Source organism: Xenopus laevis, chromosome 7S (assembly GCF_017654675.1).
Source record: "Xenopus laevis strain J_2021 chromosome 7S, Xenopus_laevis_v10.1, whole genome shotgun sequence".
Lineage (NCBI taxonomy): Eukaryota > Metazoa > Chordata > Amphibia > Anura > Pipidae > Xenopus > Xenopus laevis.
In genome coordinates, this window is record NC_054384.1 from 105,611,054 (window position 1) to 105,683,142 (window position 72,089).

General features: G+C 38.7%; 6 protein-coding genes and 1 pseudogene across 6 annotated transcripts in view; all 7 read left to right on the forward strand.

Annotated features, from left to right (window-relative positions):
* Positions 1–550: 550 nt before the first annotated feature.
* On the forward strand, positions 551–1,588 carry LOC121396058 (C3a anaphylatoxin chemotactic receptor-like). The gene has a single exon (XM_041570651.1). It carries the CDS (start codon positions 551–553, stop codon positions 1,586–1,588), a length of 1,038 nt encoding a protein of 345 aa, XP_041426585.1.
* A 22,901-nt stretch (positions 1,589–24,489) lies between these two features.
* On the forward strand, positions 24,490–28,808 carry LOC121396172 (N-formyl peptide receptor 2-like). Its single transcript, XM_041570735.1, has 2 exons — positions 24,490–24,539; positions 27,692–28,808. The coding sequence occupies exon 2, from the start codon at positions 27,705–27,707 to the stop codon at positions 28,758–28,760; it is 1,056 nt and encodes a 351-aa protein (XP_041426669.1). The 5' UTR covers positions 24,490–24,539; positions 27,692–27,704; the 3' UTR covers positions 28,761–28,808.
* Positions 28,809–33,338: 4,530 nt separating this feature from the next.
* On the forward strand, positions 33,339–34,370 carry LOC121396059 (C3a anaphylatoxin chemotactic receptor-like). Its single transcript, XM_041570652.1, has one exon. The coding sequence runs from the start codon at positions 33,339–33,341 to the stop codon at positions 34,368–34,370; it is 1,032 nt and encodes a 343-aa protein (XP_041426586.1).
* A 4,610-nt stretch (positions 34,371–38,980) lies between these two features.
* On the forward strand, positions 38,981–43,565 carry LOC121396060 (annotated as a pseudogene).
* Positions 43,566–47,504: 3,939 nt separating this feature from the next.
* On the forward strand, positions 47,505–54,396 carry LOC121396591 (chemokine-like receptor 1). Its single transcript, XM_041571684.1, has 3 exons — positions 47,505–47,764; positions 51,352–51,405; positions 51,964–54,396. The coding sequence occupies exon 3, from the start codon at positions 51,977–51,979 to the stop codon at positions 53,009–53,011; it is 1,035 nt and encodes a 344-aa protein (XP_041427618.1). The 5' UTR covers positions 47,505–47,764; positions 51,352–51,405; positions 51,964–51,976; the 3' UTR covers positions 53,012–54,396.
* A 5,792-nt stretch (positions 54,397–60,188) lies between these two features.
* On the forward strand, positions 60,189–62,063 carry LOC121396173 (chemokine-like receptor 1). The gene has a single exon (XM_041570736.1). The coding sequence runs from the start codon at positions 60,424–60,426 to the stop codon at positions 61,444–61,446; it is 1,023 nt and encodes a 340-aa protein (XP_041426670.1). The 5' UTR covers positions 60,189–60,423; the 3' UTR covers positions 61,447–62,063.
* Positions 62,064–71,587: 9,524 nt separating this feature from the next.
* The window catches only part of LOC121396174 (chemokine-like receptor 1), a 1,146-nt gene continuing 644 nt past the window's right edge, over positions 71,588–72,089 (forward strand). The window contains exon 1 of the mRNA XM_041570737.1: positions 71,588–72,089. This exon is cut by the window's right edge and continues 644 nt beyond it. Within this exon, the coding sequence (XP_041426671.1) occupies positions 71,670–72,089 (420 nt within the window). The 5' untranslated portion in view covers positions 71,588–71,669.

Sequence of the window (72,089 nt, forward strand, 5' to 3'; positions counted from 1 at the left end):
TCATAGCTTTTCCATGATATTAATGTCGGGGGACTGTGACGGCCATTCCAGAATATTGTACTTCTGCCTCTGCATAAATGTCTTTGTAGATTTCCAACCCCTGCGTAACTTCAACTTTGTGACTGATGCTTGAACATTATTCTGAAGAATATGTTGATATTGGGTTGAATTAATCCAATTCAGATCCAACCAATTTGGTGTTGCCAGTAATCAGTATTAAACAGTTACATGCATTCAAATTAGCAACATTACAAGGGTACCCACATTTTTGCACAGCCAGTTTTTCACATTTGATTTAATACTCCTTCACTAAAAATCTTTGTTCAGAAAACAAACTAGTACTCAGATTTTCTTGGGAAATGAAAAACATACCACTGCTATCTTTTTTTGTTGAAAGTGGAGTAAAATATTATGCAGGCTGAGAGGGTTCCCAAACTTTTTCATATGTATGAGCCAAGCCTTTCAGAACTGATATTGCTTATTGTTTTATCATCAGTTCATGTCATGTTAATTGATGTTTCCTATTTTTTTTGCCAGAAGATTTATCATCATGTCCATAACTGTCACACCTCTTTATAACATCTCAAAGGAAAGAGAAGACTTCTATGGCAATCGGTCGGATGGGATTACACTTCCACCAAATACATATGGAGCCATGCGAATTTTCTCCATTATCTGTCACAGCATTACCTGCATTGTTGGGATTATTGGAAATGGCTTTGTCATCTGGATTGCTGGCTTTAAGATGAGCTCAATAAGCGCCAAGTGGTACCTTAACCTGGCAATAACAGACTTTATTTGCAGTGCCAGTACTGTTTTACGTATTGCAGAGTGGATTCATCAAGATTATTTCTTCCTGTGTTTGTTCAGTTTTGTTCTGCTTCTTATAAACATGCTCACCAGTGTCTATTTCTTAACTGCCATAAGTATTGATCGCTGTATAACAATAATGTGGCCATTTTGGGCAAAAACTCACAGGACAAAAAAATCTGCCACCGCTGGTATTGTTATTACCTGGATAATGTCTCTGCTCTTCTCAGTCATCATTTTTTTTGTATATTTAGATAGTTTTCATGATTTGATGGCGTGCGCTCCCGAAGAAAGGTCTTCTTATTTTGTCTACAACACCTCGAAGGTGGAGAACTTTGAATACAAAAAGCATCCTGTTCAATTTACTGTTTTAATTGTTATGTTTTTGTTACCATTTACTATTATCCTCCTCTGTTATGGCTTCATCGTGTGCAAAGTGGCCACTTTGAGAAGAGCCAACAAATCTCAACGGTCGCTGAAGATCATCATTGCAATTGTCACCTGCTTCTTCGGCTGCTGGTTCCCATATAACCTATGGCAATTTACCTCACTCAGAACAAATATAGATGACATTGGTGTCGACTTAATAATAAGTTCAATTTCAGTCTGTTTGGTTTATACCAGCAGCTGCCTCAATCCCATCCTCTATGTCTTCCTGGGCAGAGACTTTAAGAGTAATTTGATAAAGTCCATACCAGCCATACTAAAAAATGCATTTAGTGATCCTGATGATAGAACAAACAGAGAAGCAGACGCTACTGATGAGCTGGCAATCTGATATGTACATTCTTAATTCAGGAGAAGGAAGGTTATTGCTTTAACCTTCATTGGCAGTATAATATATATATATATATATATATATATATATATATATATATATATTATATATATGTATATATATATATCTTTTTTGCTCGTTTTATCATATCCTTTCTTTTCTATTTTCTAACTGCACATGCATTTAATGTGCTTCTAAAATGTTGTACAACACGTACACTCCTATGTAAGGTATAAGGCAAACTCCTTCACCTTTTTGTAAGACTTTGTGTCCACTTGATTGGCCCTTTGTGGCATGTTCTCATTGGTTGTTTTACCTGTTTACATGATTTGTATTGGATACGGTTAAGAAATGGTGTAACCTGTTCTGATTGGCCAGGTAGAAAGCTTGTACAGAGGTGTGGCAATAGGCCTATGAGTTAGTGCCCCACCAGGCATGAAATGTATTAGGCTATGTATGTCTTAATAAATACTTTTTAATTTTATAATCACTATTAAAATTATTTTCACACCCTGTTGGTCTCCACATTTTAGTAATTATCCTAGTATTTTTTTTTTCACTTTTTTGCATCAGAACTTAGTTTTGAAGCAGACTTTCATACACACCACTTGTATTTATTTATGTCAATATTTCATAGATTATTATTTCTTACCCGAGACCTTGGTCTGTTGCTATTTTTCTCTGGCTATAGAAGCACCACGTAGCAGTCTTCTCACACTTCTTCTATCTTTGCTGCAGCCTCAGACTTTACTTTACGCTTTTAAGTTTGGCTTTTCGCTGTAGATTGGCACCTGTTCTAGAAAACAGAGAAAAAAAGGAGAAAAAGATGGAGGATCCTACAGAGCCCCAGGCTTTTGCAGTTTTTAACTAAAACAAGGGCTCTGGGGTCTCAGGTAAGTGATTATAATCACTGGAGGGTGTCTAACACTTTGGTTTTTATTACATTTTTCCTTCTCCTTTAAGCCTGCCAAACATGCACAAAATGTATTGTTCTGGTACTTCCCATTCCCAAAGTGACCAGTTTGAATAACTAAGCTCTGATGCAATTACACCAATGCTGATTGACCAAAACATGTTATTTTGTTTTCAATGTGTGTAACTGATCCAATATGTGCAAATCTGTACTGTTTCCAGTGCTGTCTTTATATTAGGATCTTGGGTTCGTTCCTTTAAACGTTTCAGGAGGCTCAGCCCTTCTGAGGCACAAGGCCCCCTAGACAGTAAACAAAAAAACAAAAACGAATGGCCAATAGTGCAGATTATATAAACACTTAAAAATTCATTCATTAAAATTCTACTTTTATTTCCCCGGTGTGCAGACTGCGAGCCATTGGATCAGGTACATTGAATGTGGACATTAATTAGCAAACTTGTAATGTTCCCCTTGAGTCCTGCTAATTTAGCCCATATTTATCCTCCTCCGCATCTCTATTTTACCAGATTCTGTAGTCGTTTAGGTCTCCTCTGGCCCTTGGAATTACAGTTTTTACTGATGTTTTCTACAAGTAGTGACGGGGGCGGCTGTCCTGTCCCTGCTCTGTGGGTCAACGACGGCTTCCTACAAATCTCGGGTCAGATAAACCTTCTTCAGGGGCTGCTGCTGCTTCCTCCATTCCCCTTCTAGTTACACAAGTTAACCCCAAACAGTAATAGTATGTACACATTTACAACCATACCTAATTAAACGGCTAAATGATGTGGTTTTTTTTAAATTACTTTTCATATACTAGATATTAGCATACCTAATTCTAGCACATGGGTCCCCCGTCGATTTAACCCATAAGGTGTCCAGAAATAAATATCCTGATTTTTTTTTTTTTTGACACAATGTTCTCATTCTGTCTCCCACCGTATATCATAGCTATTTAGTATACGTTCAAAATACTTCTATGTTAATCTGGCTATAATTGTGTATTGTTTTAAAATGTATTGGGATTATATGGGGTATATTTATCAAAGAGTGAAGTTAATAGTGAAGTTCCGCCACTAGAGTGAAATTCCGCCACTCTCCATTAATTTCTATTGGATTTTTACAGGCGTATTTATCAAAGGGTGAACTTTCACTTTCACCCATTGATAAATACGCCTTTCAAAATCCCATAGAAATGAATTGAGAGTGGCGGAATTTCACTCTAGTGGCGGAACTTCACTCTTTGATAAATTTACCCCTATATCTCTTCCACTTTTGTGATGGCTCTAATTTGTTCCAAGAAGTATTTTTTTTGACAGGTTATGAAACTATGTTACGAAAACTGATTTATCCATTAATTCATTATTCACAGATCTATGTTTTTTTCTGATTTAGCTGTTCCCGTCTCATATGCTGGATCCACTGTTTTAGTTGGGTATCCTGTTGTTTATGCTGGTCACCCTCAATCTGAAAAGCTTCTATTTTCATACAGTTCATTTTGCTTCTAATAATTTGGCTCTTTGTGACATTTTTTTTTTCCAGTGGCAGCTATTATAATGTAAAAGCCCACTGACAGCCACTTCTTTATAATGCATGGTAGTAGTGGACCCATTTACACATCTAAAAAATCTGCTTTATCTTTTCAAATTCCCCCATGCTTCCTAGAATATTTAGACCTTCAAATAAATGTTTGCCCATATCTCACCCTAAAGGTGGCCATACAATCTAAATTCCATTGATTTTCCCCAATATGCTCAACAAAGGGAGGGTGATATAGGGCTAATCTAATCGTTCGGCCAAGGGGACAAGGACTGCATCAACTAGTTGATGCAGTCCTTGATTGGGAGGAAAAATCAAACCTGCTGGATCAATATCTGGCCAATTTTTGGACAGATATCAGTTGGGGAGGTCTGTTGGAAGGCCCCATACCCTGCAGCTGAAATCTACCCGTGTATGACTACCTTAACTGACAACGAAGCTGGTCTTTCAGGTTTATCTAGAAGAGCAAATCAATATTTTCCTTAAATCAAGCTTCATACCCCCCCCCATCACTGATACAGGCCCTGGTGGGATTATGAAAATATTAAGGACTGTGGACTATTTCACTACTTCAGGGCAAACTTGCCTCACTTTAGCAACCAAGAACATAAAAATGTAGCCTGCTGTAGGTAAAATGCTGAAAATAAACATCTGAGCTCAGTTGGCAGGACTGTGATTTTTTAAAATAATTTGCTGATATTCCCACTAAAACTAACAAATACCATGCACAAGGATTAATTAGTAGAATCTTCCCAAAATGTTCCTCCAGTAGAAATATTAGTATTTAGGTAGTATATAGTACAAGTATGGGACTTGTTATCCAGAATGCTCCAGACCTGGGGTTTTCCGGATAAAGGATCTTTCCGTAATTTGGGTCTTCATGCCTTAAGTCTACTAGAAATTAATTTAAACATTAAATAAACCCAATAGGCTGGTTTTGCTTCCAATAAGGATTAATTATATCTTAGTTGGGATCAAGTACAAGCTACTGTTTTATTATTACAGAGAAAAAGGAAATCATTTTTAAAAATTTTGATTATTTGGATAAAATGGAGTCTATGGGAGACAGCCATTACATAATTCGGAGCTTTCTGGATATCGGGTTTCCGGATAAGGGATCTTATACCTGTAGAACAATGAATTGTATTTATATATATATATATATATATATATATATATATATTCCATTAACTTTTGTAAAGGGCCATTGTATATAAAATACTAACACACTTGATAAAATTGTTACTATTGATAAAATTTTCTGGATTTGCCTGACCTTTCCTGTATGTATATTTTAGCTGGGCTACATGAGTGATTCTAAGGGGCAGATGTATGAAGGGTCGAATATCGAGGGTTAATTAACCCTCGATATTCGACTAGGAACTAAAATCCTTCGACTTCGAATATCGAAGTCGAAGGATTTAGCGCAAATCCTACGATCGAACGATCAAAGGATTATTCGTTCGATCGAACGATTAAATCCTTCGAATCGAACGATTCGAAGGATTTTAATCCAACGATCGAAGGAATATCCTTCGATCAAAAATTCTTAGGCAAGCCTATGGGGACCTTCCCCATAGGCTAACATTGAGTTCGGTAGCTTTTAGCTGCCGAACTAGGGGGTCGAAGTTTTTTTTAAAGAGACAGTACTTCGACTATCGAATGGTCGAATAGTCGAACGATTTTTAGTTTGAATCGTTCGATTCGTAGTCGTAGTCGTAATCGAAGGTCGAAGTAGCCCATTCGATGGTCGAAGTAGCCCAAAAAACACTTCGAAATTCGAAGTTTTTTTAATTCGAATCCTTCACTCGAGCTTCATGAATCGGCCCCTAAAAGTGTTATGTAATAAGCTATTATTTACATTTTTTCAGGCATCACATGGCTCTGTTCAATTTCGTAAAATAAATAGTGTTTGAAAACTCAGTGCTTGTGTGTTTCTTCCCTTAGCATTTTCTTTTTCTATACAGAATAGGGATGTAGCGAACTGTTCGCCGGCGAACTTGTTCGCGCGAACTTCGACCGTTCGCGTCCGCCGAATGTTCGCGAACGTCGCGCAACGTTCGCATTTTGAGTTCGCGTTCGATTCGAATACAAATCGTTCGACCATTCGACCATTCGAATTCCTTCGACCGCTAAAAATCGAACGATTTCCATTCGTTCGAACGATTGTAAGCATTCGATCGAATGAAAAGCATTCGATCGAATGCTTCGATCGTTCGATTCGAATGAAAATCGTTCGATCGAACGATTAAAATCCTTCGATCGTTCGATTCGAACGATTTTAGCGGGTGTTTGAAGTTCGCGAACTGTTCGCGAACGTTCGCATTTTTTGCCGGTGTTCGCGAACGGCGTTCGCGAACACCAAATCGGCAGTTCGCTACATCCCTAATACAGAATGATGAGAATGATAATGTGATAGTTACAGATCAGACCAGAGAAGAGATAGATAGAACATCATTTATATTATTTATTTCAGTAAAGAATACATGAGGTCACCGACGATATTGGGCATTATTTACAGATGCCTAGGATGCAATGGCAAGAACATTTACAGGAGCAACGACTGTGCAGCTTTTACGCTCTACACCAGTGATCCCCAAACCAGCGTCTTGTGAGAAACATGTTGCTCCCCAACCCATTGGATGTTCCTCTCAGTGGCCTCAGAACAGTTGTTTAAATTCCAGGCTTCGAGGCAAGTTTTAGTTTCAGAAAAAACAGTTGTACTGCCTAATAGATCCATTTGTGGGCTGCCAGTCCACATCGGGGCTACCAAATTGCTTATTACAGCCCTTACTTAGAACCCCTGGGGACTTTTCTTGTGCTTGTGTTGCTCAACAACTCCTTTTACGTTTGAATATGGCTCATCGGTAAAAAAGGTTGGGACCCCTGAGCTACACCATGTACCTCTACACCCTTAAAAAAGAAGTTAGGGGATGAATAGGGGTAAGGATGGAAGGCAAACTACACACATTTTATGTGTGTTATTTTTACCCAGATTAAATAGTTTTATGCTTATTTCATATCACAAGACACATATCCATCAAGTTCAACCTTAAGTCTACATATAACCAGTTGATCCAGAGGAAGGCGAAAAACCCATTTGAAGCCTCTCCAATTTGCCTCAGAGGGGGAAAAAATCCTTCCTGACTCCAAAATGGAAACCAGACAAATCCTTGGATTAATTTGTACTATGAGCTATCTCCCATAACCCTGTATTCCCTCACTTGCTAAACACCATCCAACCCCTTCTTATACCTATCTAATGTATCAGCCTGTACCACTGATTCACATCCCAGCTCTCCCTGTAACACCCCTTTCCCTCCTCTAATCTCATTGGCTCCCTCCTGTCTGCTGGGAGGAGCTACTGGTGAATAAAGCATCCGACCCTTCCTTGTACCTATCTAATGTATCAGCCTGTACCACTGATTCAGGGAGACAATTCCACATCTTCACAGCTCTCACTGTAACAAACCCCTTCCCAATATTTCTTCTAATGACCACATTCCAAGTTTGAGAAATTGTTTATGTTACCCCCAGTATTTGCATGTAAGAAAGGTGGGATTATATGTGAACTAATTAAGATGAAAAAAGCAGACAGGACAGATACTGACCAATGGCATCAGACAAACCCAGGAACCTACCCCTTTTTTTATACTGTAGGCATTGCAATTGCATAATCTGAAGGGAAAGGGGTGGTTCAGCCCTACAGGGGCTCTAAAACAGAAATCAAAAGTGATCACACTGGTAAAGGTGTTATTTAACATATTAAATGCCCTTGTGGGTTGGCCTATGTGGGCCAAACCAGTCGTGCCATCAAAACATGCATGAATGAGCATAATTTTAAAATCAAGGACTATAAGCCTTTATCTGATAGTAAAGAAAGTACAGACAAGACAAATTACAAAACTGAAACCACATTAACATAACAGCTTTTTTGGTTACGGCCGCCAGGTTTCTCAATTAATAAGGCACATTTTTGAACATATTGCCCAGGGCAAAGTCTAAAACACAGACTTTTTACAGCATGAAAGCGATTGGATTCTTTTTTTTTTTAACAGAAGTACCTAAATGTCTCACTTTTGCTGTGGGCAACATCACAATTACACAGCATTATAAATAAGCCCTGTATGTGTAAATTGTTGATTATGAACAGCTGCATTGTATTCCAAGGGATATCATAACAGACCCTAAAAATTGACGTGGTTGAACTTTAAACCCCTCTCACATTACATAGAAATTTTTTACTACTTAAGGTACTTAGTAACTGATTGCTGCACACCTGATGAAGGGGCAACTTTTGACTAATAAACCACAGGGGAATATCCGCAGGCAAGTGCTTCTGTGTGCTGGTCCTGTTTGTGCAGAGACATTGCGTTGGGTGTTGGGAGCACAAATGTTATAAACATATTGGTGATATGACTGATTCCTTCAGCATACAAACATGTTATCTAAACTAGTAACACAACACTGACATGGAAAGTTAATGAGCCTGTAGCTGAATGTCTTTTCTATAAACCCAAAAGAAATAAGAATATGTAGATACAATCTATGCTAAGAGATAATGATGTTCATGTGACTTTATTGATGCCACATTTGATTAAAATGTTTTCGTGTGTCAGAAAAAGATAATCTTCTCTGAAACACCGAGACCCGACTTCAGAGTTTAATTGGGATTGAGCGTCGAGAGACCAAGGAATCAACCAGTGGCACCAGCAGGTCCGGTAAGATTTGATATGGCTGGAATAAGTAAACATGGGCAAAGGAACCAGAGGAATGTCTGTGAAAAATAGGAGCCGAATCAAAATGTTGTCTAATATCTTCAAAAATTTATATAGTGGCTCTCAGACTGAACATCTATTATATAGACAGAAATGTATGTAGACTTTCACTAGGAACTTTTATTAAAATAAATTAGAACAGCAAATATATTTTCTGCTCTAGATGAATGGATCCAAAGCAGCCTCTGAAGGAGACTGAACGTGATAAATCAGAACTGTTCACTACATTACACAGATTTGCTCAATGCAGTCACAGGTCCTTGTAATGCAGAGCTGAGAGTGAAATGCTAAGGGGTAATGTACAGCAAAGTGCAATAGGTTTAGTTACTCTTACCAACCAAGCAGATGTTTTTCTGTCAAGTATATAGGTCACTAGAACTTGAGCAAACTATCCACCTGATACAGTCATTTGAAAAAGTTTGGGAACCCCTCCTTATTCTTTGGAGTTTTGTTTATCGTTGGCTGAGCTTTCAAAGTAGCAACTTTTAATAGATAACATGCCTTATGGAAACAGTAGTATTTCAGCAGTGACATAAAGTTTATTGGACTAACATTAAATATGCAATATGCATCATAACAAAATAAGACAAGTGCATAAATTTGGGCACCCAACAGAGATATTACATCAATACTTAGTTGAGCTCCTTTTGCAAATGTAACAGCCTCTAGACGCCTCCTATAGCCTTCGATGAGTGTCTGGATTCTGGATGGTGGTATATATGACCATTCGTCCATACAAAATCTCTCCAGTTCAGTTAAATTTGATGGCTGCCGAGCATGGACAGTCTGCTTCAAATCATCCCATATATTTTCCATGATATTAATGTCGGGGGACTGTGACGGCAATTCCAGAATATTGTACTTGTCCCTCTGCATAAATGTCTTTGTATATTTCCAACCCCTGCGTAACTTCAACTTTGTGACTGATGCTTGAACATTATTCTGAAGAATTTGTTGATATTGGGTTGAATTAATCCGACCCTCGACTTTAACCAGTCCCTGAACTAGCCACACAGCCCCCCAGCATGATGGAACCTCCACCAAATGTGACAGTCGGTAGCAGGTGTTTTTCTTGGAATATGGTGTTCTTCTTCCGCCATGCAGAGCGCTTTTTGTTATGACCAAATAATTAAATTTTTGTCTCATTGGTCCAAAGCAATTTATTCTAAAGTGACTGTGGCTTGTCTAAATGAGCTTTTGCATCTACCAAGCGACTGTTTGTGGCGTGAGTGCAGAAAGGGCTTCTTTCTCATCCCCCTGCCATAAAGATGTTCTTTCTGTGGATTGCACTGAATTGTAGAACGATGTACAGATACACCATCTGCAGCAAAATGTTCTTGCAGGTCTTTGGAGGTGATCTTTGTGTTGTCTGTAACCATTCTCACAATTCTCCGCATATGCCGCTCCTGTATTTTCTTGGCCTGTCAGACCTGGGTTTTACAGCAACTGTGCCTGTGGCCTTCCATTTCCTGATTCCATTCCTTACAGTTGAACCTCTGAGATAGCTTTTTGTAGCCTTTCCCTACACCATGATACTGAATAATCTTTGTTTTCAGATCTTTTGAGCGTTGCTTTGAGGATCCCATGATTTCACTCTTCAAATCCAACCAATTTGGTGTTGCCAGTAATCAGTATTGAGCAGTTACATGCATTCAAATTAGCAACATTACAAGGGTACCCACATTTTTTGCACAGCCAGTTTTTCACATTTGATTTAATTTCATACAACTGAATACTCCTTCACTAAAAATCTTTGTTCAGAAAACAAACTAGTACTCAGATATTCTTGGGAAATGAAAAACATACCACTGCTATATTTTTTAGTTGAAAGTGGAGTAAAATATAATGCAGGCTGAGAGGGGTTCCCAAACTTTTTCATATGTATGAGCCAAGCCTTTCAGAACTGATATTGCTTATGGTTTTATCATCAGTTCATGTCATGTTAATTGATGTTTCCTATTTTTTTTTGCCAGAAGATTTATCATCATGTCCATAACTGTCACACCTCTTTATAACATCTCAAAGGAAAGTGAAGACTTCTATGGCAATCGGTCGAATGGGATTACACTTCCACCGAATATATATGGAGCCATGCGAATTTTCTCCATTATCTTTCTCAGCATTACTTGCATTGTTGGGATTATTGGAAATGGCTTTGTCATCTGGATTGCTGGCTTTAAGATGAGCTCAATAAGCGCCAAGTGGTACCTTAACCTGGCAATAACAGACTTTATATGCAGTGCCAGTACTGTTTTACGTATTGCAGAGTGGATTCAGCGAGGTTATTTCTCCCTGTATTTGTTCAGTTTTGTTCTGCTTCTTATAAACATGCTCACCAGTGTCTATTTCTTAACTGCCATAAGTATTGATCGCTGTATAACAATAATGTGGCCATTTTGGGCAAAAACTCACAGGACAAAAAAATCTGCCACCACTGGTATTGTTATTACCTGGATAATGTCTCTGCTCTTCTCAGTCATCATTTTTTTTGTATATTTAGATAGTTTTCATGATTTGATGCTCTGCGCTTATCGTGACTACAACACCTCTAAGGTGGAGAACTTTGAATATAAAAAGCATCCTGTTCAATTTACTGTTTTAGTTGTTATGTTTTTGTTACCATTTACTATTACCCTCCTCTGTTATGGCTTCATCATGTGCAAAGTGGCCACTTTGAGAAGAGCCAACAAATCTCAACGGTCGCTGAGGATCATCATTGCAATTGTCACCTGCTTCTTCGGCTGCTGGTTCCCATATAACCTATGGCAATTTACCTCACTCAGAACAAATACAAATGACATTGGTGTCGACTTAATAATAACTTCAATTTCAGTCTGTTTGGTTTATACCAGCAACTGCCTCAATCCCATCCTCTATGTCTTCCTGGGCAGAGACTTTAAGAGTAATTTGATAAAGTCCATACCAGCCATACTAAAAAATGCATTTAGTGATATTGATGACAGAACTAACAGAGAAGCAGACGCTACTGATGAGCTGGCAATCTGATATGTAAGTTCTTAATTCTTTCAGGAGAAGGAAGGTTATCACTTTATCCTCCATTGGCAGGGTTATATAAATATATATCTTTTTTGTTTGTTTTATCTTATCTTATCCTTTCCTTTTTCTTTTCCAACTGCACATGCATTTAATGCATTTCTAAAATGTTGTACAACACGTACACTCCTATGTAAGGTATAAGGCAAACTCTGTTTTGTAAGACTTTGTGCCCACCTTATTGGCCCTTTGTGGCACGTTCTCATTAATTGATTTACCTGTTTACATGATTTGTATTGGATACGGTTAAGAAAGGGTGTAACCTGTTCTGATTGGACACCGCCCCTATAAAAAGCTTGTACAGAGGTGTGACCATTAGCCTATGAATAAATGCGCTAACAGGCATGAAATGCAATGCATTAGGCTATGTATTTCCTAGTAAATACTTTTTTAATTTTATAATCACTATTACTATTATTTTCACACCTTTTTGGTCTCCACAGTTTAGCAATTCTCCTCGTATTTTTTTTTTTTACTTTTTTGCAGCACAACTTATTTTTGAAGCAGACTTTCATAAACACCATTTGTATTCTTTTATTTTTATATCTCCTAGACCCCCTCCAGTGATTATAATTTCTTACTTGAGACCTTGGTCTGTTGCTATTTTTCTCTGGCTATAAAAGCACCACGTAGCAGTCTTCCAACACTTGTTCTATCTTTGCTGCAGCCTCAGACCTGTGTGCATCCAAAATAGAGTGAAATTATGCTTTTAAGTTTGGCTTTTCACTGTAGATTTGAACCTGGACTAGAATGCAGAGAAGAAAAAGATGGAGGCTCCTTCAGAGCCCCTGGCTGGTGCAGTTTTCAGCTAAAACAAGGGCTCTGGGGTCTCAGATAAGTGATTATAATCACTGGAGGGTGTCTAACACTTTGGTTTTTATTGCACTTTTCCTTCTCCTTTAAGCCTGCCAAACATGCACAAAATGTATTGTTGCCATTCCCAAAGTGACCAGTTTGAATAACTAAGCTCTGATGCAATTACACCAATGCTGATTGACCAAAATATGTTATTTTGTTTTCAATGTGTGTAACTGATCCAATATGTGCAAATCTGTACTGTTTCCAGTGCTGTCTTTATATTAGAATCTTGGCAGGGGTGCGTTCCTTTAAACGCTTCAGGCTGCTCAGCCCCTGGACAGCAAACAAAAAATTAATGGGCAAAAGTGAAGATTTAAAAATTCATTCATTAAAATTCTCCTCTCAAGTGCATATCAAGCAGGTAGCATTTCCCCCAGTGTGCAAACTACAAGCCATTGGATCAGGTACATTGCATGTGGACATTAATCAGCATCATTTTAGTGTTCCCCTTGAGTCCTGCTAATTTTTATCTCCTGCATATTTATCCTCCACTGTGCATCTGTATTTTACCAGATTATGTATTTTCCTCTGGCTCTGGGAATTACAGTTTTCACTGATGTTATCTGGGGCGGCTGTCCTGCCCCTGCTCTGTGGGTCAATCTGTATAGTTACATAGTTACAAAGTTAAATTGGGTTGAAAAAAGACAAAGTCCATCAAGTTCAACCCCTCCAAATGAAAACCCAGCCCCATACACACACCCCTCCCTACTTTCACATAAATGATAAATACCCATATCTATACTAACTATAGAGTTTAGTATCACAATAGCCTTTGATATTATGTCTGTCCAAAAAATCATCCAAGTCCCTCTTATAGTCATTAACTGAATCAGCATCACAACATCACCCGGCACTGCCATCCCAAAATTGAGGTCCCTGCTCACCTTCTCATAAAAACAAATTAAGTTAGTCGGACAAGGTCTATTATGCATAAAACCATGCCGGCACAAACTAATAGTATTCTGATTTTCTATGAAGTTCATTACTTATCCTTTATTAACCCTTTTGAAAAGCTTTTCTACCCCTGACGTCTGACTAACCCTTTTTGAATAGCAGTACCACATTAGCCAGTCTCTCGGCACTATGCCAGACATCAATGAATCCTGAAAAATTAGGTAAAGAGGTTTGGCAATCACAGAACTAAGCTCACAAAGTACCCTGGGATGAATACCATTAGGGATGTAGCGAACGTCGGAAAAAAAGTTCGCGAACATATTCGCGAACTTGCGCAAAAACGCGAGCGGTTCGCGAACGGTTCGCGAACCCCATAGACTTCAATGGGAAGGCGAACTTTAACATCTAGAAAAGACATTTCTGGCCAGAAAAATGATTTTAAAGTTGTTTAAAGGGTGCAACGACCTGGACAGTGGCATGCCAGAGGGGGATCAAGGGCAAAAATGTATCTGAAAAATCTGCCTGTGTGTGCTTGGAAGAGATAGTGTAGGGGGAGAGCTGTTAGTGATTTCAGGGACAGATGATAGTAAGTTTGCTGGCTAGTAATCTGCTTGATACTGCTCTGTATTGGAGGGACAGAAGTCTGCAGGGATTTGAGGGACATTTTAGCTTAGGTAGCTTTGCTGGCTAGTAATCTACTGTTCTCTTTAAACAACTGCCATACGTTGACCTTGTAGGCATTGTTTGCCCAGTTTTTTTGGACGCAGCCACTGAAGCACAGTTGCCAGAAAAAATATGCCATATAAATGCTGAAAATAGTCATTTTTCGCCATACGTTGACCTTGTAGACATTGTTTGCCCAGTTTTTTTGGACGCAGCCACTGAAGCACAGTTGCCAGAAAAATTATGCCATATAAATGCTGAAAATATAAATTTTTTTGGTTGCAGCCACTGAAGCACAGAGGCCAGAAAAATTATGCCATATAAATGCAGAAAATATGCATTTTTTTGGTCGCAGCCACTGAAGCACAGTTGACAGAAAAATTATGCCATATAAATGCTGAAAATATAAACTTTTTTGGTTGCAGCCACTGAAGCACAGAGGCCAGAAAAATTATGCCATATAAATGCAGAAAACATGCATTTTTTTGGTCGCAGCCACTGAAGCACAGTTGACAGAAAAATTATGCCATATAAATGCTGAAAATATACATTTTTTTGGTTGCAGCCACTGAAGCACAGAGGCCAGAAAAATTATGCCATATAAATGCAGAAAATATGCATTTTTTTGGTCGCAGCCACTGAAGCACAGTTGCCAGAAAAAATATGCCATATAAATGCTGAAAATAGTCATTTTTTGCCATATACGTTGAGTCAACGTATGGCAAAAAATTACTATTTTCAGCATTTATATGGCATATTTTTTCTGGCCTCTGTGCTTCAGTGGCTGCGGCCAAAAAAACTGGGCAAACAATGCCTACAAGGCCAACGTATACACTACTACAGCGGTGGATACGGATTACGTAAAATATATTATGGCTGCTTGAAAAAAGTGACTCCGGTGTTTTTTCTGGAGACGGTAATATTATGGATATTTAGACAGAATGTGAACAAGGTCACACAGCTCGATGGCGGGTTGAAGAAAACAGTGTGCAAATAATGCCTACAGGGCAAATAATGCCTAAAAGGTCAACTTATACACTACTACAGCGGTAGTAAAATAAAAAAAAGTAAAATAAAAAAAAAATGAATATTAAAAAAAAAAAATTAAAGTTGGTGCTGCTGAACTACTAGGAGCAGCAGATTAGCACACCAGTCCCACTCCCCAACACTGCTAGACTAATAGCACTGGGCTCTTATAGTAGTAGTAGTAGTAGTAGTAGTAAAACAACAAAAAAATAAATAAAAGCAGTCCTTACAAGGACTACTGTTATTGCAGCAGTCAGCAGATGAGATCAGAAGCAGGACAGCTGCCCACTGCAGCTACATACAGAGCACTGCAGTAGAAGGTAGATTACTAGCCAGCAAAGCTACCTAAGCTTAAATGTCCCTCAAACCCCTGCAGACTTCTGTCCCTCCAATAACAGAGCAGTATCAAAACGATTACTAGCCAGCAAACTTTCAACTGTCCCTGAAATCACTAACAGGCAGCAGCTCTCTCCCTACACTATCTCTTCAGCACACACAGGCAGAGTGAAAAAACGCTGCAGGGCTTCGGTTTTTATAGGGAAGGGGAGTGGTCCAGGGGAGAGCTTCCTGATTGGCTGCCATGTACCTGCTGGTCTGGGGTGAGAGGGCAAAAAAAAGCGCCAACAATGGCGAACCCAAAATGGCGAACGTCGCGCGACGTTCGCGAACTTCCGGCGAGCGCGAACACCCGATGTTCGCGCGAACAAGTTCGCCGGCGAACAGTTCGCGACATCTCTAAATACCATCTGGCCTTGGACCATTTTTTTATCTTAACATGTTCTAGTCTGTTTTGAATTTCCTCATGTGTGAACCATGCATCATTAGTTGTATTACTAGAATTTGGACTATTAAGAAAAAAACCTTCATTAACTGGTTCCTCATTTCTGTAGATAAACAGAGTTCAGAATCTCAGCCTTTTTTTTGTTCTCATCAACTAGCTCCCTAGAAATTTTGGGTCAGGTAAACCTTTTTCAGGGGCTGCTGCTTCCTCCATTCCCCTTCAAGTAGCACAAGTTAACACTAAACTGTAATAATATGTACACATTTTCAACCAGCAAAATTATGTTTTTTTTTAATCCACTGTCATATATCAGCTATACACATACCTAATTCTAACACATGGGTCTCCAATCCATTTCACTCATAAGGTGTCCAGAAACAAAGATCCAGATTTTTTTTTTGTGACACAGTGCTCTCATTCTGTCTCCTATATCATAGCTATTTGGAATTTGTTCAAAATACTTCTACCTTAATCTGGCTATAATTGTGTATTGTTTTAATGTGTATAGGGACTGAGTATATCTCTTCCCCTTTTTGATGGCTCTAATTTGTTCCAAGAAGCCTGTATTAAGTGTTCCGGATATTTCACCTATATATTTCATGCCTGGGCACACACATTCTAATGCATACAGTAAATGACTGACAGTTGTATGTCCCTTTTTTTTTCTTATCTCCTTTTGCATTATAAACTACACCAGTATCTCTTTTTCAATGTACATACTCCCATATCTTTTATTACATTTTTAAGTTTTTTTTTTCTTGTGTTTTCTTTTGTGTTGGGGTGTTTAAATAGTTCCCCTTTGTAATTATGGATTTGATTGGATGTGCTCCCCCATAAATCACTTTAGGTGCTTTATGGTGAGCAGGGCCAAGCAAAGGTTCATGTGTAGAATACCAAATGTTTGTGTATAATATTCTGTATTTTTTAAAACTGGTTATTAAACTCAATAAAAAACTGTATACCTTAATTCTTCTTTTAATGATCTCTGTTTTTTTCTTTCAAGTATCTGATCTAACTATTCCCACCACTCAAATGCTTCGCTATACTAGTGGGTGTCCAGTGGTCACCCTCAATCTGAAAGTTCCTTTTGCTGCTAATCATTTGACTTTTTGGGACATTGTTAAGCCCTTTTTTGCTGTACAATAGTACAGCAAAAAAGAGCTTAACAATATTCCAAAAAGTCAAACAATGTCAAAAAGTCAAATAATGTAAAAGCCCATTAACAGCCACTTCTATATAATGCGTTGAAGTAACAATGGACCCATTTCCATGAACAATATTTTATATCTAAAAACACTTATCTCTTCAAAAGTGGTAAGCCAAGCCCTGGATTATATTTAAAGATTGGCAGAATCAGATGTAGCTGTAATTGGGTGAGAAATGCAATGAGTTTAAGGGGTGGTTCACCTTTAAAGTAACTTTTAGTATGTTATAGAATGGCCGACTGGTTTGCATTATTTATTTTTTATAGTTTTATCATTATTTGCCTTTTTCTTATGACTCTCTGCAGCTTTCAAATTCGCTGACCCCTTCTAAAAAACAAATGCTCTGTAAGGCTACACATGTATTGTTATTGTTACTTTTTATTACTCATCTCTCTATTCTGATCCTTTTTTATTCATATTCCAGACTCTTATTAAAATTAGTGCATGGTTGCTAGGGTAATTTGGACCCTATCCACCAGATTGCTTAAAATGCCAATTGAAGAGCTTCTGAATAAAAAGCTAAATACCTCAAAATCCTTAAATAATAAAAAAATGAAAACCAATTGCAAATTGTCTCAGAATATCACTCTCTACATCCTACTAAAATTTATCTCAACCCTTTTAAAGCAGGGGAAAGCTGGGCTGAGGGCAGAGAAAGAGAAGGACGTCAGGGGAAGAAGCAGTTTATTTTCTTATATTCTAATCGTCTGAGCAGGTTATTCTTTGTGTTCTCATATTATCTATTAATAAGTGAAAGTAGATGATTTCCTGTATGAAATGATATTGTGGTTTCAGTACTATTATACAGTATAAACATGAGAGTCTGCATGCAATTATTCATGTTAAATGAATGCCAAATGCTTGATCCAGGGAAAGTTTCCGATCACCATTGGGGTCAGGAAGGAATTTTTCCCCTTTTGAAGCATAATTGGTACTGGCTCAGGCTGGGTATTTTGCCTTCCTCTGGATCAAAACTGAGGATATATGTATATGATAATGTATTTCAAGTTTTATATGTCACAGCAGTGGTAGGAGATTGCCAGAGTACTACACAGGTAAGTTTAGAAGAGGGAGAAAGGAGGTTCTCTCCTGTGACTAGTGATGGGCGAATTTATCCGCCAGGCTCGAATTTGCGGCGAATTTTCGCGATTCGCGAAATTAAAATTCGCAAGCTTAAAAAAAAAAATAGGACGCCGGCGTCAAAAATGGACGCAGGCAACAAAAACAAGATGCCGGAGCCATTTTGCAAATTTTTCACAAATTTTTCGCCAAACGGCTCCAATTCGCCCATCACTACCTGTGACTGCACAGTCTGCTTGGATTTCCTATCATCCAGATATTGCAGATGCAGGGGTGGAAGCAGTGCTGCTGAACTTCTTTTATGTTGGTAGCAGGTCCCCAACACGGCAGTGCACCAATGCTTACCACAAAGCCAACGTTTTTTTTATTTTTTACTGCTACTCCACATGCTACTCTTTGGCTTCATGAAAGATAATTACAAAACAATAGGATAGTACAGGAAGTAAGGAAGTGGAAAGAAAGTTTGGGATACAATGGCAACATGGGCAAAAGAAAAACAAATTAATTTGAGGCAGTAACAACTTAATAGAAATCAAAGGGCAGCTGGCAAAGGAATTAAAGGCATGTATGTGTCCACACAGAAACTTACTATGTGCATGGTCTTCTAAGCCACCACCCTCTCTGGCTTCTTGCAATAGGGTTAATACCCAATAAACAATAGAAAACAAAGGGGCAGGGGTAAGTATCTCAGGGTTGCCATCTTTCCGTGACCCACGATCCAGGCAAGAGGCGGACCAGAGTGAGATATGTCATGGGGGTGGGGCTATGGCGTGGCAATCAGATATTGGCTGATCATTGTTCGTCGCGTACGCCGCGTATTTACCTTTTCATATTTACACAGAGCAATGCAAAAAAAAAAAAATAGTGGCCCTTAATAAAAAGAAGTAATAAGCCTGGGATATGAATATTAGGACAAATATTGTAGAAGCTTTTTGGATGCACCATCCACTACCAACAGTCTGGTTGAAGAAAAGTGCAGTCTGCTGGGTTTTAGAAGACCCTCAGTTTATTATATTTATTATAACGATGATGATTTCAGTAGGCACTGATTGAACAATAAATTCATTTTAGAGGTTCAATGATTCTTCTTTGGACCTAGTACGTATCTATTCCTGTAAAGCATTAATAATCTGCTGTTTGGTATGTTCCATTTTTATCATGCAGTTTAACAATGTGGGATAAGTTAAATCTACCATGCCAAAGAAAGAAACCAATACTATACATGTTTTCCCTCCCTATTATCCATTTACTGCCATGTTTCTTCTTGCTGTATCTTCCCAATCCCCTCCAGTGGTGTAACTACCGTGGGGGTAGGGGTGCAACTGGGCCAGGGGCCGCACCCCCGCAGGGCTCCCCGGCAGATTGCGCGCCCTGCAGCCGCAAAGAAAATGCGCACGGACGAGGGTGGGTACGGCTGCTCGGCCCGCCCCAACCTAGTTCCGTTACTGATCCCCTTCCATTTCCACTAATTATAGGCATGATTGTAGGCAGTTGCTTTTCTTGTTTAATATATACAGTATTAAATGGGGCATATATCCATCCATATAAAAATGTAACTGTAATAATACTTAGTGTTCTAGTGCGGAGGCTGCTCTCATACCTCCCAACTGTCCCTTTTTCGGAGGGACCGTCCCTCTTTTGACAGCTCAACCCGCAGTCCCTCATTTGTACTGGAAAGTCCCTCTTTTCTCTGCACTGAACAGCCAGAAAAAGAAACAAATGTCATTTTGCTTTACTTGATCATCTTGGAATCCCAGCTCGATGGACTATAGGGTGAATTTTTTGGTAAACATGTATTTGCTGTCCGATATGGCTAAATGGCCATCAATGTTTTAATTTATCACCATTTTATGAGCTAAGAACTGGCAGAAAATACTGTCAGTCAATTTGGGGGAAATGTTTTGTCTGTATATGTGTTAGGAATGTAATGTGACAAAATGGTGAATCCTGTATAGAAACAGCAATAACACAAATATACCTGAGAATTGATAGAGTCTCTGGCCTTCAGGTACTGGTAATCCCAGGAGAAGCTGAACCACAAGCTTTCAGAAAAAGGGACCTGAGCTTCCAGGAAAGTAAAGATGTAGCCGGAAGGCTATTCTGACTAGAGATATGTGGTCTTAATGATGACCTCTTCCCACAATCTTCCTAGGCAGAAAACAGATGTATACTGGAGCTGAAAATGGTCACTCACAGGCAGTAAGAATCAAGGCAGAGCTGTTGCTAAGGAGCAACCTCCAGGAAACCGGGTCAGTGAAGAAGGAGCCAGCTGAAGACAGGAACACGTCGAGTCAGGAACAGACAGAACCACGGACATGAAGGAGCTTCTTCCGAGTTGACTCAAGTATAACTGTGCAGCATCACTGCGCATGCGCTGGCTCTTAAATCATCCGGGAAAGGTAACCACAAGCTCTGGCGCGGAGCTGCGGTGAACTATTTGGTCTTTTAAATTTTATCTTACCCTGAAATGAGCTATGGAAAACAATATAATATATATATATATATATATATATATATATATATATATATATATATATATATATATATATATATATATATATATATATATATATATATATATATATATATATATATATATATAGTCCTCCATTATTTGTGCATATATATATAGGGATGTCGCGGACTGTTCTGCGGCGAACTTGTTCGCGCGAACATCGGCTGTAACAATTGGCGTAAATTCGCCTGAGTAGAATGATTCGAATAGATCGAGTGCAAAAACGCTGCGACTATTCGCCATTCGATAGTCGAAGTACTGGATCGAAGTACTGGAGCAAAAATGCTGCGACTATTCGCCCATTCAATAGTCGAAGTACAGTACTTACTACTGCCTACTTCGCCACTTAAAACCTACCGAATTGCTTTAAAAGCCTATGGGAAAGTCCCATAGGCTTGTTTTCCACGTTTTTGATCGAATAAAAAGGCATTCGATCGGATGAAAATCCTTTGAGCGAATATTCGATCGAGCGCCTATTCGCCTGGCGAATATTCGCCAATTCGACTATTCGCCAGCGCGTAAATTTGCCCGAATTGCCTATTCGATTCTGTTCGATTCTATTCCCCAGTCGAATTTCGAGGGATTTAACCCCTCGAAATTCGACCCTTGATGAATTTGCCCCATACTATTGGTTGAATATCGAGGGTTAATTAACCCTCGATATTCGACCAGCGAAATTAAATCCTTCGACTTCGAATATCGAAGTTGAAGGATTTACCGCAATTCGTTCGATCGAAGGAAAAATCGTTCGTTCGAAGGATCTAACGATTTGAAGGATTTAAATCCATCGATCGAACGATTTTCCTTCGATCACAAATTGCCTAGAAAGCCTATGGGGACCTTCCCCATAGGCTGACATTGGTGCTCGGTAGGTTTTAGGTGGCGAAGTAGGTGGTCGAATTTTTTTTTTAAAGAGACAGTACTTCGACTATCGAATGGTTGAATAGTCGAACGATTTTTAGTTCAAAAAATCAAAGTCGTAGTAGAAGGTCGAAGTAGCCAATTCGATGGTCGAAGTAGCCAAAAAAATACTTCAAAATTCAAAGTATTTTTCCTTCTAATCCTTCACTCGAGCTAAGTAAATGTGCCCCTTAATATTATATAATATAATAATATATATATAATATTTTAATTATAATAATGTACACTCTGCAGTCCACAGGTGTTGTGTATGTACAACTTCAGGTATCCCCATGAAATTGCTGTTTGATAATTGCTACAAGCACATAATATAAATATTAAATATACAGTATATATTTGTGCTTTGTGTTTTCATCTACAGTAAGTTCCAATGGGGCCAATCTTTTTTGCAGTCCCAAGGCGAATGACTTCTCTGTCGCCAACGCTACCCCAAAAACATGCACAGAAAATGATTTAAAAGAAAACGGTTGGAAATATTTGAAGTATAATTCATTATATGCAGTAACAAAAGCATATGTGGAAGTTTCTGTAGATACAGATCAGTGCAAACCCCATGTGCGTGGTTAAAACTATTGATATCTAATAAAGAAATCAGAGACCAATTTGAGTCGAAAATGAAAAAAACAAGTTCTGTATCACATGTATCAACAATAGAAAGCATTGTGTTTTCTGTTGGACATAAAAAGTAAAAAGCTCATAAAGAGAGAAGCAGATGTCCGAGGCTGAACTGGTAAGAACAATCTGGGGCATTAAAGACTGGTGAGACTGAAAGCTAATGAATAAAGAGGGCTGTTATTTAAAGGGGATCTTTATGGGAAAGTACAAATGATCTTTATTGGTCTTCAGAATGAAAAGAAAACGTGTGCTTGTTGTGTTGTCTGACTGTTGAGGAATGTGTAGTAGAAGATGAGGGATAGTTTATTAATTAGAAACACTCTGATGGTGTGAGATTTTTTTGTAATATCATGAAGACAGTGATGAGTATTCTTTTTATATCCCCACCATCATTATTCTTTATATTCTATTATTTCAACACCCACTGGCCTATGATTCTTTGGATTGTGCTATAACTGTTTCAGATTTTTCACTCCTCCAGTTGTAAAACTAAGAAACTAAGATAAGAATCTACTGTCTGAGTCTTAAACCAGCTCTAGTAAAATGAGCAAATGATCATATTTTTTGCTTTCAAACATGTCACCATCAAATACTAACAGCTGATTGGTTGCTATGGATCTGAAAACCTGATGCAGACTTTGTCCAAAAAGGTTTTTTCAGAGTCATAATATACAGTGTCTGAAGCAACTAGACTTGCTAAGTAATCTCAAATATCTGTAACTATCCAAATGATGGGATTCTTCCATTCACTGGTTTCTCAGTTACTCAGTAGGATCAGATGGTTTATCAATAATAGACACTTTAAACCTAAATTGTGTTACCCCCCAGAATTTCATTCTGTCAAAAGCAAATATTATTAATATTTTATGGCATGACTGGAATTGTAACCCTAAGTAACTAATGACTCTGAGATGTTTGCTATCAGTTAGGTGACTAGTATAGGTGTCCCACTTATGGGTTACATGACCACCAGACAGTTTATATACAATCTAGATATACACTCTAAGGGGTAAATTCACTAAAGGACGAAGCGCCTAACGATATTGTTAACTCGCTAGCGCATTTTCGTTAATTCGCCGATTCACTATGGACACTGGCGTAAATTCGCTAGTATTACTTCGCACCCTTATGCCTGGCGAATTTGCGCAATGTACGTAACTACGCATTTTTTTGAACGCTACCTTTTACGCTACACTCCTTCGCCACCTCAGACCAGGCGAAGTGCAATAGAGTAGATAGGGATTGCTTCAAAAAAAGTTTAAATTTTTTCTAAGTCCCAAAAAACGCTGGTGTTTTTCTATATTATGGGTGATAGGCTGAAAAAGATCGAAATTTTTTTTGGGGCTCCCCTCCTTCCCCCCTACATTTCCTAACTCATGGCAACTTAAATATACAGTGGGCACATGTGTAGGGCAAAATAAACATTTTATTTGATGTTTTGAAGGTTTCCCAGGCTTGTGTAGTGATTCTACGTATACTTCCATTGTAACTTCAATTTGGCGCCGTATGCAAATTAAGCATCGCTAGCGTAACTTCGCTTTGCCTGGCGAATAAATGCTAGTGCAACTTTGCAACCTTTCATTTCCCCTGAGCGCAACTTCGGATTTTAGTGAATTTGCGTAGCGCTGGTGAAAATTCACCTGGCGAAGTGCGGCGAAATGGACGCTGTCGCAACTCCGAATCTTAGTGAATTTGCCCCTAAGAGTGCATGCCTTTTTTAAATGCTATTGAAATAGTGGTTATCTAGATGTAGTTTAATCTAGTAGCTCCATGCCTAGCACTGTTGACCTGACGCACTGGAGTCTGACTCCAACCTGGACAACATCTGTAAGAAATTTGTACGTTTTTCCAGGTCTATATGGAATTGTATCCACACTTAAAAAACATAAAGGCAGATTTAAAGAGCTATAACTACTACTGACAGTTGATGATCTTTCTTTAAATTCTAATTTTTATTTTAAAATGGTATCGGGTTGTCTAATTCTGACTCAACCACAAAGCACAAGCCCAAATTTGTAAAGTTGTTAATATGTGTCATCACTTACATTTCTCTTTAGATTTTCTCCCATCCATCCTTCAGTCTCCCATTCACACAACAACCTGGCTGTTTGGGTAAGTAGGATGAGATTTTATAACAAAAGATCTCCATAAAAAAACTTTAAATATAAAATATTATCAACTTGACTGGGCATACAACATTCTGCATCCTACGACATGTTAAAGCAATATTGTGACCCGCTCTTGTTCAATTCCAGCAGTGGCATAACTAGACTAAGGGCCTAGGTACGGAAATTTAAAACTGGGCCCCTCTACCCCACCCCATGCATTGGGCTGGAATACAGCATTACTGGGTTGGGAGAGCAAGTAGTAGGGCGAGGATTAGCATTGAAGTCGCTCGGTCAGTTCTATGTCCTGTTCTTGGTGGCATTGCGCCATGTGCCTTCTACATAGATGCGCTGAATGGGGACAGCCATGTCACCGGCACTGCTTCAGCTGCGAAACAGTGGTTTGACCAATCAGGGTCAGAGAGGTTATACCGGCTTAAAGCCCAAGAAGTGAACAGCCAATCCCTACTATACCTGCTATAGTCCCACTATTTGCAAATTTTAGGTCCCAAATACGTATCACCGTTGGAGGTGAGACCTGGGAAGTGAAGGGTTATCAGGATGGATGTCTTGAATACATGCTGGGGTTCAAATGTGTGCTTGAACCACAAAGTGTTGAAAAACTTTGCCATAAAAGGTGTAGAAAGGGAACAGGAGGGGTTTTTGGTTTATGTAAATCTTGGGGAAAATAAATACCAATTCAACATTATTAGTGTAAAAGAATCCTGAACACAAATGAATGCATGAGGTTATCTCAGGGTTGCATGAGTAAGTAGTGTTAGAGAAGTGGTGGCAGTAAAAGGGGGCTATATTAACTAGCATTTTCCTGTAAATTAGGGGGTCCACTTGCTGGGCAAGGTGTTCTCATACAAAAAGAAAATACCAGAACAAAAGTTCTGCAATTTACAGATTGGTTCAAGTGATAGGTGGCAACAGTCCATGTGATAAGTGAGGGTATGAGCTGCAGCTATGGAATAGTATTTTGCAATTTGGGCACTAGGGAGGGATGCCCTGGAACTTCCAGCATGAAAATACAAGAAACACAGGGTATAATCAAGGCAGAATTCAGAACACAATTCACAGGTAATCACAGTTCACACATTAAACTCACATCCTGCATAGTTAATTAGAAATTAATCGATATGCAGGCTGCATGGTTGGACAGACACTAGAGCACCAACATCAAATCTAATTAGTCACAGAAGATATGGATGTGTCCTTTCAAGGGAGGAGGTATCTTTAGCACCAAGACTCCAGGGTAGCAATAAGATTTGCAGGATGACTGTGCCAGGATTTCAGATGTGGAGTGAAATTAAGGGATACCAAGACATTTGCAGGTTGAAAATACAAAAGTTGCAAGTGGGGAATTATATGTGCAAAGTGATGGAGCCATTACTTCATAAAGATGCAAATGGAATTTTTATGGTGTGGGTAGCAGGGCTGTTGCTGGGAAATGCAGTGTGCAAGGTGCAACTGATGAATGGGATTTGCACAGTGAATAAACCAGGGCTGCAGATTCACAGGGCGACAGTACCAAGGCTTCATCTGAAAATTTGGGCAAACATGAATTATCGGCCAGGTGAGCGTTATGGGGGTGGGGGGTTGCTAGGAGTACAGAAGAGAATATGATTTACAAGGTACCAGGACTACAATAGGACTGGGATTCTCAGGGCGCAGTTGGGAAATGCTATGGGCAGGGTGTAAATAGCAGAAGTGCAGTTGGATTCGCAGAGATGCAGCTGTGGAATGGGGATCTGGAAGGCAGGAGTAGCAAAACTCCACAGGCTAATATGACAAGACCGACCCCTAGCAGCACCGGCATACCCGGAGTTGTACATCTTGTCTGACTTTGCCTGTTAGGGCCACCATCTGGGGAGGGGGCTGAGAGGTCCCTGGTCCGGTGGGTTCTAGGTCTCAAATAGATACCTGTGCAGTGAAAAGAACATGCGAGTACCCTACCTCCCGCTCTCCTCTACGAAGTCTGCGGCTCACTGACAGAAAGGGGTCATACTGTCCAACACAGCCAGCACCCCCGGATTATGTGCACGCAGCGCATCAACGGAATGCTCTGATCCTCTTCCGGGCCTCCTGTTTCTGCAGACACAGACTGCAGCAGGCGGGGCTTCCTTTCCCTCGCCCGGCCACTTCCACTTCAAAGGCTGGGGGGTGGTGGTGCAAAGTGGATCTGACAGGGGAGGCAGCCCAGCCTGCCGAACCAGCACAGAAAAAAGGCAAAAAATAAAAAGATTGCAAAATAAAAACCCCCAAAAAAGTCAGTGGCTCAAGCAGGCCCCGAAGGGGAGTGGACCATGGTGCAACTGCACCCCCTGCTCCCCCGGTAGTTACGCCACTGATTCCCAAGACCCAATATCTTGGCATGGGTCATCAACATTGAAATCAAAGTGATACTTACACTGCAAAAAGATGAGCAAGTGCCATGCCCAGACCAGATGACGAGAATGGCACTTTGTTTTCCAAAGATGTATGTATTTAGTTAATATTTAGTTCAGTTAGAGCAGCCCGAAACACAGCTCCGACAGTTCCCTGAACACAGGAAATTATTACTCTTTATGGGAGCAGCCTGACTTTAGGTGCTCCATCAAGAGTTCAGAGAGTGACAGACATTTGTGAGACAGATTAAAATGTACAGAATAGAGTCTGTAATATTATTATATGGTATGATAAATCACACATTACAATTCAAATTCGAATTGGTGCTTTTAAATTCGAAATTGTGAGTTTTGACCAAATAAATGTTGAAAATTTCAATTTGATTTTACCATTTGAATCTTAATGTATGCATAAATGAAATCATTTCCTAAAAAAGGAACTGCAGAGATTTAAACCCATAACTATGGCTAACCTAGGCTTTTTCCTTACATTTATACCAACCTGCACATGGCCAAATCCTCTCCATGCCCCTAGATAACATTTTAAATCAGTTCCAGTTAATCTATTCATCGTCAGTAGCTCTTTCTCAAAGAGTCCAACTCCATGCATGTATGGAGAGCCTCTCTTTAATGTTTGATGACAGAGGGGGCCCTTGGCGGCAGTTGTCAGAATCCCTTTAATTCAAGATGAAGTGCCCATTATTGTGCAATAACATCTAAAACATTTTATGGCTCTACCTCATAATGAATGTATTTTTGCATTCTACAGGTTGTCACTGAAAATGGAGTCCATGCAGCGTCTTAACTTCACCAACTCTTCCCCTGCCAGTTACCCAGACAAGGAATATGAAAATAAAATTTTCCACTTAAAGAAAATATTGATCATAATGTGTTTCAGCATAACATTTGTTTTGGGAACGGTGGGCAATGGACTGGTCATATGGATCACTGGATTCCGAATGAAAAAGACAGTTAATGCCATTTGGTTTCTCAACCTTAGCATTGCCGACTTTTCTTTCTGTCTTTTTATTCCTCTCAACATATTGTATTTGGCACTGGATTACCATTGGCCCTTAGGACAGATATTGTGCAAAGTCACAGGTACTAGCCTTCACCTAAACATGGCCGTCAGTGTCTTTTTCTTAATGACCATCAGTGTGGATCGTTGCATCTCTGTTCTGTGCCCTGTATGGTCAAAAAATCATAGATCTGTAAAGTTAGCTAGGAACATCTCAATGATAATCTGGCTCTTGTGCTTGGCCCTCAACTCTCCTTATGTTGCTTTTTATGATATTGAGCACAAACCAAACAGTAATATTACTTATTGTATAGACACATATGCAGCCCGTAAAAACACAACTTTCTTTGATCACCAGACAAGGCATCATAGGCGTAAAGTTATGTATGTCACCAGATTTATATCAATGTTCCTGATCCCATTTCCCGTTATCCTTGTTTGCTATGGGCTCATTGCATTCTGGATTAGAAAAAGCAGCAACCGCCTTGGGTCCAGGCGAACATTTAAAATCATTGTTACAGTTGTCCTTTGTTTCTTTTGCTGCTCGTTTCTTTTTTATTTGTGGCCTCTCCTCAAATTTATGGGGTTTGACCTAAACCGGATCTTTGATGCTATAATGCATAATGCTGCACTTTGCTTGATTTATTTTAACTGTTGCCTCAATCCAATAATCTATGTTTTTGTTGGCCGAGAATTTAAAAGATCCCTAAGGAAGTCAATCCCATTTCTTCTAGAAAGCGCATTCAGAGAGAAAAGTGACCCTCTTCAAGCACATGACAACTCTGCTGTAGGAAATGAGCTGATGCCATGCCATGCTTGATGTGCTACAATGCAAGTTATACAAAAATGCTTCTGCTTCATCTGATTCCTGATAAATACACATGTAGTTTGGCTATCCTGGATCATTATGTCTTCATTCTTAAATGTTATTTGATTGATTAAAAGATTCTTAAATGTTATTTGATTGCTCATGTCAGCTTACATCCATTATGGTCTACATCAGGAATCCTCAACCCTTTTTACCCATGAGCCACATACAAATATAAAAAGAGTTGGGGAGCAACATAACCATGAATAAAGTCCCTGAGGATACCACATAAGGGCTGTTATTGGCTGTTTGTAGCAACATGTTGCTTGTGAACCACTGGTTTGTAATCACTGGTCTACATTAAGGGCTGTGATTGGCTGTTTGTAGCAACATGTTGCTTGTGAACCACTGGTTTGTAATCACTGGTCTACATTAAGGGGCAGATTTATGTAGGGTTAAATTGAAAATTCAAATTTTAGAATTTTTTTCATTGTCAAAACTCTCAAATTCAAATTGTGAATTATCCAAACTCGAGTTGTAATTCGTATTCAAATAAATTTTGAGAGCTATCACACTCTGGACCTTTAAAAGCTCGAATTCGACTATTCGAGTTCATGTATAAGTCAATGGCAGAGGTCCAGGAATCAATTTGGACATGCTAGTAGCCTTGCTGACATTCAAGTTTTTTTCAGAGAAAAAATTTGAATTGAGTTTAGTCTAATTTGATTCGAGTTTTCAAGTCGATAAAATGCATGCGAATTAAAGATATTCGATTTTTTCATTAAATAACCCCCCAATTAAATCTCAAGTATATTCAAATCGACCTTTAATAAATGTGCCTCTAACTGTTATTGCATGTCCCGTATACTCAAAGACAGGTTGCTTGCCTTAAACAGTTCTGATAGCTCTGTATTTAACTTGATGAATTCAATATATTTATCAATTCCAAATCATTTTAGGATGTTTAAGGAGAAGGAAAGTCGGTTTGCACTTGGGGGTGCTAAATGTTAGTGATTGTATTCAGGGCCGTGATTGTATTCAGGGCCGGAACTAGGGGTAGACAGAAGAGGTACGTGCCTTTGGCTCAAAGCGTGGGGGGCGCCAGGCACGTATCTCGTATGCAGCCCATCAATGTGAGGCATCAGTTGTGCACAGCAAGGCACGCTCGCAGTTGCACATGCGTACCCGCAGTAACCTGCATACTCCCGCGGTTGCACATGACCGCACACACGCCCACAGATGCGCACGTCCACCTGCGCGTCCTAGGTTGCACATAACTGCAGCAGGGGGCGTAGTGGGCGGCGCGTTGCCTGGGGCTCTGATTGTATTGACTTACCTGAAACCCTGGCCCGGTGCTCCTATCGGCAGAAAACTGCACCAGCGCAGGGTTTTTCTAGCTAGCTCCATGGAGATACCGTCTTCCGACTTCTTTCTTCAAATTTCCCGGTGCAAACGGATGTGCAGTAGAACGAAATAGCCGACTTTTTAGCCCCGGGTCGGTGCAGTTTTCTGCCAATAGGAGCACCGGCCCAGGGTTTCAGGTAAGTCAATACAATCACTTGGGGATGCCTAACATTTGGACTTTCCTTCTCCTTATACCCCCAGTAAATATCTTGTGTTATACAATATAGATGAACAACATAAGTTTATGTTGTGAGAGGAGAACATTATGAACAACATTTTTGTAGTGTATCAGCTTCTGCCCAAAACTGGGAAATGAATCATGTCTCTAAAGATGATTAAAGGACTGTTGGCTGAATTTGCTGGAATATACAGTGGATATGTATGCCTGCTTTCTGTTACTCCGATATATATTTGAAATTAATTGACTCAATGGATGTGTTACTCTTCCAACAAGTGTGTAAATGGAAAATGACATCATCTGATATAAAATAGTTAAAATTAAAGTGCACTTACAGTATCCACCTAAGGAGACGTAATAAAGGGTTTCTGCTATTTTGTATTGATTGTGCTCCTATAGAAACAATGTAGAATGTGACTTTAATTTCAGTTTCAGTTTTTGCCCGGTTAAAGAGCATGTAAAGTCTAAAATAGAATAAGGCTAGAAATGCTGTATTTTGTATACTAAATATAAACATGAACTTACTGCACCACAAGCCTAATCAAACAAATGATTTATGCTTTAAAAGTTGGCTACAGGGGGTCACCATCTTGTAACTTTGTTATACATCTTTGCAAGACTAAGACTGTGCACATGCTCAGTGTGATCTGGGCTGCTTAGGAATCATCATAAACAAAGCTGCATACACTGCATACAGTCAGGTTTCTTATAAAAACGATACACATTTTTTAATTAAATTATATTGGAGATTGGTTTCTTTTTCATTAAAGAAAGTAAAAATGGGATTTTATTTTGTTGCCTTTACATGCCCTTTAAATGCAAGAAATAACCAAAAACAACATGTACCTTAAATTAAACAAGTAAAAAAAATTATTTTGTTTATTGAGCTCTTGTTAAAGGGGTGGTTCACCCTAAAGTTAACTATAAGCATATTATAGAACGGCTTTTTCTAAGCAACTTTTGCATCAGCCTTTTTTTCATTATGCTGTGTAAAGCATTAGAGACAAATATCACCGGTGATGTTGCCCATAGCAACTAATTAGACGTTTTCTTTTATTTCTAACTTGACTGCTGATTGGTTGCTATAGGCAACATCACTGGTAATAGTTTTCTCCAATGTTTTAAACATATATGTAAATATTTGATCATAAACAGCTGCACTGTGTTCCAATGGGTATTGTAATGGAGTTTAAATATGCAAACTGCAAAATATGTTGGCGCTCTCTAAAAATACATGATAATAATAATAATAATGATGTACTTTTTCATTTTAATTGGTGTTAAATCGGTGTTTTTGAACCATAAACCATCCAAACTTTATTTAAATTGTTTATCATTAACAGCTGTATAATATCTCAAGAAACATTGCAATAATGAACTCTGAATATGATGCACTTCAAGAAAAAATTGCATTTCCACATTTTACCGTATATACTCGAGTATAAGCCGTCCCGAGTATAAGCCGAGGTACCTAATTTTACCTCCAAAAACTGGGAAAGCTTATTGACTCGAGTATAAGCCTAGGGTGAGAAATGCAGCAGCTTCTGGTAAGTTTCAATCAAAAAATTGAGGGTTTCTGCTCCCATTGGAGGTGCCGGCGACCATTCTTGGACACTGGTGAATATTCTTGGAGACTATTCTTGGACGCCGGCGACTATTCTTGGACGCCGGCGACTATTCTTAAGCGCATGCGACCGTTTTTGCGCTTGACCCGAGTATAAGCCGAAGTAGAGTTTTTCAGCATATTTTGGGGGCTGAAAAACTCGGCTTATACTCGAGTATATACGGTACTAATAAACCACAGGGAAACATCCACAGGCAATTACTTATGTGTAGTGATGTGCGAATTTGCGCCGTTCCGCTTTGCCGAAAAATTCGCGAAATTCGCGAAACGGCGTTCCCGTTTTTGGCGCCGGCAAATTTTCGCGGGCGTTTCGCGAATTTATTCGCTGGCGGCGAAACGCGCAAATTTGCCGCGAATAAATTCGCCCACCACTACTTATGTGTGCTGGTCCTGTGTTTGCATACATATTGAGTTGGGTGCTGTTCTCTCCCAGTACTACACCGCCGGGTGCCGTGACAGAATGTACCTTCAAATATTCTATGTTACTCTTTGTGGCTTACATATCCTTTCCACCTAACAGAATATCAAGAACACAAATGTTATAAACATATTGATGATAGAACTGATTCCTTCAGCATAAGAACATGTTATCTAAACTGGTAACACAACTCTGGCGCGGGAGGTAAATGTGCCCATAATTGAATGTCTTTTATAAACCCGCAAGAGATGAGAATATGTAGATACAATCTATGCTAAGAGATAATGATGTCCATGTGATGTTTTCATGTGTTACAAAAAGATAATCTTCTCTCAGAAACTGAGACTCAACTTCAGAGTTTGATTGGGATTAAGCGTCGAGAGACTTTGTATCAACCAGTGGCACCAGCAGGTCCGGTAAGATTTTATATGGCTGGAATAAGTATAAATATACAGAGAAACCAGAGCAATGTTCATGAAAAATAAGAAAGGAATCCACATATTTTCTTAGATAATATGGAGATCTAGCTAAACAGTTTGGTTTAAACTGTGACTTACAGTATCTCCAAAAATGTATATCGTGGCTCTCTGGCTGAACATCTTTTACATAGACAGAAATATATGTAGACTTTCACTGGGAACCACAATTTTTGCTCTAGATGGCTGGATCCAAAGCAGCCTCTGAAGGACTGAACCTCATAGATTAGTAACTGTTCACTACATTACACAGCGTTGCTCAATGCAGTCACAGGTCTCTGTAAGGCACAGCTAAAAGATAAATGCTGAGAGGTAATGTACAATAATAACAGGTGCAAAGGTTATCTAGGTTTAGTTATTCTTACCAACCAAGCAGATGTTTGCTGTCAAGTATCATAGGTTGCTAGAACTTGAACAAACTATGCACCTGATATCACTTCATGTCATGTTAATTGAAGTTTCCTATTTTTTTGCCAAAAGATTTATCACCATGTCCATAACTGCCGCACCTCTTTATAACATCTCAGAGGCAACTGAAGACTATTATGACTTTTACTGGAAACGGAAACAGATTACACTTCCACCAAATATATATGGAGCCATGCGAATTTTCTCCATCATCTGTCACAGCATTACCTGCATTGTTGGGATTATTGGAAATGGCTTTGTCATCTGGATTGCTGGCTTTAAGATGAGCTCAATAAGTGCCAAGTGGTACCTTAACCTGGCAATAACAGACTTTATATGCAGTGCCAGTACTGTTGTACGTATTGCACAGTGGATTCAGCGAGGTTATTTCTACCTGTGCTCTTATAGTTTTGCTCTGCTTGTTGCAAACATGCTCACCAGTGTCTATTTCTTAACTGCCATAAGTATTGATCGCTGTATAACAATAATGTGGCCTTTTTGGGCAAAAAGTCACAGGACAAAAAGATCAGCAACCACTGGTATTGTTTTTATTTGGATTGTATCTCTGCTCTTCTCTGTCTCAACTTTTTACTTTATATTTGGATTTCATGATTTGATGACGTGCGTTCCTAAAGAAGTGGGTTATTATAATGTCTACAATATTTCTGAGGAGCAGAAGTTTGAAGCTCTAAAGCATCCTGTTCCTCTTACTATATTTGTTGTTATGTTTTTGTTACCATTTACTATTATCCTCCTCTGTTATGGCTTCATCATGTGCAAAGTGGCCACTTTGAGAAGTGCCAACAAATCTCAACGGTCGCTGAAGATCATCTTTGCAATTGTCACCTGCTTCTTTGGCTGCTGGTTCCCATATAACCTATGGCAATTTTTCTCAATCAGAACAGACGAAGATGACATTGGTGCCGACTTGATAATAAGTTCAATTTCAGTCTGTTTGGTTTATACCAGCAGCTGCCTCAATCCCATCCTCTATGTCTTCCTGGGCAGAGACTTTAAGAGTAATTTGATAAAGTCCATACCAGCCATACTAAAAAATGTATTTAATGATCCTGAGGACAGGACAAACAGGGAACAGGTGCTACCGCTGAACTAAATTGTGAGCTGGCAATACGTTATCTAATTCTTTCAGGAGAAGGAAATGTATATTTCTTAGAAAGTGATGGGCGAATTTATTCACCAGGCGCAAATTCGCAGGGAATTCCCGCTATTCGTCGGCGAATAAATTCACAAAACTGCCATGAAAAAATACACCTGCGTCCATTTTTTTGAAAGCTTGCGCACTTTCGCTGTTTTGCTAATTTTTCGCCACAGATTTGCCGATCACTATTCTTAGATACTCTCCAAAGATAATATCTTTCCTGAGACCCTGGTCTTGTTCTCCTTTTCACTGAAATCTGAACAATCTTGGGGTAATTCAGTAGAAGTGACATGGAGCAATCTACTTACACTTCTATCTTTGCTGCAGCTCTGGGCAGGTCTCCATGTGTAGTAGAGAGACTTACTTTTAGCATTTACGATTGGCTTTTCACTGTGGCTTTGCACATGGAACAGAATACAGAGAAGACAACATTTACGGCTCCTACAGAAGTACTCCAGGCTTGTGCTGTTTTTAGCTACATTTTGTTTTTCATTATACCTTTTCTTCTCCTTTAATCCTACCAAACATGCCCAATTGTTATTGTTCTGGTGCTTCCCATTCATAAAATGACCAATTTGGATAATTAAGCTCTGATGCAATCACACCAATGCTGACTGACCAAAACATGTTTCAGGTCGGCTCAGTCAGCTCAAGGTCCCCTAGATACTTTATAGACAGTAAACAAAAAAAAATCAAACAAATGGCCAAAAGTGTAGATTATAAAAACATTTTAAAATGTATCCATTACAATGCTACTCACAAGTGTGAGTTAAAGAAGTTGTTTCAGGCAAATAGCCTTTTCCCCAGTGTGCAGGCAGCAAGCCATTAGATCAGGTACATTGCATGTAGATATTAATTAGCACACTTACCAGTTTTATTCTGAGTCCTGCTAATTAAGCCCATATTTCTCTTCCACTGTGCATCTGTATTTTCCAGATTCTGCAGTCGTTTATGTCTCCTCTGGCTCTGGGAATCACTGATGTTATCTACGAGCAGTGAAAGGGGAGGCTGTCATGTCCCTGCTCTATGGGTCCATCTGTGTGACAGTTCCCTAAAAGTTTCTGGTCATGTAAACCTTCTTCAGGGGGTAACCTCAAACAGGTAAAAGGCACGTTTAGATGCCTTAAGGTGAGCAAAGCCTAACACAGGTTCACTTGGAGAATTCCACAATTTTTGATGTATGCCTTAATTCATCATTTATTGATCTCTGTTTTTACTTTAAAGTATCTGATCTGGCTATTCCCACCATTGTCTCAAATTCTTCGCTATTCTAGTGGAATATCCTATGGTCACTTTCAATTTCAAAGCATTTTAACTTGATACATTTCCTTTTGCTTTTAATCATTTTGGCTGTTTGTGACATATGGCTTGTGTATGCCATATTCTGCCTGCCCTACTCTGCCTGTGTGTGCCATACTCTGCCTGCCCTACTCTGTCTGTGTGTGCCATAGTCTGCCTACCCTACTCTGCCTTCCCTACTCTGCTTGGGTGTGCCATACTCTGCCTGCCCTACTTTGCTGTGTGTGCCATACTCTGCCTGCCCTACTCTGTCTGTGTGTGCCATTCTCTGACTGTATGTGCCCTACTCTGCCTGTGTGTGCCATACTCTGCCGGTCCTACTCGGTCTGCCCTTCTCTGTTTGTGTGTGCCATACTCTGCCTGCCCTACTCTGTCTGTGTGTTCCATACTCTGCCTGCCCTACTCTGCCTGCCCTACTCTGTGTGTGCGTTCCATACTCTGCCTGAACTACTCTGTCTGTGTGTGCCATACTCTGCCTGCCCTACTCTGTGTGTGCGTTCCATACTCTGCCGGAACTACTCTGTCTGTGTGTGCCATACTCTGCCTGCCCTACTCTGTATGTGTGTACCATACTCTGCCTGTGTGTGCCATACTCTATGTGTGCCATACTCTGCCTGCCCTACCCTGTACAGTATATAATAACATAGCAATTTAATTTTGAAGAGCCACTACTTGAAAATCTCTGTCCTATAAAATTATCCCACCCAACAAAATACAGGAGCTAAGGAAAAGTGGCGACATTGAAAATACTACATGCATTCCTATTTTTTTTTATTGAAATCATTTATTGTGCTTTCATCTAAGTTGTTCTGTCTAAAGGGCCAATCTTATGTTTCAGTCCCAGGGCAAACAACTTCTCTGTCCCTATCGCTACCTCCAACACCTGCACTAAAGAGATTTATAAGAAACAGTTTGGAAACATGTGTACTATAATGTAGGATAGTATATGCTGTACCAATTGCATATCCACAAGCATCTACAGATGCAGATCAGTGTTTTGAAATGCAGAACCCATGTGACGCTCATGTGTGGTTTAAACTATTGATATCTAAGAAAAACATCAGAGACCAATTTCAGCCAAAGTAAATAAATAAAGTTCTGTATCACGCTTGTTAATTATATAACGCATTGTGTTTTTCTGTTGGACACGTAAGGAAGAAGCTCATAAAGAGAGGAGCAGAGCTCAAAGGCTGAATTGGTAAGGACAACCTGGGGCAGTATAAACTGGTGAGACTGAAAGCAGGGCTATTACATTAAGGAGATCTTTTAGGTGAAGTACAAAGGTTCTTGATTGGTCTTTGGACTGAAAGGAAAACTAGGGTTACGAGTAATGTTCTACCTTATGCCTGATGGATACAGTATCTCAACCTCAACTAATATTTAAAACACCAGTCGCTCTACTCCTACTTGGGTTAGCTAACTGTAGAGGAATGTGTATTCACGCCACCAGCGAATAAATTCGCGAAACGCCCGCGAAAATTCACCCGAAAATTCGCGCAAATTCGGCCATCACTACTAGTGATGAGAACTCGAGTCTTTTTATATCCCAGCTATTATTTATTTGATACATTGATATATTCCTAGGATTGTGGTATACTTGTTCCAGTTTATTCCCTCATTTTAGCCTACCTCCTTATTACCTTAATGTCTTCCTGGTTAGATTTCTCCTCGATTTGTACAGCTGAGAAACGACTGTCCTTGCCTTGCACTGAGGGATTCCAATACTGTGGAAATGTAATAAATGGCACAAAATTGCCACCAGTTCTAGTAAAATGAGCAAAAAATTATCAGATTTATGCTTTTAAACATGTCACCATCAAATACCAACCGTTTAATCGTTATACAGGAGTAGACCTAGTTCAAACTTTCCAAATTGTTCGTAAAGTTTTTCTTATTGTTTCAGAGTCATGGTATACATTATCTGAAGCAACTGGACTTGCTGAGTAACCTCAAAAATGTTATGCTCTCCATCCAATGGGATTCTTCAGTTCACTGGTTTCTCAGTTACTCAGTAAGTCCAGTTGCTTTATCAGTAATAGACAAGTTGAATTATGTATAGAGTTTTACTCTATCAAAAGAGAACATTATTAATAATTTATGGGATGACTGGGATTGTAACCCTTAGCAACTAATCAGATGTTTGCTTTCAGTTAGGTGACTAGTACAGACGACCCACTTATGGGTAACATGACCCTCAAACAGTCTATGTGCATATCCAGATATACTTTATAAACGTGTGCGGCTTGTAATTTACTATTGAAACTATGCATTTCTCAATATTGCTTAAACTACTGCTGAGTAGCATGGTAGCACCATACTTAGTAGTGATGGTGGAATTTGCGCGTTTCGCTTCGTGACAAAATTTGCGAATTTCCCGTGAAATTCGCGAAACATCGAAAAATTAGCAAAACGGCGCCGGCGTCTTGTTTTTTGACGCCGGAGTCCATTTTTTTTACGCCGATGCCCATTTTTGACGGCGACGTCCGTTTTTTACGCCGGCGTCCGTTTTTTTTTTTTTATGCTGGCGAAAATTTTTTTTTACTCCTGCGAATTTTCGCGCCTGTTTGAGGAATTTATTCGCCGGCGGCGAATCGCTCAAATTCGCCGCAAATTCGCGCCTGGCGAATGAATTCACCCACCACTAATACTTAGCCCTATTTACTTGTCACACTGGGGTCCCAAGTGTGGACTTCCTTCCACATTGAAAAAACGCATAAAGGCAGGTTCAAAGAAAGATAACTATTACTTACATTTGACTACAGTTTAAAACCTGTGCAATAATCACTGTGCAATAGATAACATGGAACGGTGAGTAGGAAACTATCTTCATCTTTATATTGGGGCAGGTAGTATGTGGTGTAAAAAATGGCCGAATAATTTGCTACACATCGGCAGGCATCACTAAGTGAAAAATGGTGTAAAAACATTTACATTTTTAAATGCATTTTATTTGAGCAACTTCCACCCAAACTTACTTACAAAGGTCTGAATAAGTGTAAAATGATGGCAGCAAATCTGGCGTTCGTATGGCGTACAATAAAGCATACTCTGATAAATTCGCCATTTATTTTACACAGCCTTTAACACCATTTTCCAGCAAAATTTGTTTTACACAGCAAAATAAATAGGTCCCTTAAATCTGGGAGGGAGTAATTACAAAGCTTTCACAACCCCTTTAATTGGCTTCTAATGAAACTGAACATAGTGAATGTGACAGATTGTAGAGACTGAGGCAAATGAAGAACAAACCCTATAGCACTGCAAAAATGTGTTATTCGCTAAGCATAAAAGAAGGTAAGTACATTCTATTCTATTTATCTCAATTTCTTGAGCTTTTGCCTAATGTTTTTCTATTTGGACCACAGGAGGCATTGCAATATATTTTACATATATTTCATTCTATACCTACTGGTTCCTCTGTTTACTTGTGTAGCACTGAGGTATCAGTATTGTGTGTCTAGAATATACCTGTAGCATTTCAAGCCTGTTTGCATTGCTATCAGCAACGACAGACTGCGGTTACATGTGTTTATGGCCAGTTGACTTATGCATTGTAGAGAAACTCTCAAGTTTGCACATTTCAGCTTTGAAACATTCACTGAAAACATTTGTATATCAAATGAAAAAAAAAACAACTGATCTTTCTTTAAATTCTAATTATTATTTAAAAATTAAATAAATAAAATGATATCTTGCTTATTCTGATGCAACCCCAAAGCACATGCCTTAATTTGTGAGGTTATTGATACTGTTATCGCTTATTCTTTTCTTTGGATGCTCTGCTTCACATCCATAAAAAACGAGACGCCGCCGCAGTTTCGCAAATTTTGCGGGAAATTCGCAAATTTTTCGGGTAAAGCGAAACTGTGCAAATTTGCCTATCACTACTCATTAGATTTTGGGTGATAGGAGAAAAAAATTGGAGAGAGGTGCCTAGGGATTTACACAGGGACTTGCTGAAGTCAGTTTCCTTCCTTTACAGTTCACAGCAGCTGCAACTGTAACAGCATACTCAAGGGAGTTTGTTTGGCATTGTCTATATTTAGTAGCTCTGACGTTGACTTAATTTATTCAATATATTTATGAATGTTATTTCATTTCAGAATGTGGATACCCCCAGCAAGGATCTTGTGTAATATATGGATATAATAGATAGAATATTGATTATATTAGAACAGATGGTACAGGACAGGACAGTTGTAGTTGGCCCGAAAAATAACCAGGGCACTCAAGTATATAAGGGAGGTTATTGAACAGAAAGAGAAACTGCTAGACTGACTGGAGGTTACAACATCTCCTGAGATTAGAGTGCCCCAGATAAGTTAATGAATAACCGTGTGCTTGCAAATGAGGTAATAAAAAGCTACATGGGGGTTCTGTCATTTTTGTAGGGCATTTGTTTTTCTCCCAAGAAAGTAATTCACTACCGCAGTTGGGTTCATCAAACATAAATAGAATTGTAGCACAAATTGACACCATTAAAGATACTTGTGTCCAAAGATATTCCTTACATTTCTGTATAGTTGGCTAAAATAACAAAAATTACTGAACAATGCTAAATAAGATATAATTGTCTATAATGGAGGGTATCACTACTTAAATTACCATAATGTGAATCGAAAAAACAATAGGACTTCATCCCCAGAAAGCCAGATAATAAGATACTTAATCGGTGATATTGAGTATAGTTAAAATGCCGATGTTTATTAGTCAACCGTGCCAAAACTTACATATTAAAAACACATTAAAAACCCTAAGGGGTAGATTCACTAAAGGATGAAGTGGCTAATGCTAGCGACAATTCACCAGCATTGCAACCCGCAGGGACATCGCCAACTCACTAACAGGTGCCAATTCGCTAGTGAAAGATGCGTCATTAGAGTTCGTTCGCACTCTATCGCCAGAGTTGACTTCACCTCCTCAGACCAGGCGAAGTGCTAAAAAGAAGCCACATCTTCCTCAATCTTCTGTCACTTACATCATATCCTGTGTGCTGAAAATGCATTAAAGTTTAAAAAACGCTGGCGACTTTTCCTTTTTTGAAGCGGGATTGGCTGCAAAAGTCCTAACAAACTTTTTTGGGGAACCATTTTTCTCCAGATATTTCAAAACATACGGAACATTCATTTTACAGTGGGCTCATGTGTAGGGCATTATATTAACTCTCTTGTTTTTATTAAAGGGATCCTGTCATCGGAAAACATGTTTTTTTCAAAACGCATCAGTTAATAGTGCTACTCCAGCAGAATTCTGCACTGAAATCCATTTCTCAAAACAGCAAACAGATTTTTTTATATTCAATTTTGAAATCTGACATGGGGCTTGACATTTTGTCAATTTCCCAGCTGCCCCTGGTCATGTGACTTGTGCCTGCACTTTAGGAGAGAAATGCTTTCTGGCAGGCTGCTGTTTTTCCTTCTCAATGTAACTGAATGTGTCTCAGTGGGACCTGGATTTTACTATTGAGTGTTGTTCTTAGATCTACCAGGCAGCTGTTATCTTGTGTTAGGGAGCTGCTATCTAGTTACCTTCCCATTGTTCTGTTGTTTGACTGCTGGGGGGGAGGGGAAGGGAGGGGGGGTGATATCACTCCAACTTGCAGTACAGATGTAAAGAGTGATTGAAGTTTATCAGAGTACAAGTCACATGACTGGGGGCAGCTGGGAAATTGACAATATGTCTAGCCCCATGTCAGATTTCAAAATTGAATATAAAAAAATCTGTTTGCTCTTTTGAGAAATGGATTTCAGTGCAGAATTCTGCTGGAGCAGCACTATTAACTGATTCATTTTGAAAAAATGTTTCCCATGACAGTATCCCTTTAAGTTTCCTTGGACATTTGTAATAAAAAGTGGTAACTTCACGCATTTGCACCAACATTTATAATAAAGACGTCAATACAATTTTAAATTACCCGTCCTATGCAAATTGACCTAAGCGGAAGATCTTTAGCAAATTTTTACTAGGCACAAACGAACGCTAGGTATCTTCGCTAAGAAATGCTCGCACTGCCTAAGGGGCGCCCAGGACGAAACTCCACATACAGTATTAGTGAATTGGCGTAGTCATATCACTCTTCCTAAACATGCAGGTCAGTATCTTTTTGTTAATGGCCATCAGTGTGGATCATTGTATATCTGTTCTGTGCCCTGTATGGTCAAAAAATCATAGATCTGTAAAGTTAGCTAGGAACATCTCAATGATAATCTGGCTCTTGGGATTGGCCCTCAGCTCTCCTTATTTTGCTTTTTTTGATACTGAACACAACCCAGACAGTAATACTACTGATTGTACACTCATGTATGCAACCTCGGATAACACAACATGGCTTGCAAGGGACCCGCATTGCTAAGTAAAAATGTATATAAGTATAAGGGAAGTGTTACTGACATAACCAAATGGGTCAGTGCACATTCCCTGGGCCCCTGTCTAAGTAATTCAGTAGTAGTGATGGGCGAATCTGCGCCGTTTGCGAAATTCGCGAAACGGTGAAAAATTCGCAAAACGCCACCGGCGTCTCATTTTTGACGCCGGTGCCCGATTTTGACGCCGGCGCCTGTTTTTTTGACGCCGGCGCCCGTTTTTGATGCCGGCATCCGCTTTGGTGAATTTTTTTTTTACGCCGGTGAATTTTTTTGGGCGAATTTTCGCGGGCGTTTCGCGCCTGGTGAATAAATTCGCCCATCACTATTCAGTAGATATGCAAATGCATGTGTTAACAAAGACAGGGGTTTTTAGTTACAAAGTTATGTTTGTCACCAGATTTATGTCAGTGTTCCTGATCCCATTTTTCTTCATCCTTGTTTACTATGGGCTCAATACATTCTGGATTAGAAAGAGCAGCAAACACCTTGGGTCCAGTCGAACTTTCAAGATTATAATTACAGTTGTCCTGTGTTTCTTTTGCTGCACATTTCTTTTTCATTTGGTTCATCTCCTTAGCTTTATGGAGGTTGAAATGAACTGGCTTTTTGGTGATATAATGCAGACTGTTGCAGTATGTTTGGCTTTTGTTGTTTGAATCCAGTGATCTATGTCTTTGTTGGCCAGGACTTTAAAAGATCTCTAAGGAAGTCAACCCCATTTCTTCTAGAAAGAGCATTCAGAGAGAAAGATGATAGACTTGAAGCACATGACAACTCTGCTGTAGGAAATGAGCTGATGCCATGCCATGCATGATGTGCTACAATGTCAGTTATACAAAAGTGCTTCTGCTTCATCTGATTCCTGATAAATACATGTGTAGCTTGTCTATTCTGGATCATTATATCTTCAGGAGAAGGAAAGTCTCTAAACTACGTTGTGTAGAAATCTCAGCCTTAATATAGTGTGTAACATATTCCCCATCTTTATTTGCCTATGAAATAGCGAAATCATGTTCTGTTACAGGACATGTCCAATGCTGCTCCCCTTTCTCCCCTAACAAAGATTTCCCTGAGCAAAAGCATGTGCATCGCAGAGCTGATAGTCTTGACCCTGTTAGCCCCGCCACCTAATCACATTCTCCAATCAGATGGTACCCCTCTGGGATTCTAGGACAACACTATACATAGTCCTGCACAGTAGGGTCGGACTAACAGGCCCAGACCCGCTCCCCCTAAAGTGTGACACATGCATGTGCGCAGAAGGGGTGGGGTCCACAGTTTGGAAGTTGAGAGGGGGCCCTCCACACTGTTCAAACATGTGAGTAATTACATTTTGCCAAGCAGTGTAGATTGATGACCCATTGGGGTCATGCATACGCAATTCACAGAAGCCACACAGGGAAGTGGCAATAGCAATTTCCAGCTTCAGACTGGGGGGCCCACGGCCCACTGAGTCTGTAGCCTTGGGAGCCCCCCACACCATCCCCCAGCTGCAAACCCCCTCTGGGACCCCTTTCAGCTCCCCCCTGCATGTGTGCAGTCTCCTGCACGTCAGAAGAGAACTGGCATCAGGGAGGGAGGTAAGCAGCAGTACAGGGAGTGGGTCTGGCCAGTGGGTTTTTTCCCGGTCTCCCCTCTGCCCAGTCCGACCCTGGCAGTTGAGCACAGCTTCTTGTATAGCTTTGAAAGCATTTATATAAAATGAAATTTCCCAATAAGTTATGCTATGTATAGTAAATACTTACTTTGTTGTGTAGATATTGGAGTATGGTTTTAATGTGTCAGTAATTGATAGCTTTAATGGCTTTAATGAATGTTAGTTTATAAGGCACTGAACAATTGTAGACTCCATCTCTGATGAAGTGCCAGAACGAGGCATGAAATGCGTCAGGTGACTGCACATTTTATAAGTTTAGGAGATAATTCTCACAAATGATACATTTTAATTGTTTTTAATATAAGCCTGGAAATAAAGTTTTTTTTAAATTTTAACCCGTGACTCTAGGAGGCTCCTCGTCCATTCTTGTTTTGTTGAACAAAAATAGCATTTGCAGTTTTAAAGCGGTGACCACAATCTACTGTAGAGTGATAAGATGCGTAACTAAAGTAAGAAAGCGCAAACATATGAAAAAATCTGGCGGTTCAGGAGGCACCAATGCCATAAAGTAATAAGTGCTTTTATAAATTCAAACCTTTCTTTCTCCTTTAAATGTCATTAGAGAGACAATCCTCATGTCGGCTTCACTTCCTTAATGGTCAACTTTAACTGCAATTGCATGTCCAGTATACTCAAAGGCAGTTTGCCTGCCTCAAATCATTTTAGTAGCTCTGTAGTTTACTTGATTAATTTAATATACAGTATGTACCAATGCTAATCAATTTTAAGATGTGGATACCCCCAATAAATACATAATTATTAGTGATTGGTGAATTCGTCCTGTTTCACTTATTTGAAAATTCGCTAAACAAATGTGCGACTATTTTTTTCACACATTGGTCCATTTGAGTCTTTTATTTTGTGACGAAACCTGGCAAAAATTTTTGCTCATCGCTAATAATTACAGATAAATATTGATATGTTACAAACAAGGTCACTGTCTAGATATTGTTTCTGTTATAGTTGATCTGAAAGATGGGGCCAGGGCACTAAAGCATACTGTGGTAGAGACACTGCCAGGCTTGAGATAACAAGCCCCCTGAGGACAGAATGTACCCATTCAGTGTACGTTAACAGCAAGGGGAGAAAGTAACTGTATGAAAAATATTGTGCTCATATGGAAAGGATATAGAATGTGACTTTCATTTCATTTTCTGTTTTTGCCCTGTTAAGGATAAGAAATAACCAAAACCATTAATTTACATTTAATAAAACAATAGGAAAACAGTTTGTTTTATACTCATATACTGACCTTGTTGTTCCTGCCATTTGAAGGAACAGTAAAACCAAATAATGTATTGGATATTTCTGTATTGGAGAAGTTCACTTCCAGTATTCACCAAAGTACAAGTACAAGACCTAGAGGGTTTCTCAGTGGACGGATGATTTGTATTGATTGTGCTCAGAAGCAAAGGACTTGCCCTGTCAAGTATGAGACAACCATACATTTAGGGGCTGATTTATCAAGGGTCGAATTTCGAGGGGTTAAATCCCTCGAAATTCGACTGGGGAATAGAATTGAATAGGCAATTCGGGCGAATTTACGCGCTGGCGAATAGTCGAATTGGCGAATATTCGCCAGGCGAATAGGCGCTCGATCGAATATTCGCTCGAAGGATTTTCGTTCGATCGAATGCCTTTTTATTCAAACAAAAACTTGGAAAACAAGCCTATGGGACTTTCCCATAGGCTTTTAAAGCAATTCGGTAGGTTTTAGGTGGCGAAGTAGGCAGTCGAAGTATTTTTAAAAGAGACAGTACTTAGACTATCGAATGGGCGAATAGTCGCAGCATTTTTGCGCTCGATCTATTCGAATCATTCTACTCAGGCGAATTTACGCCAATTCGATAGTCGAGGAGCACAAAAAAAACACTCGAAATTCGAAGTTTTATACTTCGAATCCTTCACTCGAAGTTAGTGAATCGGCCCCTTACTGTAAATAAAACAAAAGGAAAAAAAAGTTATTATTTTAAATATTATTATTTTAAATATTTTATTTATTGAACACTTGTTGAAAAAGAGGGTTATACCTACTGTAATGTTTGGTATCCCAAAACCCAGAGTAAACTCCAAGGTACTGGTCACGCTCACCCTTCTGCCTATAGCAGCCGCCTTTGGTTTTGGACACGAGAGGACCAAGAGGAAAACGAGGGAACCGTAAAGTATAACTGGAACGGGGAACAAGGAGCGTGGTCATGGGACAGGCTGGGTCAAAACCAAGAAGACTGTATAGTACCAATACAGGAAGCAGAAGTGTAGTCAAGAATATGTCCAAAGGGTATAGTTGCTGGTTGGGCGGTGTTCAAAATCCTTAGCCGGCTTTTACTTGTATCCCTTCAAGTCCAAATCCAAATTTATAAAATGAAAGCCAGCACCAAAGGCACAGGGAACAGACAAAACAGATATATAGGGTAATATTGTTTAACAATATTGTCACCTTCTGTGTTCCGCAGAAATGATTAACTCCACCTTTAATGTTACCCTTATTTAACATTCACCACCACCAAGGGCAGGGCCGGAACTAGGGGTAGGCAGAGTAGGCACGTGCCTAGGGCGCAAAGCTGAGGGGGCACCAGGCACGTATCTGCTCTGTCTCCTACTCCATGTCCATTCCCGTCTCTCCTAGATTGGCGCTGGCGTAAATTCGCTTCTGCGCATGAGCGCACACATTTTGCGCATGCGCACTGGAGCGCACTTTCACGCATGCGCAGGGCGCCTGGCCAGGTTGGCCCGGCTCTGACCAAGGGGTTAAGAAACTTTCCTTTAAAGAGCTTGTTTAGATGGCTACTCACAAATACATATTGTCAACATTGTGAAACAATGGTTTCCATATTGAGGCCACTTATTCATTACATTACATATGTAGGATTCAATTTATATTACAATAGCAATGTCAACAGATCAAGTTAGAGAAGCTCTTGACAAATCAGGAAGCCTTAAATATTTTTGGAGCCAACACTTGGACATCTTTGTCCTATATATTGGGGATGCTGTTATATATTGTGTGTAACATTATCCCACCCAACAAAATAGAGTAAGCTAAAGAAATGTTGCCATAAAAAAATACTTCATGCATTCCTACTTTCTATATTGTCAAATGAAATAGAAGCACCTTTTTATATTGCAGTTATTTCACTGGAAAAAGTGTGTGTATATGTGTCCAGTTATGTTCATGGAAAGGAGGACTTGTGAGGACTTATTATGCGTGGGGGATGGGAATACATAAATCAGGGATGTTCAACCCACAAGTCCACAGGCATTGCAGTTTAATAAATGCTACTATCACATACTTTATACAGTATATAAGTTCTTATATAAAATCTGCACTATAGTGAATTTGCAGAGTAACGTTTGTTCGCTAGAGTGAAAAGTCGTCCGGCGATAGAGTGTGAATGACCACTATCGATGGCATCGTTTGCTAGCGAATTGGCACCTGCAACTGTTAGTGGATTGTTGATGTCCCTGCCGGTGGCAACGCTGGCGAAAAGTCGCTAGCGTTAGCCACTTTGCCCTTTTTGTAAATCTGCCCCATAGTCCCACACTGGGAAAGCAGTTTAAATTAGCCCATCTGAGTGCAAGAAAACCTGGACAGGCTACACATTCCGGAACCATTCTGACAGAAACCTGGGACAAACATAAACTGGGTCCAGGACTTTCATCTTTTATTCTCCTCTGTGTCTTCTCTGCCCTACTCATGAAAGCTGAGGATTTAACAGATCGAAGTTAGAGAAATGTGTAATATTATTCTGAATGGTGTATGCAATTTTAATGACCTATCCGTAAGCTTTTGTAGATACAGATCAGTAGTTTGAGATGCAGAGCACATGACTCTTTTTCCCATGGACAGTTAAAACTGTTATTATCTAAGAAAATAGTCAGATACCAATTAAAGCCAAAAAAGAGGACTGTATGAAATGTATTCATTATATATCTTATTGTGTTTTTTGCTGGATATGAAAAGAAAGAGCTCCGAAACGGCAGAGCTGATCCATTCAACTGTTAAGGACCATCTGGGGCAATAAAGACTGGTGAGATAATGAATAAGCAGGGCTGTTACAGTAATGGTTTTTTTTTAGGTTAAGTACAAACGATCTGTGTTGGTTGTTGGAAAGAAAAGAACACTAGTGGAACTGGCAATATTCTATCTTACAGATGTGATATGGATATCTGTTCTTACCTCAATTATATTATAAATTACTACTCAGTCTACTCTTACCTGCAATGTCTGACTGTTGAGGCATGTGTAGTAGAAGATGATAGCTATACTAATTATAAGTACTTTGATGATATAGCAATTTTTGTAACATTATTTAAATAGTGATGAATATTTTTTTCATATGAAAACTGTCTACATTATCAAGAATTATTTTCAAAACTCATTGACCTTGGATTCTTGGGATTGTGGCCAAGAAACAGTGGATCTCATAATTGTATACTTTGTTGTTGTTTTTTTTTTTAAATTCAGGTAGTATATTCACAGCCAGTATTTGTATACAACATTGGTACCAAATTATTGAGAAAAATCTAGCCTTACCCAAGTTAGAGTTAAAGCATAGGAGATTATTAATCTAAAATAGATACCTGGAGAAGCAATAGCAGATATTTCATGGAATTATTCTGCCTCATATTGTTACCCTGAATTCTGAGCCTGGTCTTAGGAACATGTACTGTATATACATCCATGGACCCCAGATTATGTGAAAATATCTAGCATTGCTTGTAGGGGTCCTCTGTTCCTACAGTTTGACATTAAGAATATTTTGGCCTGAAGAAGCACTTCCTGGTAAAGAAAGGTTTGATATTCTACACAACATTTAGGGCAGGGATCCCCAACCAGTGGCTTGTGAGTAACATGTTGCTCTCCAACCCCTTGACTGTTGCTTCCAGTGGCCTGAAAGCAGGTGCTTATTTTTTTAATTACTGGCTTGGAGGTAAGTTTTGGTTGCATAGAAACCAGATGTACTGCTAAATAGAGCCTCCTGTAGGTTGCCAATCCACATAGTGGCTACCAATAGCCAATCACAGCCCTTATTCTAACCACCCGGGACCCTTTTTCACGTTCATGTTCAACTTTTTTTACAATTCAAGGGCTCAGAGGTAAAAAAAGGTTTAGGACCCCTGATCTAGGGTGCTCAGGGAATTGTAATCTGTAGGACAGTAGCCCATGTATCTAGTATTTTCTCCCAATATGGTGTAATCAGACTGCAACTCCACAGCATGTGTATGGAAGTCCCATTATCTAGCATACAATTGGTGCATGTGTCCGCGTTTACTGTATATAGTGCAAGTAGACCGGGTTATAATATGCCATTTGAAAAACATATATCTGGATCATTTATAGGCCGTAGTTTGGGGGATACAATTTGAACAGCTTTTTAGACTTCCTGCAACTGCCAACATACATCGTGGCTATGAGACCCTTGGCATGGCCTCTACTGAGGTAGATTAGTGGATGCATACAAATAAGTTTTTGGTGTTTTGAAATACTTTTAAGAGACTGAGAAAAATTGCCAGTGCATGGTTTGTCTTTAAAAATAATTGTTACAAAAAATTAGGTGTTCGTACCACACTTTGGCCAAAATATGTAAGCTCATGTGCCACGTCAAGGCGCCTCATTGTGCATGAGTCCTACACTATTTGTGAGCAAGTATGTAATGCATTTAAAATCAAGTCCCCCAGCAAACAGTGTGACTAAGTAGTAAGATAAACAGTGCACTTACCCTTAAATCAGAAGCTCTAGTGAGAAAGCAGGAAGCTTTTAAGCCCCAACATACACCTGTGCTAGCGCTCGGTCTCACCCACAATCTGGAGTTGACCAGCTGCTATAAATTATAAAATCCAATATTTGTACACAACAATTTTGTCTTTGCAAAGTTTTTCACTGCGGAATTTTGCAGCAGTTTGGCAAAAAAAATTTGCAGATGGCAAAGTGCAAAATATCACTGCAAATCCATGCCTGGCAAAAAAATTCGCTCATCATCATTTATGATTCATTGAGTTCTTGGCATGGTGCAGAAAGACTGTGGAATTGCTAATGTGGTCCCACTATTGAAGCCTTAAAACTATAGGCTGGTTAGTCTGACATCAGTGCTAGGAAAGCTATTTTAAGGAGTATTAAGGGATAAGATAAAATGTTATTGCCAGCATGGTTTTATGCATAAAAAAACGATCATGCCAGACTAATTTATTTGCCTTTAATGAGGACGTGAGCAGGAGCATCGACTCTACAATGGCAGTGAAAGATATCTACTTGGACTTTGCTAAAGTTTTGATGATACAGCACCACACAGAAAGTTAATTGTTAAATTAAGGAATATTGGAATATAGTATTTGTACTTGGATAGAGAACTGGCAAACAGATTACAATTTACAAAGACAACATTTTCTAACTTGTTTATTAATGACCTGGAGGTGGCCATTGAAAGTACTGTTTCTATTTTTGCAGATGATACTAAATTGTGCAGAACTATAGGTTCCATGCAGGATGCTGCCACTTTGCACAGTGATTTGTCTGAGTTGGAAAACTGTGCAGCAAACTGGAAAATGAGGTTCAATGTTGATAAATGCAGGTTATGCACTTTGGCAAAAATAATATAAATGCAAGTTATACACTAAATGGCAGTGTGTTGGGAGTTTCCTTAAATGAGAAGGATCTAGGGGTTTTTGTAGACAAGTTGTCTAATTCTGGGCAGTGTCATTCTGTGGCTACTAAAGCAAATAAAGTTCTGTCTTGTATAAAAAAGGGCCATTAACTCAAGGGATGAAACATAATTATGTCTCTTTATAGGTCCCTGGTGAGGCCTCATCTGGAGTATGGGGGCAGTTTTGGACTCCAGTCCTTAAGAGGGATATAAATGAGCTGGAGAGAGTGCAACTAAACTGGTTAGAGGGAATTTAAGAAATGTAAATTCTGAGGGTAGAATGTCATGGTTTGGGTTGTTTACTCTGGAGAAAAGATGCTTGTGAGGGGACATGATTACTCTTCATAAGTACATTAGAGGGCATTATAGACAACTAGCAGGAGGTCTATTCTTCCATAAAATGCATCACCGTACCAGAGGTCACCCCTTCAGACTAGAGGAAAAGAACTTTCATATGAAGCAACGTAGGTGGTTCTTCACGGTGTCGACAGTGATGTTGTGGAATTCACTGCCAGTTATGTTGTTATGCTGATTCTGTTAATGCTTTTAGGAGGGGCTTAGATGATTTTTTGGACAAACATAATATCTAAGGATATCGTGATACTAAAAAACATAGTAGATGAAAGATGAAATTGGTTCAGTCAAAAGATAGCATGAGATGTCTCAGTTATCAGCTCAAATGAAAAGATAAGGGGAAAACAATGTACTTTTCCACTGAAGTGACTATCGGTATCCACCTGTTATTATGTTATATTGGGCCCAGAAACTCTGAAGTCTGCCCAATGTGAGGATTAGAAATCATGTTCAAGTTTACTATTAAAATAAAAGAGTTTCTGGGCCAAAATCTGCCCCTCTTGCAATGTGATATTTCTGTAAAATTGCATCCGGTTGCTGAACTCTCTGACTCAACAACAAAGCTTACATTTCTGTGGTTATTAATGTTCATTATTAATTAGTATGGTTTTGTTTTTCAGATCCTCTCCTATCCATCCTCCAGTCATCTATTCACACAACGGCCTGGTGCTAGGGTAAGTAGCTTTAAAAAAAATATTCTGACAATAAAAACCCCATAAAGAATACAACATATTTGCAACGTGACATAATACATATTTTGGCCTGAAGAAGAGCTTCCTGGAAAAGATAGGTTTGATATTGGTTTATTTTCCTGCACAACATCTAGGGTGTTCAGGGAATTGTAATCTGTAAAACAGTAGCCCATGTATCTAGTATTTTCTTTCAATATGGTGTAATCAGACTACAACTCCACAGCATGTGTATGTCCCATTATCTAGAATACACTTGGTGCATGTGTCCGTATTTATATTCATGAAGAATACAACATATTTCTGATCTAGAGGAGCCTGAAAACACAGTTCCACATTTCATTGAGCACTGAAAGTCATTATTCTACACGGAATCATGTGCTCCATTAAGACCAAGCAACTATTGTTAATATTGTAACAATAGTTGCTTGGTCTTAATGGAGCACATCATGAGCACAATATTGTATGATAAACAGTTCCTTTCTAAAACATGTTTTGTTTCCTTATAATTAATGTATCTCTGCATTTTACTAAACATCACAGGTTGGCTCTGAATATGGAATACATGCTGTCTCTGAACTTCACCAACTCGTCCCCTGACAGTTACCCTGAAGAGGAATATGACAATGGAATTGAACGCTGGAGACAAACACTGGTCATAACATGTTTCAGCATAACATTCCTTTTGGGAACAGTGGGCAATGGACTGGTTATATGGATCGCCGGATTCCGAATGAAAAAGACAGTTTATTCCTTCTGGTTTCTTAACCTCAGCATTGCTGACTTTTCTTTCTGTCTTTTTCTTCCTCTACACATACTTGATTGGGCAATGGATGGCCACTGGCCCTTAGGGCAAGTAATTTGCAAAGTCATGTTTACTAGCCTTTTCCTAAACATGTCCGTCAGTATCTTTTTCTTAATGGCCATCAGTGTGGATCGTTGCATCTCTGTTCTGTGCCCTGTATGGTCGAAAAATCATAGATCTGTAAAGTTAGCTAGGAACATCTCAGTGATAATCTGGCTCTCGTGCTTGGCCCTCAGCTCTCCTTATGTTGCTTTTTATGATGTTGAGCATTACGCAGACAATAATATTACTTATTGTACAGTCACGTATGCAGCCTGGGATTACCAGACATGGTTTCTAAGGCACAAAGCTATGTATATCACCAGATTTATATCAATGTTCCTGATCCCATTTTCAGTCATCCTTGTTTGCTATGGGCTCATTGCATTCTGGATTAGAAGAAGCAGCAAACACCTTGGGTCTAGTCGAACATTTAAGATTATAGTTACAGTTGTCCTTTGCTTCTTTTCCTGCTGGTTTCTTTACCATTTGTGGCCTCTCCTTGAATTGATGGAGGTTGACATGAACTGGCCCTTTTATATTATAATGTATGATCTTGCCCACTGCTTGGCTTACTTTAACTGCTGTCTCAACCCAATTATTTATGTCTTTGCTGCCAGAGAATTTAAAAGATCATTAAGGAAGTCAATTCCATTTCTTCTGGAAAGCACATTCAGAGAGAGAGGTGAACCTCTTGAAACACAAGATGACACTGTAGGAACTGAACTGATGACATACCATGCATGAAAACTCCATGTCAGTTATACAAAAGTGGTTCGGCTGAATTTGATTTCTAATACATATAGATGTATGTAGTGTTATCCCTAAACTATATATTAGGATACTCCAGATCATTATTAAATAAGATGTATTTTATTTAGAGTTGTAAAGCTTAAAGACAGTGTGTATGGATTAACAGCTCAGTAGTTGGCTTTATGTATTAAGTATATTTATCAATGTGTATTTCAGAAAATGGACACACCCAGCAAATATCAATACCTTATCCCAAACGAGTACAATGGGTCCCAAGTAGCACTAGCAGCCCAAATACCTCTCCCTCCGGATTCAGTAATGGCTTGTGGCAGGCATAAAAAAATCTGGGTCACTAATGGAATATTGCTGGATCCTTTCTTTTTCCACCCTCCCCTGGCATCACTCACCCTCAGGATTTACTCAGATGGGCAGGCTCACCTAGAGCTGGAGCAGGCATCCACAGTGATGAATCCATTCCATGAACATATGCAGCTTGTGTTATCCTTCAGACATAGCTCCCAGCACTGTCTATAGCGCAAGCACACTGTTGCTGAATCCATAGCTGAACTGTAGCTCCCAGCACTGTATATAGTGCAAACATTTCACATTCAGTTGGGAAAATCCAGAGCTCTAGACCCTCTTGATCGAGCTCCTACGCATGGGGTCGCCACCCCCAGCCATCCCATAGTTGCAGCTGAACTCACTACTCCTTAGTGAAGTACAATCAGCAGAAATCCTCCAGCAGTAATGGCTGACTGAGCACATGGTAATCTCCTTTTATAGGGCACAGCAGCGACACCTTGAAGCTGCTTTTGGGATCAGCCATGCTGCACCAATCCAAGGGCTCTGTCCCTGGGAAACCCCATATCTCAGCCATACAGGGGATTTCCAGACCATGAGGTCTCAGACCGTAGGGGATTAACACTACGGGTCCCTACAGGTATGAAAAAAAAATCCCTATAAATCTTCTAATTAAATTATATACAGTATCAATAAATATCAATATACAATGGACAATGGAGGCCTCAGTGACATATTTGTTTGTTTTACTAAGTTTAAGAATCTGTGATAATCACTTAGGCATCTGCCTTTCTATAACCTCTTTCTATACTCCCTACTCCTGCTATCAAAGACAAGACGGGACACATTTTAGAACCGTTTTATTTTTATGTAGGGAAAATTAGTGATTCACTGATTACGAATATAATACAGGGCATTGAAGCTTTTCTGCTAAATATCAGTTAATCACTGATCTGTTTTATCTCGATGTGTGTGTCCAGTCTCAATCACTCAACAGAACCCAAAAGAACCCTTCTCAATATAGTTTATCAATAATGTGCATTCAAATTACAAGTTGTTAAACCTGGACAATTTTAATAAAAAATACTTTTTTAAAAATGTTTTACCTTATTCTAAACATTTTAAAGAAGTTCTGTTATCCTAAATATCTCAAAAGGATGTCTTCTGTATGTTCTTAGGTGAAACGAATCAAAGAGAGCTTTGTTCTATGATTTTCTTTTTGTTCAAACACCCCCTCTTCTGTCACATTTGCATTTAGGATTGGTGGAGCTCAGATGTGGCTGGACAGGACAGTGAGCATGCTCAGAAAAGTTACCAGTGATCCTCTTGCAGATGGAGAGCACTTTGACCAAAGTCCACTCATAGGAATAAGGAAAATGCCTACTATAGCCATGGCTGTGAGCTTGAATGGAGGCTGCATTTTTGAAAAATGTAATGTGTTTCCTTATGCAAATTATGCTTTTTTGAAATGATAAACTGCCTAAAATCCAGTAGGATTTGTAGTCAGTTCTTCTGGCCACATGCAGTTGCCTCCTCAGTCACAAGCATGTATAATAGAGACCAAAACTCCCCCCTTATAACTGCGAAAAATTTGCAAAACGGCACCGGCGTCTCGTTTTTGACGCCGGCGCCCGCTTTTGACGCCGGCGAATTTTAGTAAATATGAGTTTTAGTAAATAACCCCCTTTTATGTTAATGTTGGGGGAATCCTTAAAGGGCATGTAAAGTCTAAAATAGAATAAGGCTAGAAATTCTGTATTTTGTATACTAAATTTAAACATGAACTTACTACACCACAAACCTAATCAAACAAATGATTTATGCTTTCAAAGTTGGCTACAGGGGGTCACCATCTTGTAACTTTGTTAAACATCTTTGCAAGACCAAGACTGTGCACATGCTCAGTGTGGTCTGGGCTGCTTAGGGATCGTCATAAACAAAGCTGCTTGAGTTCTGCATGGCTGGGAAGTAAGTCGGGGGCTCCCCCTGCTGTTCATAAGTATGATTGTTTCCCTGCAGAGCAGTTAGGGACCATCTGACAATTCCTATCCACAGCAGTAAATGAAGGGAGAATTTCACTGCATACAGTCAGGTTTCTTATAAATACAGTACACATTTTTAAATTAAAGTATATTGGAGATAGGTTTCTTTTTCATTAAAGCAAGTAAAAATGGGATTTTATTTTTTTGCCTTTACATGCCCTTTAAATGAGAAGATTGAGGATTTTTGTAAAAACACAGTGTCATTCTGTGGCCACTAAAGCAATAAAGTTCTGTCTTGCATAAGGAAATGGCATTAACCTGAGGGATAAAAACAGGGGTGCTTCTGCCGGGCGGCATCTCCCCAGTAGTTACCAGGGGCGGCAAAAAGCTGCTCCTGGTAACTTTAAGAGCCAAATTTCCGGTTATTAAACCGGAAATTTGGCTTTTCTAGCACAGAGAGTTCAATTTTGCTCTCTGCACTAGTGATGCGGCCCCTTCTGGACCCCCGTGGGCAATCTTTAGGTAACTGTGACAAGCGGGGGGGGCGGCATTTCCAACGCCGCCTCAGGCGGCAGTAATAGCTGAAGCGCGTCTGAATAAAAACATAACTTTGCCTTTATCTAGATCTTTTGTAAGGCCTCATCTGGAGTATGGGGGGCAGTTTTGTGCTCTAGTCCTTAAGAGGGATATACAGTATATGAGCTGGAGAGAGTGCAGCGACTAAGTGCAACTAAACTGGTTAAGGGGATGGAAGATTTAAATTAGGATTTGGCCTCTTCTCGCTGTAAAAAAAAGGCACCTCTGAGGGGACATGATTACTCTTTGCATATACATAAGAGGATATTGTAGACAGATCATAGGGGATCTTTTTTCACATAGGAAAGAACAAACAAGCAGGGGCCAAATTTAGACTTGAGGAATGTAACTTTCATTTGTAGGAGCAAATGTTGTTCTTTGGTTGAGGGCAGTGAGGTTGTGGAATGCCCTGCCAGGTGATGTTATATTAAACTGTATTAATGCCTTAAAGAATGGCTTGTATTACTTCTTGGGTAAGCATAATATCCATATGTGTATGGGCCAATCCACTCTTTTATGTGTGTGTGGAGTTCATTTGGCCAGATCAATCCCACTTCAATTATACTTTCTATTACTTAGACTTAGACTGCTCCTACAGTCATTTTTTATTCTAATATGTGTGCAGATACAGAGCTATACAGATGCACAATGAATTGCACTATTTACAATATTAACATCAGTTTCACGTTCCACTTTGTAATCATACTGTCGGCATGTTTTTGTCATTAGATACTGATCATTACTTAGAACAAGCAGTTGGCATGTGAGCTTCTAGAAAAACCTGATATCTAAGAAATTGACCAGAGACCAATCGCAGAAGCCACAAAGATTTAGTAAGGGTTTTTTTTTATTTTATAATTACACATTTATGATCATCTCTGACACTGAAAGGGATACAGAACCGAAAGAGTAGCAGCCAGACTGGCCTGGTAAGCATATAGGATTATAAACTAGACTGATGTGGCTCAAGTTGATGTAGATCTGTATTGGCTTGGTCTGTACTGGAATGGAAAGCATCCCAGTGCTACTATAAATACATTTGACTACAACTTTGTATATATATATATATATATATATATATATATATATATATATATATATATATATATATATATATATATATATATATATATATATATATATATATACCAGAAACATATTCATACATAAAGATAGAACAGATTTGTTAAGCCTTACGTCTCCGGGATGTGCCAGTACCAGGTATATCTGACTCGTATTAGCTCAAAAGCTCAGAGCACTAGCAAATCTTCAAGGCATCTCTTCAAAAATCAAATGCTTTAAATTGCAAGGGTGGACATTTCCTTTAACAGCAGATTTCTCAGAAAACCATATAGCTTTGAAAAATGAACATTCTTAATTTTTCAATCATTTTTATTGGAATTCATAATACTTAGTCACCGCAATTACATAAAACAGTAGACATGTGCAAGATCTTATTATATAAGCCAGTGAGTATAGGTTAAATGCAGGTTTTACTGGTCAATACTAGAAATACAACCTTACAATCAATAATTATTAATAATACCAAAAAGGCAACATGAATAAATCTTCAAAGGAAGAAAAACAAAACAAAAGCACTACCATGACTACAAAAAATATTCTTTAAATTAATAGTGAAACCTCAAATGAAAAATATTATCTCTATCACTTTTGTTCAAAATGTCAAAATATGGTGACCACTTGTACAGGTATAGGATCCCTAATCCGGAAACCCGATATCCAGAAAACTCCGAATTACGGAATGGCTGTCTCCCATAGACTCCATTTTATCCAAATAATCCAAATTTTTAAAAAAATTTCCTTTTTCTGTGTAATAATAAAACAGTAGCTTGTACTTGATCCCAACTAAGATATAATTAATCCTTATTGGAAGCAGAACCAGCCTATTGGGTTTATTTAATGTTTAAATGAATTACTAGTATACTTAAAGCATGACGATCCATTATCCGGAAAACCCCAGGTCCCGAGCATTCTGGATAACATGTCCCATACCTGTATTCTTTTTTTAATTTATTCATACTAAATCTAAATTTGATACTCTTAAATGAGCAAAGATTGTTAAGGTAGGTAGTTAAAAATGAGTAAATATGTATTTCTGCTATTCCAAATTTTTTTTTGGAAAACTCACCTTAAAGCTTGTCGTTTGCAGCATTTTATCTCACCATGTCATTAGGTACAAAATAACAAAATCATAAATATGAATACCAAGGGCCTTCTGACAGTTTGATGTCCAGTATATATAGGATTTCCAAACTATGTGCCATGTAAAGAATCCAAAATAATTATAGTGCAAATTAATTTTTATAAAAAATAGCTGACACTCTGGCTAACAAAAAGTATGTCTTTTTAAGGTCAAACTACCAAACTGAAATCCTTTGATAAACTTTTCTGACAATCGGCTCAAAGCTTGCACTTTACAGCACCACACTTGACAAAGAGCCTCACAAGCTTGAAACAAGTTGTGTTGTTCGGCAATAAAACACTATTTAGCAGTTAACCTGTGGTGGAGTGCCATGTTCTTGAAAACTTTTGTATTGAATTTTAAAGCATCATATGCTCTACATATTCTTACATACAAAAATATAAGCATCATATATATATATATATCATCTGAGAGTTTGAGAGATTGGTAGTAAAAATTGGTTTTTAAATGTTTTGCAGTGCTTTGGAAGTTTTATGGGCACAGCAGAATCAATGTTTTATGGCACTAAAGTGTTTTATCCACAAAACATAGATTCAGGGGTTATATATCAAAAAACGAAAATATCACATTATTTTCTGAAAGCTACAGGTTTTTTTCCCCTTATTTATCATAACGTTTTTCCGAGAAAATCTTTAAAAAATTGTGAAAAAATTTGAATCTGATGGATTTCAGATTTTTACCCTAAAACCATGAAACCTTTGGATTATTGCTTGAAACCCAGTGCAGATCAAGATATCTTCGAGACTTCTCCCTTTGACGTCTACATAAACACGGCAGGTCTGAGTTGGAGTACTTTTTTATTCGGACTTTAACACCCTCGGGGTTTAATAAATTCTGAAAAAAATCAAGGTTTTTTTCCCACTAAAAATTTGGATTTTATAGTAAAAAAAACTCGAATTTTTGGAGTTTTTGCCATTTGGACTTTAATAAATAACCCCCTCAGTGTTCTATACACGGTGTACCTTGTATAGTAAGAGCTGCTGAATTATCTGCTTTTGCAGTGGCATCTTCCAAAAACATCAGAAATTAACTGCAAAGTCAACAAGACTAAAAAATATTCATGCCTTGATTTAGAGTGATTTTCCCCATATAATAGTAGTATGGAAACTTCTCTAGAGAATTTTTGCCATGTAATAAAATTACATATGTTGGATATTATTTTTAAAATGACTGTTCACCTAACTGAACCTGGAGAAATTCCTTTTGGTGAAAATTTGCTCTTGTGTTCATGGCAAATATTTTCTGAAGATAATTTGCCTGGCAAATAAATTTGAATTTACATCAATATGCAGAGGTTTTTCACAAATGAGAAATTAAATCGTCAAAAGTTGTTGTAAATTGCAGATGTTGTAGTGAATTAATATTCTTGGTGAAAATGCTCCAAAATTAAACATTCATTCTTTATTGAATATGGCCCAATGCTCTGTCAAGTTTTTATAGTCACTCATGCTCTGGGGGCCCTCCATCCCCTGCCCCACACTTGCCTCAACAATGGCTCTCTCAAAACATTTTAAAAACCACTAGGGTAGGGGAAGTACATTAATGTTAGCATAACACATTTTTATTTAATATATGGAGGATAAGCAAATCAGTCCTTTTGTGCATCCAGTAAAAGTATTATTTGATGGTGTTCACCAAAATTTTTTTTATTTATATTGGGTATATGGGTATGTGATCCGTTATCCGTAAACACGTTATCCAAAAGCTCCATAGACTCCATTATAATCAAATAATCCAAATTGTAAAAAAATATTACTTTTTCTGTGTAATAATAAAACAGTACCTTGTACTTGATCCCAACTAATATATAAATGACCCTTATTGGAAGCAAAACCAGCCTATTGGGTTTATTTAATGTTTACATGATTTTCTAGTAGACTTAAGGTATGAATATCCAAATTACGAAAAGACCCGTTATCCAGAAAACCACAGGTTCCAAGCATTCTGGATAACAGGTCCCATACCTGTATTGGCTTTAGACATATTTGCTATATGATTAGTTATATTAGTTTTTTAAGAAATAATTTTCAATATACTTTAAATACGAAGTCAAATTAGAAGTCAACTACAACCGATGAGCAAGGAAAGGTAGGCATGGGGGACACCATTCCCCCCATTACAGTGCTGTATTCATCTATTTCATTCAGGAGCACAAAGACTTGCAATTTAGGGTTCTATATGCAGGGCAGTGAAAAAACATTTCTAATTGACATAAATGTGAATTGTGTTATATTCAGACAGGCTGGCTAAATTTACCCTAAAGTGCTTACCCTAATATTTCAACATTTAGTCTCCAAATTGCTTTAAGCAGGTCATCATTTGAAATGGAGCATCACACTCCTTCCCGTAACATCACCGATTTTTCCACTGATGGAAACAGGAGGAAGGGACATGAGGAAGGGATTGACTATGGAGAAGTCATGTACATAACATGTTTCATCATTACAAGCATTTTAGGAATTGTGGGCAATGGACTGGTCATCTGGATTACTGGATTCAAAATGCAAAAGACAATGACTACAACTTGGGTTCTCAACCTTGCGATTGCAGATTTCTCTTTCTGCCTCTTTCTGCCCTTGAGACTTTTTGATGTGGAACAGTGGGTTGCCCAGCCATTAGATTGGATATTGTGCAAGATCAGTTCTTTCACCAAATACCTAAATATGTATACAAGTGTATTATTTTTAACTGTAATCAGTATTGATCGCTGTATCTGTGTTCTGTACCCAATATGGTCAAAAAGCCACAGAAGTTCCAGGTTAGCAGCAATCATCTCAGTAATTATTTGGATTTTATCCATTGTGCTAAGCTCCCCATACTTTATTTTTAGTGATACCTTAAATGATGATTCTATTTTTTATTGTATCAACAGTAAAACGCCCTGGACAAATTTAACCGAGCTTGATTATGAAACTGTAGACCTTATAGATGAAGCAGCGTCTGTTACTGAATTTGTGTGCGCCTTCCTGATCCCCTTTTTCATCATTGTTATTTGCTATGGGCTCATTGCTTTCAAGGTGAGAAGAAACAGCCGAATCCTTGGGTCTGGTCAAACCTTCAAAATTTTAATTACAACTGTCCTTTGCTTTTTCTTCTGCTGGGTTCTTTATTATTTGGTGCCCATTATTACTTTGGTAAATTCTAATACTGATTGGCCTGGTTCAGACTTTCTTTATCCACTTTCCGAATGCTTGGCTTTCTTCAACAGTTGTCTCAATCCAATAATCTATGTCTTCATTGGTCGGAACTATAAACAGATTTTAAGAAAGTCAATTCCATTCCTTCTGGAAAGCACATTCAGAGAGAGAACTGAACCCACAGAAACTCAGGAAGACGACACTGTATAAGTAGATATTGTGGTTTTGTATATCAAATCAATTTTTGTGTAGTAACGTTGTAACACAGTGAGTAACACAGTGGTTGAAAAAGACATGTCCATTGACTTTATATCTAAAAACTGCCTAACTGCTAGCTGATCCAGAGGAAAGCAAAGGAAAATGCACTGTATATGCTTCTGGATATTTCCTTTGGTTATGATATTTGCGACTGAGTTGATAGAAAAACTGCAGAAAAACTGCTGCACAAACAGTATCACTACACAAGGCTGGTTGTGAGGGAAACATCTGCCTAGTGATCATTTACTGCTTCATTCAGCTAATAATGCTATTTAGAAAAACAGATATTCTTTGCTTTGGGACTGACTCAGAAAATACTGAGTAGAAAGGGGACTATCATTTACATAATGAACATTTTATCAGGTTCAATATTTAAATCAAAGGGGTAATATTGTTATATTTGAAGCCAGTTTAGAAGCAAGCAGTCTGTGCTCCGACACTGATACAAACTGTCAGATGCAGCCCTTGCTATGCAGTCATGCAATGCACCTATGAAGAGGAACATTTTCTTTTTAAAAAACTATTTTAAACTTAGCATCCATAGTAACATAGTAAGATAGGTTGAAAAAAGTTTAAACTTTTATGTCTATAAATAACCTGCCTACCTGCCAGTTGATCCAGAGGAAGGCAAAACCAATCAGTCTGAAGTCTCTCCAATTTGCCTCAGAGAGGAAAAAATTCCTTCCTGAAGATGGCAATGGGACCAGTCCCTGGACCAACTTGTACTATGAGCTATCTCCCATATCCCTGTATTCCCTCACTTGCTAAACACCATGCAATCCCTTCCTGATTATTGGGGTGGGTCGAAGAATGTGAGTGAAGGCCTTCTTCATTTTTCACAAGTAACCCTACTTATGACTGTTATGGCAAGTTTCATTCAATTTTGTATGTATCTTTTTGGTGCAAAGAAAGACATTAAAAAAAGGTCTATGTCTTCTTGTACTTCTTGAAAGCACATTCCGGAACTGTAATAACCATGCCCCCAACAACATTATAGTCCAGCATATTGCTTTAAGAATACAGGGTTGTATTCTTAAAGCAATATTGCTCAACATTGCTCAGATCTCCAGGGCCCATGGCAGCATTGAAATGCAAAATAATCCTCCAATGAGAATCCCAGCTGATCTGTGTAAATTTGAATCCAGGTTCTTTGTTCCTGCATTTAGAGTTGAAAGCTTTAAAGGGGTTGTTCACCTTTAAATCAACTTTTTAAAGTAAGATGTAAAGAGTGAAATTCTAAGACAATTTGCAATTGGTTTTAATTTTGTATTATTTGTGGTCTTTGAGTTATTTAGCTTTTTATTCAGCAGCTCTCCATTTTGTAATGTCAGCAATCTGGTGGCTAGGGTTCAATTTACCCTAATAACCATGCATTAATATGAATAAGAGACTGGAATATGAATAGGTGAGGCCTGAATAGAAAGATTAGTAATACAAAGTTGCATTAACAATACATTTGTAGCCTTACAGAGCTTTTGTGTTTAGATGGGGTCAGTGACCCCCTTTTGAAAGCGGGAAAGAGTCAGAAGAGGAAAGCACATAATTAAAGAACAATAAAAAATAAATAATGAAGACCAATTAAAAAGTTGCTTAAAATTGACTATTCTAGAACATACTAAAAGTTAACTTGAAGGTGAACATCCCCTTTAAAGGGCATGTAAAGTCTACAATAGAATAAGGCTAGAAATTCTGTATACTAAATTTAAACATGAACTTACTTCACCACAAGCCTAATCAAACAAATGATTTATGCTTTCAAAGTTGGCCACAGGGGGTCACCATCTTGTAACTTTGTTATACATCTTTGCAAGACTAAGACTGTGCACATGCTCAGTGTGGTCTGGGCTGCTTAGGGATCGTCATAAACAAAGCTGCTTGAGTTCTGCATGGCTGGGAAGTAAGGCGGGGCTCCCCCTGCTGTTCATAAGTATGATTGTTTCCCTGCTCAGCAGTTAGAGACTGTCTGACAATACCTTTCCACAGCAGTAAATGAAGGGAGAATTTCACTGCACATAGTCAGGTTTCTCATAAAAACGGTACACATTTTTTAATTAAAGTATATTGTAGATAGGTTTCTTTTTCATTAAAGAAAGTAAAAATGGGATTTTATTTTTTTGCCTTTACATGCCTTTAAGCACAGTTTCCCAGCACTGAATTAGTCTGTTCGCCCCATGTCTGATTCCAGTGTAATATAATGACTCTTAAATGGCACAATAATCTCTGTATGTAAGATAATAGCAAGATGGTTGACAATCAGCATTCTCACTGATCAATTCTCCTGCATCTGTAATTATGTTTTTGGTCAGTTGAATTGTCATTGGTGAATTGGTTTCCATGTGTAATTATGTTTTTTCAACTTCTGTAGAGAACTAGTGGGACAACTTTATAGTTGGGTTTAGTGTCTATTTAAGCTACTAAAAAAGTCTTCCCCTTTAAACAAAACAGGGATTGTTTGTCCATATATTGCAAAATATTCAAGATGGTCGACTATGTCAAAGTCATCCCTGGTCTGGCCAGTCCTACTCTCAACATATATCTGACTCATTAAGAATGCTGTTGCTTTATTATACATTTAACACAGGGACTAAGTTTTACCTGAAACTCACTTGGCCACTGCTCCTGTATAAACTATAACAAACAAGGTAAAGTTGTGGTCACCACTAATTTTTAAAACATTAAACGAGCTTCAATGAGGCTGTGACCACAAAAATCATACATACAAATACAAGAGGTCCTCTGCACTCAAGCTATTATCTATTGTGACATGCCACTGCCCTGCACATGCACTTTTATGGGGGAATTAGTGTTTGGTAGGCAGGTAGCATAGGATTTGGAGCTTAGAGACAGGGACACCAAGGCTTCGGACAAAATACAGCTTTATTAAGCACTGGGCATTCCCAACAAAAGGCAACAGAAAAGTGTTTAGGGTGCAATTCAACAACTTCAAAACAAAACATTCAGTGTTCATTCTCCTCCCCTCTGGTCGCTCACCATCAAGGGAAACTCTCACCCTCTGGAACTTCAGAGCCTTTGGGCTTCTCACGCAGCCCTGCTGGCTTCCCCTCCTGGGACTCAGACTCACCAGCCTCTGCCAGTTCCTTCTACTCTCCAGGGATTTAGTCTCACCAGCCTCTGCCTCACTGTTGCTGGCAGCAAGACCCCTTTTGCCAGGCAAAGTCTCTCCCAGCAGCACCCACTTCCCTCGACTTTAGGAGGTATCTGGAGAGCCTTTAGGTGTGGTAACACAGCCCTTTTACCTTTCCTAGGTAGCTCCTCTCTCAACTGCCATTTACCATATATACTCGCGTATAAGCCGAGTTTTTCAGCACCCAAAATGTGCTGAGAAACTCTACCTCGGCTTATACGCGGGTCAGCTAAAAAGGTTGACGCTTACTCAGTGTGTGTAGTGACTCCTCCATGCTGCCCGTACTTCTCCCCGCTCGTAGCTTCCTCAGCCCCTCCCCTCTAAGCTCTCGTCACACAGTACTCCTCAGCCCTTCCCCTTTTTGCAATGTGTGCGCATTACAGTATTGCGAGAGACGTAGGCCGTGTCAGTGAATGTGTGACAGGAGCGGGGGCAGAGAGGAGGGGGAACAAACTGATCAGCACAGTGCGGAATTGTTTGTGTTTGTAGTGTGTGTTGCCGTGGGATAGTGTGGTTGTAGGGAAGGTTCTGGTATGGAGGACAAGACGTTTACTAAAGAGCTGGACCAGTGGATCGAGCAGCTGAATGACTTCAAGCAACTCAACGAGAGCCAAGTGCGCACCCTGTGCGAGAAGGTGAGACCGGCCCCGCGTAGCAACGTCTGTAAACACTCCACATACACGCACATAGGTGTATAGCGCTCACAGCATCGTAGCGTAACAGGCATGATGTCATGAAGGGAACACATCTGTATATAAACGCTTATAAGGACATTTGCTTATGTAGCAAATCTAGTTTATGTCCGTACATGCACGTCCCACACATAAATAATACATCCATACACCCATCAGGGGTTGCTGAGGGTTACCAAAACTGGAGCAAACTTTTCACCTGCTATTGCTACTATTGCTACCCATACAAGGATTTCCTTGTTCATATGGGGGAAAGCACAGCAGTTCATGATCCCTGCAGCTAAATGCCTTTTAAAGGTACAAATATAAAAATTATTTTTGATGAGTGCCTTCCTTAAATCATTTTCGTTTTTTGTAATCTAGCCTGTGGTCAGTAAACACATGGCATAAAGCAAAAATAGTACCAGTTTCTCACCCCTAGGCTTATACACGAGTCAATACATTTTTCCAGTTTTCTTAGGTAAATTAGGTACCTCGGCTTATACACGGGTCGGCTTATACACGAGTATATACGGTAATTACATTGCTGAGAGGGAATATTAACCCTCCCTGTGCTGAGTATTTATTTGCAACAGATATAATGCACTTTAAATGCACTTTTTTCAATGCATTTTCCTCTAAGACAACACCCTGTCACACTATATATTAAGACATTTTGCACATTTAGCTACTAAAATGCCCTCTAAATGAATTATTTGTCCATAGTTTGTCCATAGTAATCAATTTTTTGAGAAACGATAGACAGGAAGGTTCTTATATCCATATATAGTGGGATTTGCCCATACAGAAAATATTCTGGACTTCTATTTGATCACAAAATGTATCTGATTGAATTAACTTTGTCTTCTACAGTACAAAATGTCCTCCTAAATCTGTATTTATCTAGTCTAAAATGCAATTGTGAACTCTTAACTGATGTGTGTGTTCCATGTTCTGTAAGCAACTAGACTTAAATCGCCTGGAACTAGAAACAGAAAAAATTCCCTACTCAAACAGAACTTGTTAACTTCATAAATCTATGAAGTTTTAGTAAAAACACTGTTTGTTTTCTCTGACTTCCTATCATTTAGTATGGTAGCAATGGATTGTGTGAAAGTCGAGGTAAATTATATAAAGCATTAGGATCTCAATCTGGGAATTATAGGCCTGTAAATTTGACAAATTATTCAAAATTTGCAGTGCACTCACATGTAGTCATAGCTTCTGTCTGGTTTTAAATCCATACTAAATATCAAAGAAGGGAAATGGACACACTCCCAGATCTTGAAGTGAATATTACCATTTTATTATTACATAGTAACATAGTAACACAGTAAGTAAGGTTGAAAAAAGACACACGTCCATCAAGTTCAACCTTTTAGGTTTTTTTTGTTTTTTTTTAATCTGCCTGCCAGTTGATCCAGAGGAAGGCAAAAAAAACCCATCTGAAGCCTCATCAATTTGCCTCAGAGGGGGAAAAAATTCCTTCCGGACTCCAAAATGGCAATGGGACCAGTCCCTGGATCAACTTGTACTATGAGCTATCTCCCATATCCCTGTATTCCCTCACTTGCTAAACACCATCCAACCCCTTCTTGTACCTATCTAATGTATCAGCCTGTACCACTGATTCACTTCCCAGCTCTCCCTGTAACACCCCTTTCCCTCCTCTAATCTCATTGGCTCAATCCTGTCTGCTGGGAGGAGCTACTGGTGAATAAAGCATCCGACCCTTCCTTGTACCTATCTAATGTATCAGCCTGTACCACTGATTCACTTCCCAGCTCTCCCTGTAACACCCCTTTCCCTCCTCTAATCTCATTGGCTCCCTCCTGTCTGCTGGGAGGAGCTACTGGTGAATAAAGCATCCGACCCTTCCTTATACCTATCTAATGTATCAGCCTGTACCACTGATTCAGGGAGACAATTCCACATCTTCTCAGCTCTCACTGTAACAAACCCCTACCCAATATTTAGGTGGAACCTCTTTTCTTCTAATCGGAATGGGTGACCTTGTGTCAGCTGGAAAGACCTACTGGTAAATAAAGCATTAGAGAGATTATTATATGATCCCCTTATATATTTATACATTGTTATCATATCACCCCTTAAGCGCCTCTTCTCCAGTGTGAACATCCCCAATTTGGCCAGTCTTTCCTCATAGCTAAGATTTTCCCTTTACCAGCTTAGTTGCCCTTCTCTGTACCCTCTCTAATACAATAATGTCCTGTTTGAGTGATGGAGACCAAAACTGTACGGCATATTCTAGATGGGGCCTTACCAGTGCTCTATACAGTGGGACCCCCTCCTCCCGTGACTCTCTGCCCCATTTAATACAAGTCAAGACCTTATTTGCCCTTGATGCTGCTGACTAGCATTGCTTGCTACAGACAAGTTTATTATCTACAAGGACTCCAAGGTATTTTTCCATAATGGATTTGCCCAGTGCAGTCCCATTTTTTGTGTAATTTATTCTCATTTCAGAGGCTCACACTGTCCTAAGGAATTCCACATGGAGATTCAGTGCATTTACACATGGAGTTAAAGAATAGAAAGATGTGAATTAAAATTGCTGGTAAATTCAACCTTTAAAAGGACATCACTCAATAAAAAATGTAATTCACAAAACTAGCTCATATTCAGTACATTATTAAGAAAAACTTTTTGTTGGAAGAAAAAATATGTTGATAAAAGAATTATATATATATACCAGAAACATATTTATACATAACAATAGATCAGATTTGTTAAGCCTTACGTCTCCGGGATGTGCCAGTACCAGGTATATCTGACTCGTATTAGCTCAAAAGCTCAGAGCACTAGCAAATCTTCAAGGCATCTCTTCAAAAATCAAATGCTTTAAATTACAAGGGTGGACATTTCCTTTAACAGTAGATTTCTCAGAAAACCATATAGCTTTGAAAAATGAACATTCTTCATTTTTCAATCATTTTATTGGAACTCATAATACTTAGTCACCGCAATTACATAAAACAGTAGAGATGTGCAAGATCTTATTATATAAGCCAGTGAGTATAGGTTAAATGCAGGTTTTACTGGTCAATACTAGTAATACAACCATACAATCAATAATTATTAATAATACCAAAAAAGGCAACATGAATAAATCTTCAAAGGAAGAAAAATAAAACAAAAGCACTACCATGACTACAAAAAATATTCTTTAAATTAATAGTGAAACCTCAAATGAAAAATATTATCTCTGTCACTTTTGTTCAAAATGTCAAAATATGGTGACCACTTGTACAGGTATAGGATCCCTTATATGGAAACCCGATATCCAGAAAACTCCGAATTACGGAATGGCTGTCTCCCATAGACTCCATTTTATCCAAATAATCCAAATTTTAAAAATGATTTCCTTTTTCTGTGTAATAATAAAACAGTAGCCTGTACTTGATCCCAACTAAAATATAATTAATCCTTATTGGAGGCAAAACCAGCCTATTGGGTTTATTTAATGTTTAAATGAATTACTAGTAGACTAGAAGACCCAAATTACGGAAAAGATCCGTTATCCGGAAAACCCCAGGTCCCGAGCATTCTGGATAACAGGTCCCATACCTGTATTCTTTTTTTTTAATTTATTCATACTAAATCTAAATGTGATACTCTTAAATGAGCAAAGATTGTTAAGGTAGGTAGTTAAAAATGGGTAAATATGTATTTCTGCTATTCCAAATTTTTTTGTAAAACTCACTTTAAAGCTTGTCGTTTGCAGCATTTTATCTCACCATGTCATAAAGTAACAAATAACAAAATCATAAATATGAATACCAGGGGCCTTCTGAACAGTTTGATGTCCAGTATATATAGGATTTCCAAACTATGTGCCATGTAGAGAATCCAAAATAATTATAGTGCATATGAATTTTTATAAAAAATAGCTGACACTCTGGCTAACACCCTGCATGCGCTTATTTTTGGAGTAAATAAAGTATGTCTTTTTAATGTCAAACTACCAAACTGAAATCCTTTGATAACCTTTTTTTGACAATCGGCTCAAAGCTTGCACTTTACAGCACCACACTTGACAAAGAGCCTCACAAGCTCGAAACAAGTTGTGTTGTTCGGCAATAAAACACTATTTAGCAGTTAACCTGTGGTGGAGTGCCATGTTCTTGAAAACTTTTGTATTGAATTTTACAGCATCATATGCCCTACATATTCTTACATACAAAAATATAAGCATCATATATATATATATATTATCTGAGAGTTTGAGAGATTGGTGGTCAAAATTGGTATTTAAATGTTTTGCAGTGCTTTGGAAGTTTTATGGGCACAGCAGAATCAATGTTTTATGGCACTAAAGTGTTTTATCCACAAAACATAGATTCAGGGGTTATATATCAAAAAACGAAAATATCACATTATTTTCTGAAAGCTACAGGTTTTTTCCCCCTTATTTATCATTACGTTTTTCCGAGAAAATCTCTAAAAATTGTAAAAATTTGAATCGTATGGATTTCAGATTTTTACCCGAAAACCATGAAACCTTTGGATTATTGCTTGAAACCCAGTGCAGATCAGGATATCTTCGAGACTTCTCCCTTTGACTTCTACATAAACACGGCAGGTCTGAGTTGGAGTACTTTTCTATTTGAACTTTAACAACCTCAGGGTCTAATAAATTCTGGAAAAATTAAAGGTTTAGAGTTTTGAGTTTGTTGCATTTTCCCAATACATTGCATATCTACTAAAAATCGTTAAATATGCTTATGTGAGAAATGTGATGATTTTTCTCCTGGTGTAAATTCTTTGTGAATATTTGCCAGTGATTTTCCCCATATAATAGTAGTAGGGAAACTTCTCTAGAGATATTGGATATTATTTTTATAATGATTGTTTGCCTACCTGAACCTGGAGAAATACTTTTTGGTGATAATTTGTTCTCGTGTTCATGGCAAATATTTTCTGAAGATAATTTACCCGGCAAATAGATTTGAATTTACATCAATATGCAGAGAATTTTCACAACTGAGAAGTTAATTTGCCCAAAGTTGTTGCACTTGCCCTTTAGTAAATTGCAGATGTTGTAGTGAATTAAGATTCTTGGTGAAAATGCTCCAAAATTTAACATTTATCCTTTATTGAATATGACCCAATGCTCTGTCAAGTTTTTATAGTCACTCATGCTCAACAATGGCTCTCTCGATAGGTTTTTAAAAACCACTTGTTTATAGGGTAGGGGAAGTACTTTTTTAATGTGAACATAACACATTTTATTTAATATATGGGGGATAAACAAATCAGTCCTTTTGTGCATCCAGTAAAAGTAGTATATGATGATGGTCTGAAAGTCGCCAATACTTTTATTTATATTGGGTCTATTGGACTTTAGACATATTGGCTATATAATTAGTGATATCACTTGTGCGTTTTAAGAAATAATTTTCAATATACTTAAGATGAAGTCAAATTAGAAGTCAACAACAACCAGCGACCGCGTGCTTTTATATGGTGATGGGACTCTATTTGTTAGATTCTACAGTTTTGGGGTGCAACTATATGTCCAAGTAGACATCCAAGCCCCTGCTGTTATTGTGAAATATTTAAATTTTATATGAGCTTCATCTCGTGGAAGTGGAGTTTAGATATTAGAATATTATTTAATTCTAAGGCAACATTGCTATCCCTCTTTTGCCCCTTGGCATTATTTCCCTTAATTTGAAAAAAAACATTTATTTCTACATTTATCAAGTGTTCTGCTGCTACTTGTTCCATATTTATTATCAAAAACATTTCTTTTATATAATTGTATTTATTACAGGACACAAGTTCAAAAGCACTAAAGCTAAGGGCACGCAGATAGAATGGTTTGTTCCACTTCACCTGCATTTTATACGCAGGCAGAGAACAGCGGATTGGATCCTACATGTTTCTGTGTGTAGCACCACTGCATTGTGTCAGCCTGAATGCAGCTGCACAGAGCAGATATCGGTGCAAAAAATGCAAAAGCATGCATTATAGCTGCACACAAGTCAACATAAGTGAAGCATATCATAATGCCATGTGTGCCCTTAGCCTCAGGAGCTTAAAACTGACCCCTGAAAATCTCATTTACACTGGACTTCCATCTAGAAAGGAGCGCACACAGCGCAACATGCAGGGCGAGCTGCTGCTAGTACTACTAATTTGCATGTATGAATAATGAGCAAGTAAGGGAAGCCATGGGGGACAGTGCTGTATTCATCTATTCCATTTTGGAGCACAAAGACCTGTGTTAGCTTCTTCTAATATACGACTTTTTCTAATCGTCATGTATATTGGTGCCAGATTTATAGAATATTTCAACATTTACTCTCCAAATTGCTTTAAGCAGGTCTTCATTTGAAATGGAGAATTATACTCCTTCCCCTAACGTCACCAATTTTTCCACTGATGATGGTTTAAAAGACTTGGAACAGGAGGAAGGGATTGACTATGGAGAAGTCATGTACACAACATTTTGCATCATAATAAGCATTTTAGGAATTGTGGGCAATGGACTGGTCATCTGGGTTACTGGATTCAAAATGAAAAAGACAATGACTACAACTTGGTTTCTCAACCTTGCGATTGCAGATTTCTCTTTCTGCCTGTTTCTGCCCTTGAAATTTATTGATGTGGAACTGTGGGTTGCCCAGCCCTTAGATTGGATATTGTGCAAGTTCAGGTATTTCATCCAATACATAAATATGTATACAAGTGTATTATTTTTAACTGTAATCAGTATTGATCGCTGTATCTGTGTTCTGTACCCAATATGGTCAAAA

Coding starts and splice junctions, on each gene's coding strand:
- LOC121396172 (XM_041570735.1), top strand. CDS start 27,705: ATGGAGTCCATGCAGCGTCTTAACTTCACCAACTCTTCCCCTGCCAGT.
- LOC121396591 (XM_041571684.1), top strand. CDS start 51,977: ATGGAATACATGCTGTCTCTGAACTTCACCAACTCGTCCCCTGACAGT.
- LOC121396059 (XM_041570652.1), top strand. CDS start 33,339: ATGTCCATAACTGCCGCACCTCTTTATAACATCTCAGAGGCAACTGAA.
- LOC121396058 (XM_041570651.1), top strand. CDS start 551: ATGTCCATAACTGTCACACCTCTTTATAACATCTCAAAGGAAAGAGAA.
- LOC121396173 (XM_041570736.1), top strand. CDS start 60,424: ATGGAGCATCACACTCCTTCCCGTAACATCACCGATTTTTCCACTGAT.